Source organism: Sturnira hondurensis, unplaced genomic scaffold (assembly GCF_014824575.4).
Source record: "Sturnira hondurensis isolate 20B ecotype Veracruz unplaced genomic scaffold, ASM1482457v3 Scaffold0010600, whole genome shotgun sequence".
NCBI classification, from domain to species: Eukaryota; Metazoa; Chordata; class Mammalia; order Chiroptera; family Phyllostomidae; genus Sturnira; species Sturnira hondurensis.
In genome coordinates, this window is record NW_028083231.1 from 1578726 (window position 1) to 1650814 (window position 72089).

The following is a 72089-nucleotide window of genomic DNA, read 5'->3' on the forward strand; positions in this document are numbered from 1 at the left end:
TCCATAGTGGTTGTACCAGTCTGCAATCCCACCAACAGTGAAATAGGGTCCCCTTTTCCCCACAACCTCTCCAGCACTTGTTTCTTGCTTTGTTTATGATGGCCATTCTAACCAGTGTAAGGTGGTATCATATTGTGGTTTTAATTTGCATCTCTCTTATAGCTAGCGATACTGAGCATCGCTTCATGTGTCTCCGGATCCTCTGTATGTCCTCCTTGGAGAAGTGTCTGTTCAAGTCCTTTCCCCATTTTTTAATTGGGTTAGTTGTTGTCTTTGAATGAAGTCATGTAAGTTCTTTGTATATTTTGGAGATTAAACCTTTGTCTGAGGTATCATTGGCAAATATGTTTTCCCATACAGTTGGTTGTCTTTTTATTTTAATACTGTTTTCTTTAGCCACACAGAAGCTTTTAATTTTGATGAGATCCCATTTGTTTATTCTTTCCTTTATATTCCTTGCTCTAGGGGACATATCAGTAAAAATGTTGCTGCATGAAATATCTGAGATTTTTCTGCCAATCTTCTCTTCTAGGACTTTAATGGTGTCACGACTTATATTTAAGTCTTTTATCCACCTTGAATTTATTTTGGTGTATGGTGTAAATTGATGCTCAAGTTTTATTTTTTTGCAGGTAGCTGTCCAGTTCTCCCAACACGATTTGTTGAAGAGGCTATCTATACCCCATTTTATGTTACTGCCCCCTTTGTAGAATATTATTTGACTGTAGAGAGTTGGGTTTATTTCTGGGTTCTCTGTTCTGTTCCATTGGTCTATGTGCCTGTTTTTATGCCAGTACCAGGCTGTTTTGATTACAGTGGCCTTGTAATACAGTTTGATATCAAGTATTGTAATCCCTCCTACTTTGTTCTTCTTTCTCAAAATTGCAGCTGCTATTCGGGGTCTTTTATGGTTCCATGTAAATTTTGAAGTGTTTGTTTTATGTCTGTGAAATATGCCATTGGTACTTTAATAGGCATTGCATTGAATCTTTACATTGTTTTGGGTAGTATGGACATGTTAATGATGTTAATTCTTCCAATCCATGAACACGGTATATGTTTCCATTTATTTGTGTCTTCCTTGATTTTTTTCTTCAGTGTAGCAGCACAATTTAAGATAGCCAAGAGTTGGAAGCAATCTAGATGCCCATCGGTAAATGACTGGATCAAAAACTATGGTACATTTACACAATGGAATTCTGTGCTGCAGAAAGGAAAAAGGAGCTACTACCCTTTGCAACATCATGGATGGAACTGGAAAGCATTATGCTTAGTGAAATAAGCCAGGTGGTGAAAGACAAATACCATATGATATCACCGTTAACAGGAATCTAAACAACAAAACAAAAAAGCAAGCAAAATATGACCAATGACACTCAAATACGGAACAGGCTGACAGGGTCCAGAAGCAAGAGGGGAGAGAATCATAGGGGAAAGGGGGATGGCCTCACATGAACAAGTATAAAGGACACATGGACAATAGCTAAGGTTGGGGGTTGGAAATGGGAGGGAGGTGGGGAGCATTGGGCGGGGGGTGAGCAGGGCTGGGAATATAAGACAGAAAACTGTACTTGAACAAGAATTAAATAAAAATTAAAAAAGAAACACCTACGATCAAATTTTAAATAATGTTGACTTAAAAAAATCAACCTAAACAGACTCCAAACATTTCATTAAGTAGGAGAGTTTTTTTAAATCTTAATCTTGTGTTCAACTTTTAATTATCCAAAGGTAAAAACATCTGTCTGTATTTCGGTTTGTCATAGAGAAGTAAAGTATCCGCTTTAGGCACTAACATTTCGGTTAACCAATGTTGCTCTTGTTTGAAAATTAATATCTATTCCATAGATTGGTACTCATTTATTCTTTTTTTTTTGCATGTAATCTGCACCTACCTGGAAAAAAATTTACATGCTGATTTGTATGAAAGAGTTAACTGCACTGGCAGAGGTCCACTATCAGGGTAGACTGCTGTAGGGAAAATTGTGCATTAAGGGATAGTTGATATGCAGGCACCTGTGTATGTCATATATTACACAGTACTATTTATCTATTCAGGATATTTTTAAGATTATAAGATTATGTTTTTGGTTATGAAACCAGCTTGATAATTTTCTGACAGTTTTAGGAAATGTGGGGCTTAATAAACAAGCCAATGGAATGCAAAAGTACTCAGCCTGTAATCTTTCTGAAACTGCAGAACCAGGTGTCACATCCCCTGGGGGAAACCATGACCTGTAGGATGAATTACTGGCACCAGCTTGCCCAGACTGAGTTTAGCTGCAGGCAGGAGGAGGCTGAACTATGGCCTGCAGCTGAAATCTTGATCTACCAAAGAGCCACCTTGGGTGGAGCTGGTATGAGGAAGCAGTATCTGTTATAAGGGCGATTCTCACTGGGAAGTTCATTTGTAAAACTGTTTTTACAAGAAGTTCATATCTCACTGTCATAAACACACCTTGTTAAAGGTCCTGGTTCTGTCTTTCCTACTTGATTCCATAGAACTTAATTGTGTCTTGGTCTACCACATTAAGAAACATGAAAATGGTAGGGTGGGTCTCAATTCTGTTGTGTGTTTTTTTTTTGTCTTCTTTTTTCTCTTGGTAGCAGCATGTGTCATCCTATTTCATATATCTCATTAATAGTTATTAAGTTATAAAACAAACCAACTGTATGGGAAAACATATTTGACAATGATACCTCAGGCAAGGGTTTAATCTCCAAAATATACAAAGAACTTACACGACTCCACTCTAAGAAGATAAGCAACCTAATTAAAAATCGGGCAAAAGACTTGAACAGACACTTCTCCAAGGAGGACATACAGAAGATCCAGAGACAAATAAAAAGATGCTCAATATCGCTAACTATCAGAGAGATGCAAATTAAAACCACAATATGATACCACCTTACACTGGTCAGAATGGCCATCATAAACAAAGCAACAAACAACAAGTGTTGGAGAGGTTGTGGGGAAAAGGGAACCCTATTTCACTGTTGGTGGGATTGCAGATTGGTGATACACCCACTATGAAAAATGGTATGGAATTTTCTCAGAAAACAAAAAAATAGATCTGCCTCTTGACCCAGCAATTCCACTGCTAGGATTATATCCTAAGAGCCCTGAAACACCAATCGAAAAGAACCTATGCACCATTCATAGCAGCACAATTTATGATAGCCAAGAGTTGGAAGCAACCTAGATGCCCATCAGTAAGTGAATGGATCCAAAAACTATGGTACATATACACAATGGAATTCTATGCAGCAGAAAGAAAGAAGGAGCTCCTACCCTTTGCTACAGCATAGGTGAAACTGGAAAGCATTATGCTAAGTGAAATAAGCCAGGCCGTGAAAGACAAATACCATATGATCTCACCTTTAACAAGAACCTAATCAACAAAACAAACAAACAAGCAAATTATAACCAGAGACACTGATATAGAGAACAGGCTGACAGTGACCAGAGGAGAGAGAGGAGGGAATTTCAGGGGAAAATGGGAACAGTTTGCAGAAACAAGTATAAAGGACAAATGGAGAAAAACTAAGGGGGATAGAAATGGGAGGTAGGTAGGGAGTACTGGGGGTGGGGGCTGGGATGGGGGTAATAAACAGAAAACTGTATTTGAACAACAATTAAAATAAATTTAAAAAAAAAAGTTAAGTGGACATATGAGGTTCCCAGATTCCCTCTGCATTTGCCAGTGTCTGTAATTCCAATGCTAAATTGAATGTTTTATCTGCCAGTTCTCTGCTGCTGTTGTTATGGATGTGCTTGTGAAAACTGGCATTTTTACTATTTGCTCTTCTCCTCTGCACATCTGTTCCTTGTGTTGTGTTTTGGATTCATGTTTGGTGTGCTTTCATCTTTTGCTTGTTTATGATCTCTCAATGTTGTTTTGTCCCCCAAAAGATGGGCTGTAGGTCTCGTTATCCTCCTGAGAATCTTCACCCTTGCTTACATCACCCATAGTGCTAACATTGTTTCCTAGTCTGAGTGACAGCTGTGACTCCCCTCACCATGCTTTCCTACCCAAGTGCCACTGACTGAGCAGTGTAGCATCCTGGCCTGTTTTCCTCTTACACTGGACATCTCAGATTTGTAAACTGCTGACTTCCATGAATCTCTGTTTCCTATCATAATTCAGCTCTGTTTTACTCAGCATTTCATTTTTTTCAGTGCCTTTAGTCAGGAAGGAATAGCAGCTTCTAGTCAGCATGCCATGAGAAACACTATTACTTCTGGAGCAACACTTCCGCTTCTTATTTTCAAATGTTCCCGCTTTAACTTTTCTTCTCTTCCCCACCATGGCATGCAGGTTCCATGAAGGTCTCCTTTTCAGTCTCTACCTATAACAGAAATGAGGTAGTATATACATATGTTCCACAAAAGGAAAAATGCTAAGCTATATAAAAATAATTATGACTGCTGAATTAGAAAAATAAAAACAAAACAAACAAAAAAAGTAATGAAGACCAAAGAGGAATGTCTAATGGTTTCTAATAGCCCTGACTTAGATGGAGTTAGTTCTGAAATGTAGTCATGGAATATACCACCCAGAATCTAATGTGCAACTGTGAAATGAAATGCAATGCTTCTAACCCAAAACAACCAAGTATTCAATAAAACTAACTTTAGAGTTCCTCGTAATGTAAACTTTCTGTACTGTGTTTATGCAAATCTTCCAGTGGGAAAATTTTACTTTTTATTTCTTCAAGTTGAGTTTTCAGTCCAAATAAGTGTTAGGTTTTTATTCAAAATCAGATTTTATATTTTTACTTTTAATTGAATTTATTGGGGTGACATCGGTTAATAAAATTAGGTTTCAGGTATACAATTCTATATAATACATCATCTGTATATTGTATTGTTTGTTTACCACCCCAAGTCAAGTGTCCTTCCATCACCATTTATCCCCATTTTATCCTCTTCTACTTCCCCCCATACACCTTTCCCTCTGGTAATCACCATACTGTTGTTTGTATCTATGATTTTTTATTAATCCCTTTGAACACACAGTGGCAGGTTAAATTAATTTTGTTACATACAGAGGAACCTCACTTTACAAAACATTATATTCCTGAAAAGCTTTGTGTAGATGCAATTTTAGAAAATCTAGTCATATTTTAAGAACACCAAGGGAACAGACTGTTTAAAAGAACTCTGCATTTAGTGAAATTTTTGGTGAAAATTAATACTCTCCTCCTAATATATAATTTTGTAGGAGAACATTAAAAGAATCAAGATTGTGGTTTTAATTATTGGTTGGTTGATCAATAAGCAACAACTCATAAGAATGCTTTAACAAACCCATGTATAGCCTAAAGAGCGTCTATTCAATTGAACCCATCGACAGCAGAGCTTGATATACAACTTTCTCTTTAGGGTTTACACTATGTAGTCACCCTTCTTAAGAGTCTCAAGTCACTTTTGACTGCAGAAAAATTCTTAACTGAAAGCTTTTAAGTGGCCACAAGTCTTTTTTCTTGAGTAAAAGGAATTTAGTCAGGAATGCAACATGGCTTTTGAAACACGCATATGGACACGTGTATAGGTGTACACACATATACACAACCAAAATTTCAGCACTTCTCCAGATGGAGAAATATCATAGCTGGATTTCTATGAAATAGTGGCTAAGATAATTAATTTAATTTTTTACTCAACAAAATATTTGTTAAATTTTTACTAAAAGCCAGGCACTGTAGTTATAGGCAGCCCTCTGTATTCTTGGGTTCCACATCCATGGATTCCATCAACTGTATATCTAAATAATTTGAAAAAAGTTACATTGTTGCTGACATGTACAGTAAGGCCTCACTTAATATCGTTAATAAGTTTTGTGACTTTAAGCATATAAGGGAACCAGTTTTACCATTGGCTAATTGATATAAACAAGTGTTAAGTTCCTACAGCAGCTCATCAATATTATAACAGAACAGCGTTGAATGAAACAAGGATCTACTGTACTATATAGTTAGGCCTATGATGGTTGCATGTGTACTGAACATGTACAGACTTTTTTCTTGTTATTATTCCCTAAACAATATAGTATAACAACTATTCACGTAGCATTTACAGTGTACTAGGTATTAAAAATAATCTAGATATGATTTAAAAGGATGATGTGTGTAGGTTATAAGCCAAATACTACATGTTTTTATATGAAGAACTTGAGCATCTCTGAATTTTGATATCCACAGGGGTTTCCTAGAACCAATCCTCCACTGATATTGAGGGATGAATGTATTTGCACTTCCTGCCTTCTGTAGGGAGAGCAACATTAGGTAGGTAATAGAACTCCAAGCTGGGAGAAGAAGGAAATAATAATGGCGACAGGCCAGCATTATCCTTCCTCCATCATGTTCTGTCAATGACCACCACAGCTCATAGAATATTAAGGCATAAAAAAAGTTTTGAAATACCCACCCAAAGGTTTCCATTGTACAGCAGAGCAAACTGAAGCACGGAACAGCGAGATGACTTGGTCAATGTCACATGGTGAGAAAGTAATAGAGTCAAAGCAAAAACTCCTAATAAATAGTATTTATCTTATTGGGTTATGAAGAGGATTAAATTAATTAATATTTCTAAAGTGATTAAAATATTGCTTGGTACTTTATAGACATATTATTTGTTAAATAATATCACCAACAACAACATACCATGATGCATCTCAAGCGAATCTAATCTCACCTATTTTATTCTTTCTGACACCTTCAAAGATGTAAGGAGCCTTCAGAAACTTGGCTCAGAGAAGGCATTCCCCTTATTTTGGTGTAGTAAAACTTCCCTTATGGAAGAGTAAGATAAATGGTATTAGGATTAGAATCTGGAAGCTTGGAAAGCCGCAGGTAGGAGAACCATATCTACACATACCGGATTATGCAGGCCATTCTTGATTTCACTTACTATTTTGCTTTTAAAAGATTTATTCTTTTCCAACCACAGGTACTTTTAAAAAAAGATTTAGTTTATTTATTGTTAGAGAGAAGGGAAGGGAACGAGAGAGAAAGGGAGCAAAACATCACCGTGTGGTTGCCTCTCATGCACTCTCTACTGGAGACCTGGCCCACAACCTAGGCATGTGCCCTGACTGGGATCAAACCAGTGACTGGTTCTCAGGCTGGCTCTCAATCCACTGAGCCACACCAGCCAGGGATATAGGTTAATTTTTAAAGTTTAATTTTGTCTTATAACCACATAAAATATTTCTGTATTTCCAATATAAAATCTATACAGCAGGCTTATTCAAAGAAGTGCAGCTTCTATCCATGTCCTCACCACCATGTTCCCTCTTTCTCTCTACAGGTAACAATTTAACTTTTAGTTTTTGGTTCATTATTCCACTTAAAATTATATTATGTATGCTCTAGGTGATGTTGCTCTGTGGAATGAATGTCAGCCTGTGAAACAAAGGGTCACTTGTTTAATTCACAGTGGGCACATGCCTGGGTTGTGGGCCGGGTTCCCAGTGGGGGATGCACAAGAGGCAACAACACATTGATATTTCTCTCCTTCTTCTTCTTCCTCCCTACCCCCTCTCTAAAAATAAATAAATAAAATCTTTAAAAATAAAATAAAATAAAAATATATTATGTATTCAGATTTTACTCACATCTTTACACTAGTATTTATTTCCCTTTCCCTGAATTCCTCTATACACAATATTGAAATCAAGTCATATTGAATTATTTGGAATGGCTCTATGTGTGTGTATGTATATACCTCTTTTGTCTAATTTCTCGCCTTTAACCCATCATTACTCCTGCTTTACATTGGATTCCCTGCCCTCCGTGCTGTACTTCAGCCATATTGAATTATTTGAAGGGATAAATATACTATACTTCCTATGGCCTCTGAGCCTTCTTAAATACTGTTCTGTCACAAAATCCTGATTGGAAGAAGTTCAAGGGAGAATGAAAGGAAAGGCTGTAGGGAAAGACATTGTCATACATTGCTAGTGTGATGAATGTAGTACACCCACTACAAAATTTCCTACCAAATTTCAATGTTCTATTCATCATTTCCACATGCCACATGTACAGAATTTATGTATGTATGTATGCATGTATCTCTATTTTTATTTCTATATCTCACATCCATAAAATATAATAGGATGCAGCTTAAAAAATACAGAGGATGGTCTTGATGCAGTAATATAGGAAGATCTCTAGGATATGTTGCATGGATGGGGCAGGGAGAGTTAATAAAACCTACTCATGAAAGAAGGAAGAAGAATTGGAATTGTAAGGAGAGGAATTGAAGAGAGTACTGGCAACTTCTTTGAGAATTTTTGCTGCAAAACAAATGTGAGATTGTTTTCACAAAAGGAAAGTTGAGCCCTGACCAGTATGTCTCAGTAGATAGAGTGTCATTTTACAAAGTGAAAAGTTACTGGTTTGATTTCTGGTCATGGCACATGCCAGGGTTGTGGGTTAGGTCCCTGTATGCGGGTGTGCAACCAATCAAAGTTTCATTCATCAATGTTTCTCTCACTCTCTTTCTCCCTCCCTTACTCCTCTCTAAAAATAAATAAATAAAATCTTTTTTTAAAAAGGAAAGTTAAAATTTTAATTTTCATCAAATTCAATATTTAATTTCTTCTATAATGCTTGGTATATTGTTTTACTTAATATAGTTTCATAATTATATAGTATAAAAATGTGTTTTTAAACAACTCTCTTTTGGATAGATACCCATGATGCCCTCTACTTTACCCCAATATACTATGCAAATACCACTTCCTGTGTGTGCCTTAGCATGAAAAAGGGGGAAAACACTGACTTACAGAGTGGTGTTCAAGCAGCACCATTCAGGTATGAATAATGTAACTCACTGTAGGGTCTTTGGAAGGTCATTTGGCACATTCCAAGTGCCAGAGGTCATTTGTATAATGATCCCTGGACCTTTTAGAAAGAACTGTAGACAGGACTTGTAGACCAATATTAGGTCTCAGAGTTATTCCGATCCTCAAGGCAAATAAGGGAGATGAGAATAGCACAATCTCTAGAAAATGGTACCCCAAGAAGACAGTACTAGCCATTATAATTTAGGAGTTGTGGGAAGACTCAGAGGTTTTGAGATCTTATAAAAGCATCGTATACAAGGAAATGAAGTAGGTACATTTCAACATTTTTCTATGAGAATATATTATTTCAGCCAAATTCACAGTTTTTCCTAATTGAGGTTAGGCATATCCCAGATTAATGAGATCTAGTCCACTCTATGAATGAAGGGTTTGAGGGGGTAAGGTTAAAAACAGATCTCTGAATGGGGATCTAGGAGTAATGAAGCAAACATCCCAATTTATGTTTTAATAGTGAAAACATGGAACATAAATCATTAATCTTTGGCCCTTGAAAGAAATTAACACCACCAAACAATATACACGGCATGTTTCTAAGATGAATTGATGTTACAATATATTATAAGAAAGTGTATTACCTGTTCAGAAGTGCATATACAAGTAGCAGTAGCCAATAGTCCTTGTGCCTACCTCAACTTCTGGAATTGTCAGGGAACAATTTTTCTTTGTTTTATTCACTGATATATTCTATGTATTAGAACAGCTCTGGATACAGAGTAGGTACTCAATGCATATTTGTGAACAGAAGGAAGGAATAAAGAAAGAGTTTATGCTTGAAGAGCTACTTATAATTCCTGATCAAGGCATTTTTAAAAGATCATCTCTTAAAACTCTGGATAGTCATCATTGATGAAAAAGTTTCTACAAAACATAAAATTATTGTTTACAATTCAAAATGTAAGATATTTGAAACTATATAAAGAATCCAATGGCTTTTATTTCAATGACAAATGTCATCCGAAATTTTTTATGATAATATGTGCATTTTTGTATCCAATTGAATATTTTTGTATGAAGTTATTAAAAGTAAAGCAATATATGTTAGAGTAATCTTAGAACAATGCATTCTTGGAGCAAACAACATGCAGCTACCTTGTAAAACACTAAAAGGTCATGCTAGCTACAAATAGAAATGTTCAATATATGTGAGGTCAGAGATTGGGGACAATATTTGGAGATGTGCTAGCTAGGAGCCTCTACTTGGATTCTGCTCTTCTCCCAGCCACTGTCAGCCTGAGTGCAGAAATAGGGGTGGCAATCCATGTCATAACATACTGTGTCTGAACCTGCAGACCAGCTGGAAAACAGACCTATGAGAGATGCTACTTGGGCTATAATGAACATTAGGCCCATGACACTTGCTACAGGTATCATACATAGATGCAGATTAGCACTTAAAATAGAGAATCTGATTAAAGTCATTAACATTTAAACATTGCAGAGCAGCACTGTTAAGAAGAAATATAACATGAACCACATATATATTTTATTTAGTAATTTTAAAAGATTTTATTTATTTATTTATTTATTTTCTTTAGAGAGAGGGGAAGGGAGGTAGAAAGAGTGGCAGAGAAACATTGAAGCCCAAGTAAAACAAGAGAGCCCACGCAAATAGAAGAAGGTCAACCCTGGAGAATCTAGACAAGAACATTAAAGACACAAAACCACTGAGTTCCACAGAACCCCTACCACAGAAGTAAATGCCAGAAAGAGAGCTCACAAAGCATCTGAAATTGCAGAAACAAATAAAGAGAGTCACCTGGAATGGGGAGACAAAGAAAGAATGCCATCACAAAAGAAATGGAAGAATCCCCAGCAAATGAATTGGATGAAGAGGAGGTAAGTGAACACTCATACACAGAATTCAAAAGAATGGTTATGAGGGTGTCCAAGGAATTCAGGGACAACTGCAAGAAACTGACTGGGAACTACAATGGCATGAAAAAGGAAACAAAGCTATAAACACAAACCAGGAAGAAATGAAGAATGCAATATCTGAAATAAAATAATACACTAGAAGAAATTACAAACAGGCTAAATGAAGCAGAGGACTGAATTAGTGAGCTGAAAGAGAAGGTAGAAAGAAACATACAAGTAGAGGAGCAGCAAGAAAAAAGACTAAAAAAATATGAATATAGCTTAAGGGAACTGCAAGATAACATGAAACACAGCAACGATTGTCATAGGAATGCCAGAAGAAGAAGAAGAAGAAGAAGAAAAGGAAGAAGGGATAGAAACCCCATTTGAAAAAATGTGACAGAAAACTTTGCTAACCTAGAGAGGGTGAAAGCCACACAACGATAGGAAGCACAGAGGGTCCCAATCAAGATGAACTTAAAGAGGCCCACTCCAAAACACATCATAATATAAATGACAAATTTTAAAGACAAAGAGAGAATTTTAAAGGCAGCAAGGGACAAACAGGAAGTGAACTACAAGGGAAATCTGATAAGTCTAGCAGCTGATTTATCAACAGAAACACTACAAGCCAGAAGGGAATAGCAACAGATACTACAAGTAATGAAAAACAAATGTCCACAACCAAGACTGTTCTACCCAGTAAGGCTCTCAATTAAAATGAAAGGCCAAATAAGGAGCTTCCCAGACAAAACAAGCCTAAAAAAGTACATCTCCACTAAATAGGCATTGTAAGATGTGATAAATAGACTGCTTTAGCATGGTAAAGGAAAAGAATGAGAAAGTGAGGAACACAGGTACAAACGGGAAAAATCGCAATGAATAAGTAGTAGTATCAATAGTAGCCTTAAATGTAAATAGAACAAATGCTCCAATCAAAAGACACAGAATAGCTCAATGGATGAGAAAATATGACCTGCACATATACGGTCTACAAGAGACCAACTTCAGAACAAAAGTCTTACACAGACTGAAAGTGAAGGGCTGTAAACAAATATTCCTACCAAATGAAAAGGAAAAAAATGCCAGAGTAGCAATGCTCATATTATACAAAATAGACTTCAAAACAAAGTCCATAAATAGAGACACAGAAGAATAGTCCCTAATACTCAAGAAAGAATCTATCAAGAAGACACAAACATTGCAAACATATTGCACCCAATGTAGGAACACCCAAATGTATAAGGAAAATCTCAGAGGACTTCAAAAAAGAGATAGATATCAACACACTTATAGTAGGGCATTTCAACACCTTACTTTGAACGATGCATAGATCTTCCAAACAAAACAGCAACAAGGATATTGTGGAACTGAATGACTCAGTAGACCAATCTTTCATATATATGAGAAAATCTTTCATTGATATGGACACTGAACTGCGGAGTCTGTGTTGTGGCTGTGGTGAACAAATTCACATGGACTACAGAAGTCCTGTGGAGAAAAAGGGATGGCATGGCTGTGGGAGCGACTTTAATGCAAGTGTCCCCCCCCCCGCCCCCGGTGCCATGAACAAAAGTGAATAATGACCGAGACATGACAGATCTGCTTGGGGAGGAGAAGTGAGCTGTGGCCAGTTTCTCAGGGGAGACAAAGGCCAGCAGTGTCCAGTTTCTCCGAGGAGAAAAGGTCTTCCTCCACAGCCTTTTTTTTTTTTTGCAATTAAAATTTGTATATTTATTTACTTTTTATTTTTATTATTTTTTTAAATATAATTTTTATTAAATTCTTGTTCAAGTACAGGTTTCTGTCTTATAATCCCAACCCTGCCCGCCCCCCACAGCCTTTTATTGGGTTGTAATACACAGGAATACAGGGCGGCAAGGATCAAACAGTAGATAACATTTCACAGATATCTGAGGGCTTCAGAGTCTGAGTCAGTGCCTGTCAGGAAGAGAGTTGCAGAAACTTTGGCAGACACACTCATTTCCTCTCAGACCCTTATCATATGAATGAAAGCACTCTTAGCAGAGCAAATTTCACAGGTTTATCAGCAAGTCTTTGTGATGCTAGATTTTTCCCCAGGACACACTCTAGCAAGGCAAGGAGCTGCACCTCTCCCCAACAGGTATTCAGGCTTAATGGGATTAGAGCCAGGAAGCGCTTCTCCCAGAGAACATGGGGACTCCGGCTTTGACAAAGCTGGGGGAGGGGGCGAGAGTCCATTGCTCTTAGTTGCAGCCTCCCTCCCCCCCCCAGTCCTTCCATGAAGACCTCCCAAGTGATCAAGTCTGGCTTAGGTTGACCCCCGCTGTGAGGGGTCTTACCCATCACTGACTTCCGACCAAGCTTTGGGGGCAGGGAGAGGAACTGAAGCAGCATTTGCTACCAGAGACAAGCTTTGTCTCCTGTGGCTCACATTCCAAAGGTCGTCCCTTGCCCTTAGCCACAAGGGGTAGAGATACAATTCCTAAAACCAGGCAGAGCAGTCTACAACACATGGCCACTGTCTAAGTGAGAGAGAGGGCCCTGACCCCTGTCTGCACAGGCTTTTATTGCTTTCCTGGGTACATTACATCAAGGATGATCCTCATTTACTGTGCACAGGTTCACTGTAGGTGATTACCTTTTACAGATAACAAAGGAAAGAATGTTGCTAGTTACTTCAAAGAGAAGGATATTGCAGATCAAGGGGAAAGGTGGTTGAACTGGTTACACTTCAAACTTTGGAGATTTAGCACAGATTTTAGGAAGTTACTTTTAAGATATATAGTAAACATTTACTGCCTCATTTCAGGGTGAGGGAGTTTTAGCAAAAAGCAAGCCTCATAGCAGCATAGGTACAATGCAGACATGATTCCCTATAAAAAACAATAGGGGAGGGATTTAGAGGAACATATAAAGGATACATGGACAACAACCTAGGAGGGTGGAAATGGGAGGGAGGGGGGAGCACAGGGGTGGGATGGGATGGGAGTAATAGACAGAAAACTGTACTTGAAAAATAATTAAATAAAAAAATTGAAAAAAAAAAAAACCCAGATCCATGGGATCGGGTCTTATGTGTCAACTCACTCCCCACTAGTTTTCTGAGTCAAGGGCTGGGCTACATTCCCCACGTCACGTGGAATGGTTCCCTATATTTTATATATAAAATCTTTCATCCCAAAGAGGCAAAATGCAGTCTTTTCAAACTCACAGGGAAAATTTTCAAAGATGGACCACATGTTAGAACACAGAACAAGCTTCAACAAACTCAAGAAAATTAAAATCATATCCAACATTCTCTGAGACCATCAGGGCCTGAAACTAGAAACTGACCTCAAGGGAAAAACTCAGAACCATTCAAATTCATAGATTGAATAGCATGCTATTAAACAATGAATGGGTTAACAATGATATTAAGATGAAATAAAGTTCCTGGAAAAAATTTAAATGAACATGAAACAGTCCAATATCTATGGAACATAGTGAAGGCAGTCATAAGAGGGAAGTTCATAGCAATACAGGCCTACCTAAAAAAAGAGGACACATTACCCATAAAAAATGTAACCCTACCTCTTCAAGAACTGGAAGAACAACAACAAACAAAGCCCACAGTGAGTACAAGGAAGGAAATAACCAAGATCAGAGCAGAATTAAATGAAATACAGACCGAAAGAACAATTCAGCTCTGACTGGTGTGACTCAGTGGATTGAGCACTGGCCTGTGGACCGAAAGGTTGTCAGTTCAATTCCCAGTCAAGGCACATGCCTGGATTGTGGGATGTGTCCCCACAAGGGGGCCTGAGAGAGTCAGCCAATCACTGTTTCTTTCACACATCATCTTTCTCTCCCTGACTTTCTCCTTATTTTATCCTTTTTCTAAAACTAAATAAATAAAATATATAAAATATTAATTCAAGGGATTAATAAATCAAGGATCTGGTTCTTTGAAAAGATAAACAAAATGGACACACCTTTAAGCAGACTCATCAAGGGAAAAAGAGAGAGGACCCAAATATAAAAAAATTAGAAATGAAAGGGGAGATTACAACTGACACCACAGGAAAAAAAAGCGTTGTTCAAAATTACCATGAACAACTATATGACAAGAAATTTGAAAACCTGGGTGAAATGGACAAATTTCTAGAGACATATAGTCTTCCAAAACTTAATCAAGAAGCAGAAAGCCTGAACAGACCAATAACAGCTGGTGATATTCAAGCAATATTCAGAAAACTTCCAGCACACAAATGTCATGGACTGGATGGTTTCACAGGAGAATTTTACAAATCATTTAAGGAGAAACTATCCCCTATCCTTCTGAGACTATTCCAAAAAATTCAAGAAGAGGGAAGACACTCAAACTCTTTTTACAAAGCCAGCATCATCCTAATTCCAAAACCAGATAAAGACAACAAAGAAAGCATACTACAAGCCAATATCATTGATGAACATAGACACTAAAATCCTGAAGAAAATATTGGAAAACTCCATCCAGCAATGCATTAAAAAGATCATACACCATGATCTAGTGGGATTCATCCCAGGGATGCAAGAAAGGTACAGTATTAACAAATCAACAAATGTTCATTGCATGAACAAAATGAAAGACAAAAATCACATGATCATAGGAATAGATGCAAAAAAAGCATTTGATAGGGTACAGCACCCATTAATGACTAAAAAAAACACTCAGCAAAGTGGGAGTAGAAGGAGTATACCTCAACATAATAAAGACCATATATGAGAAACCTGAAGACAACATCATACTCAGAGGGCAAAATAAAAGTTGTACCACTACAACAAGACAAAGATGTCTGCTTTCACCACTTCTATTGAACATAGTGTTGGAAATTCTAGCCACAGTAATCGTATAAAAAAAAGAAATAAGAGGCATCCAAATTGAAAGGAGGAAGTAAAGGTGTCACTTTTGCAAATGACATCATAGTATATATAGACAAGCCTATAGACTCCATCAAAAAACTATTCTACATAATTAGTGAATTTGGCAAAACTGCAGGATACAAAGTCAATATTCAGAAATTGAAAGTAATTTTGTATGCCAGCAATGAAATATCAGAAACAGAAATCAGGGAAAACATTTCATTTGCTATTGCAATAAGAAAAATAAAATACTTAGGCATAAACCTTACCAAGGAGGGAAAAGAACTGTACTCAGAAAACTATACAACAATGAAGAAAGAAATTAAGGAAGATACTAATAAATGGAAGCATGTACTATGTTAATGGATTGGAAAAATTAATATCATCAAAATGTCCATACAACCCAAAGCAATTTATAGATTCAATGCAACCCCTATTAAAATATGAATGACATATTTCACAGATATAGGACAAACATTTCAGACAAAATCAGGGCATTCAGGGTGGTATAGCTGTAGACTAGAACAAACATTTCAAAAATTTATATGGAGCCCTACTGACATGGCTGAGTGGTTTGAGTGCCAGAATTCAAACCAAGGGGTTGCCAGTTTGATTCCCAGTGAAGGCACTTGCCTGGGTTGGGGACTGGGTGTCCAGAGGGTGGCATGCAAGAGGCAACCCCTCATTGATGTTTCTCTCTCTCTCTTTCTCCCTACCTTCCCCTTTGTCTAAAAATAATAAAATCTTTATAAAATTTATATAAAACCATAAATTACCTTTAACAGCCTCAGCAATTTTGAGAAAGAAGGACAAAGTAGGATTGATCACAATATCTGGTATCAAAATACATTCTAAGGCCAGTGTAGTAAAACCAGTCTGATATGCCATAAGAACAGAAACATAGAACAATGTAGCAGAAGAGAGAGCCCAGGAAAAAAGCCCATGGCTCTATGGTCAATTAATATTCTACAAAGGTGACAGGAGCATAAAATGAAGTAAAAATAGTCACTTCAAAAAATGGTGTTGGGAGATCTGGAAAGCTACATGAAAAAACATGAAACTCAACCACTAACTTACACCATACACCAAAATAAACTCAGGGTGGATAAAAGTCTTATATGTGTCATGAGACCATAAAAGTCCTAGGATTGAACATAGACAAGAAAATCTCAGGACTTCCGCCAAGATGGAGGCATAGGTGGAAACACTGTGCCTTCTCCCACAACCAAGTTTGAATACAACAAAGGTTTGGAGAAACAAAGACACAACCAAAGGACAGAAAATTGAATTATACGGAAGTCTGACTACATCTAACCGTTCAACGGGAATGGTGAGAGGGGCAGAGCCAGCAGCGAGCAGGGTCGGGCAGGACAGGGCCTCCAACCCAGGCGCGCAGGCAGACGAGAACCAGTTGGGGTGTGGGGCAGACCGCGGGCGCATATTCACGCACAGTGAGACAGACCACGCAGGCCCCAGGGGGCGAGGGCTGACGGCGGTGGCACACTCGCGTGCAGTGGGACGAAACGCGTGGTCCTGGTGACGGCAGCAACTGCGGCACCAGTGAGGGCCGTGGCGGCAGGCGGCGGACAAGACGCCATAGTCCCTCTTTGACCCCGCCCCCACATACAGCGTCACAACCCAGCGACTTAGTTGCCCTGCAATACCAGTGAGAGCCATTGTCCCTCTTTGACCCCACCCCCACATACAACGTCACAACCCAGCGACTTAGTTGCCCTGTTCTAGTGAACACTTTAGGGCTCTGATCCTGCTATGGAACAGGCACGAACAACCCGAAAGATGGCACAAGAAGAACTCAAAGTCCCAGAGCCAATAACTCTAAGCGACCGAGAAATTGCCAGCCTCTCAGAAGCACAATTCAGGACACTATTTATCAGGATGCTCACAGAACTGGTAGATTATAGTCACAAATTAGAGGAACAAAGTCACAAATTAGAGGAACATATGAAGGCTAAACTAATTGAAATGAAGGGAGATGCACAGGAAACCAATAGTGATGGAAAGGAAACGGGGACTCAAATCAATGGAATGGACCAGAAGGAAGAACAAAACATCCCACCAGAAAGGAATGAAGAAATGAGAATTCAAAAAAATGAGGAGAGGCTTAGGAACCTCCAGGACATCTTTAAACGTTCCAACATCCGAATTATAGGGGTACCAGAAGGGGGAAAGAAACAGCCACGAGTGGAAAACGTATTTGAACAAATAATAAAGGAGAACTTCCCCAGTCTGGCAAAGGAAATAGACTTCCAGGAAATCCAGGAAGCTCAGAGAGTGCCAAAGAAGTTGGACCCAAGAAGGAACACACCAAGGCACATCATAATTACATTAGCCAAGACCAAAATGAAGGAGAGAATCCTAGAAGCATCAAGGGATAAGGGGACAGTCACCTACAAAGGAGTACCCATCAGACTGTCAGCGGATTTCTCAAAAGAGACCTTACAGGCAAGAAGGGGCTGGAAAGAAGTATTCCAAGTCATGAAATCCAAAGACCTACAGCCAAGATTGCTTTATCCAGCAAAACTTTCATTTAGAATGGAAGGACAGATAAAGTGCTTCTCAGATAAGGTCAAGTTCAAGGAGTTCATCATCACCAAGCCCTTATTATATGAAATGCTAAAGGGACTTATATAAGAAAAAGAAGATGAAAAATATGAACAGTGAAAGGACAGCAAACACACAGTTATTAACAACCACACCTAAAACAAAAGCAAACCAAGAGGACAGCTAGATCAGGAGTGGAACCATAGAAATGAAGAACACATGGAGGGTTAGAAACAGGGGGGTGGGAAGGGGAGAAGGGGGGAGAAGGCACAGAAAGTAGTATAGATGGTAGGTAGAAAATAGATAGGGGGGAGGGCGAGAATAGTGGGGGAAATATAGAATCCAAAGAACCTGAGACACATGGTTATAAACTAAGGGGGGGAGAATGGTGCAGGAGGGAGGGTGCGGGTGGAGGGGAATGAAGGGGGGGGAATAGAACAACTGTAATGGTATAATCAATAAAATATATTTAAAAAAATAAAATAAAATATAATAAAAAGAAAATCTCAGCTATTCCATGCAGCAATAATTTCACCAATATGTTCCCTAGAGCAAGGAACATAAAGGAAAGAATAAAGAAATGGGACTTCTTTAAAATGAAAAGCTTCTACACATTGAAAGAAAACATCAGCAAAATGAAAAGGGAATCAACTATATGGGAAAGTACATTTGCCAATGATATCTCAGACAAGGGTCTCATCTCCAAAATATATAAAGAACACACATGAATCCACATAAAAAAGACACAAAATCTAATTTAAAAACAGCATTGAAATGAAAAGAGAACTGACCATATGGGAAAACATTATTTGCCAATGATACCTCAGACAAGGGTTGGAGCTCCAAAATACATAAAGAACTCACATGCCACCAGTCCAGGAAGACAAACAATCCAATTAAAAATTGGGCTAGAGACTTGAACAGGCACTCCTCCAAGGAAGACATACAAAGGGCCTAGAGACACATGAAAAGATACTCAGCATCACTCATCATCAGAGGAATGTAAATTAAAACCACAGTGAAATACAACTACACACTGGTGAGAATGGCCATCCTAAACAAATCAACAAAAAAACAAAACAAAACAAGTGTTGAAGAGGATGTGGAGAAAAGGGAATCCTAGTGCACTGTTGGGGGGATTACAGACTGGTACAGCCACTATGGAAAACAGTATGGAATTTCCTCAGAAAACTAAAAATGAAACTTCCTTTTGACTAAGCAATTCTGCTGCTGGGATTATTTCCTAAGAACACTGATACACCAGTCCAAAAGAACATATGCACCCCAATGTTCATAGCATCACAATTTACAATAGTCAAGTGCTGGAAGCAATGTAAGTGCCCATCAGTAAATGAGCGGATCAAAAACCATGGTACATTTACATGATGAGCAGAAAGAAAGGAATAGCTCTTACCCTTTGCAACACCATGGATCAAACTGGAGAGCATTATTCTAAGTGAAATTAGCCAGGCGGTGAAAGACAAATACCATATGATTTCACCTATAAGTGGAACCTAATCAACAAAACAAACAAGCAAGCAAAATATAACCAGATACATTGAAATTAAGAACTAACTGACAGTAATCAGAATGGAGTTGGGGGGAATAATTGGGGGGAAAGTATGAAGGGGTTTCAGGAACATGTATAAATGACACATGGGATACATGGACAAAACCAAAGGGTGGTAGGATCAAGGGTGGGAAGTGGGGATGGCTGGGGTTCGGGGTTGGGGGGAGTGGGAAATGTAATGGACACAACTGTACTTGAACAAGAAAAAATGTGAAAAAAGAATGTGAACAAAGTAATAACAGAAACTGTTACTAAAGAGGTGATGATCACAACAAAAATAAAGAATTACGTTCACCAGCAGAGAAGCAAAACCTCCCCTGAGTGTTAATTCTGAAAGAGAAATTGACACCAAGAAAATGGGCTGTTTTGCATTAGGAGGAACAAGAGCTTGCCGCCCCCCACTTGATGGCCACTTGTGCATTGATGTAGCTACCTAGCCAAAGGGCCAGAAAAGGTGCACAAAGAGCCCTTCATCTAGCCTAATGTCTCTTTAATTGTTTGCTAATGCAGTGGAACTAATCCAAATTCAATGGGCACTTAAGAGGTAGCTTCTGAAAAGAACATAAAGTAGCACTGCTATGTTACCATCTCCTCGGTCTAGGAATCCAGATTTTCTCTGACTTTAGCATCACTCTTTAATATTTTAAGTCTCTCAATTTGGGTGAACATTGGGGCAGATCCTAAATGCCAAACAGCAGGGTTTAATGAAATCCAGGAGCTCAGTGCACAAAAAAATCATATTAACAGATATTTGTAGATATTTACATAATCACTGTGGCTAACAAGATTAACTGGAATTATTTGTTACTGTTTTTACCTCCTTTTGTATTTCTGCATAATATAATTGTGGCAATGACAGTGTATATCAACTACCTCTCCAGGAAACATATACCTTATGACAAAACTTCCTAATAAACACTCAGCATTACTAATGAAGAACTCAGTAACATACCTGAACAACAACAAAAAGTCAAAAAAATGGACGAAAGACCTAAACAGACAAACACTTATCTAAGGGGGACGTAGAGAGGGTACAAAGATGTATGAAAGGGTGCTCAACATCAGTAGCCATCAGAAAGATGGAAATTAAAACTACAATGAGATACTACTTCACATAGGTCAGAGTGGCTATCATAAACAAATTGAGGATTGAATGTGGGAGGTGGGGTGGGTAGGGTGGGGGAAAGTCATAGGGGGAATATGGGGACCACTGGAATTGCACAACAATAAAAAAGGGGAAAAAAGAAACATCGATGTGTGAATAAAACATCAATCACACCCCCAAGCGGGGATCTTGTCTGCTGTCTAGTCATGTGCCCTGACTGGGAATTGAACTGGTAACCTTTTAGTTTTCAGGACAATGCTCAAGTCACTGAGCAACACGAGTCAGGGTTACATATATAATTTTAAACAATCTAGTCAGGAATAACATAGAAAGAGGTGAAATTAATTTTAATACTACATTTAATTTAAAGCAATATATTTGAAATATATTCACATGTAGTCAATACAAAATTATTAAGATAATTTGATATTTATTTTCTTCATCTTATATACTGAAAAACTGGCATGTATTTTATACTTACAGCACATCTCAATTTATATGCTAAAATTTCAGTGCATAAAATCAAAGGAGTTTCACCAAAAGATGAAAACTTAACAGAAAAATATGTTACACTGCTTGAACTTTTAAAATTAACTAAAATTAAAATCCCTAAAATAAAATAAAAATTTATTTTTTCAGTTGCATTAGCCACATTTCAAGTAATTGATAGCCACAGTAGTTACCAGTGGCTATCAAGTGGCTACCATCAGAGATCTAGAAGATTTGCATCATGTTGGTCAATGTGGCTCTAGTGGTATGGTGCTTATAGTTGCAAACAAAGTATAAATGTTATCTGGAAGACAGGTACATGTGAAATATTTATCAACTATTAATATAATCACTTAAATTGAATTACAAATACTCTTCTCAAAAATATATTTCCTGGACTAAATTTTCCAGGACTTTAAATGCTGACATTTATCTTTTACAATTCCCCTTTGTAAAATCTCCAAAATTGTAAAATATCTAAAAGATCCAAACTGTAGTGGTAAACTTATACCACAAGAGGACCTGCAAAGACAAGTTTGCTCAAATTTCAGCTATGCTAATGTTATTAAAGTGAAGTGTAGTTAAGAAAACCTGTCATTGTTAATATTAATATTCTCACATCTGCCTTTTTTAAATTTAAAAAGGTAATCCATTTTAATATAACTTTAAAATAACACATGGTATAGGGGCTATAAATACTAACCTGAAACTACAAAACTATCATTTCAACAGGAATTAGGAAATAGTATATGTGTTTAAGAACATGGGTGTGAAGTCATACAGGCCACACTAGAGTTCTGGTTTGCCTCCACACCAGCATTATAGTGCCCACATTCTATAATTTTCTGAGAGTTAAATGAGGTAGCATATAAAGTTCTTATATTGGTGTACATAGCAAGTACTCAAATATGCTATTTATTATTATGGTTATTAGTTTTCACCAGGTCTTAATCCTCTAAGGATTTAGAACATTTCTTTGGTGGAGGAGGAAGATTGCTTTAAGCCTACCATGCTTTGTAATATTGCTTCTGTATAAGTAGTTACAGGAAGACTTACATATAGTAGTATATCAAAACAGGAAATAACCGTGTTATGTGTGTAACAGATCCAGTTCTGCCTGGCTCCTGCCCACACTTCCTCTTCCCAGACTTAGACTGGAATCAAATTCCTTGACTCTTTCCAAGTACCTGTTTCTGTCATAGGACCAACTCCCCTGGCTACTAACTGTAGACTTCATGCTCTCATATCTACCAGACCTACACTCTTTTGAAGTTAGACCCTTGATATCATTTTCCCAGCTGTGAACTTGACCTTACTTCTTGGCTTTCCACTTGAATCTGCTTTAGATGAACAACTTTGCCTGTTTGATCTGGCATCTTCCTACTGAACCTTATCTCCTTCAGCAATACTCCCACTCCTCATCTATGAACAAGAATTTGCCATGAAAGAACAGAAGAGCTCTGAGTACAGAATGTCCATTGAATCACTTTAAGTCAGTTACAAAGGTATTTAGTTAACTGAATAATAACATGTGTCTTCAAAATTTGTCATGTGTGCATTTGGATTTGAAATAATCTATATAATGTATACTATTTAATGTAAACATGTACATATTTACAATAATATTATCTCCTCTATAGCAATATCCCATATTTTTAATTGTAGTTATAGGGAAGACAGCTAGTATCATTCCCTGTGACTTTAAGTGACTCTCCCATTGTCACAAAGCTGTTATGTGGAGGTCCAAGACTATAATCCAAACTTTATTTATTTATTTAATATGTTTTATTAGATTATGACATTACAGTTTTTCTATTCCCCCCTTCATTCCCCTCCACCCTGCCCACCCACTCCCCCCATTCCCCCCTTTAGTTCATTTGCATGTGTCACAAGTTCTTTCTTTTATTTATTTTTTATTTTTTTTCCAATTTTTTAATTTAATTTTTTCAAGTACAGTTTTCTGTCTATTACTCCCATCCCATCTCACCCCCCGTGCTCCCCCCTCCCTCCCATTTCCACCCTTCTCAGTTGTTGTCCATGTATCCTTTATATATATTCCTCTAAATCCCTCCCCTATTTTCCCTGAAATTTCCACCCCTCTCCCCTCTGGTCACCGTCAGCCTGTTCTCTATTTCAGTGTCTTTGGTTATATTTTGCTTGCTTGTTTGTTTTGTTGTTTAGCTTCCTGTTAGAGGTGAGATCATATGGTATTTGTCCTTCAACACCTGGCTTATTTCACTCAGCATAATGCTTTCCAGTTCCATCCATGTTGTTGCAAAAGGTAGGAGCTCCTTCTTTCTTTCTGCAGCATAAAATTCCATTGTGTATATGTACCATAGTTTTTTGATCCATTCATTTACTGACGGGCACCTAGGTTGCTTCCAACTCTTGGCTATTGTAAATTGTGCTGCTATGAACATTGGGGTGCATAGGTTCTTTGGGATTGGTGTTTTAGGGTTCTTAGGATACAATCCCAGCAGTGGAATTGCTGGGTCAAAAGGCAAGTCCAATTTTAGTTTTCTGAGAAAATTCCATACTGTTTTCCATAATGGTTGTACCAGTCTGCAATCCCACCAACAGTGGACCAGAGTCCCCTTTTCCCCACACCCTCTCCAACATTTGTTGTTTATTGCTTTGTTTATGATAGCCATTCTCACCGATGTAAAGTGGTATCTCATTGTGCTTTTAATTTGCATCTCTCTGATAGCAAGCGATATTAGATTCTATATTTCCCATACTATTCTTGTCCTCCCCCCTGTCTATTTTCTACTTACCATCTATGCTACTTATTTTCTGTACCTTCTCCCCCTTCTCCTCCTCCCACTCCCCTGTTGCTAACCCTCCATGTGATCTCCATTTCTATGGTTCTGCTTGATCTAGCTGTCCTCTTAGTTTGCTTTTGCTTTAGGTGTGGTTGTTAGTAACTGTGAGTTTGCTGTCCTTTCACTGTTCATATATTTTATCTTCTTTTCCTTAGATAAGTCTCTTTAACATTTCATGTAATAAGGGCTTGGTGATGATGAACTCCTTGAACTTGACCTTATCTGAGAAGCACTTTATTTGCCCTTCAATTCTAAATGAAAGCTTTGCTGGATAGAGCAATCTTGGATGTAGGTCTTTGGATTTCATGACTTGGAATACTTCTTTTCAGCCCCTTCTTGCCTGGAAGGTCTCTTTTGAGAAATCAGCTGACAGTCTGATGGGAACTCCTTTATGACTTCAAATCTTGTACTCATTCCCTTAAACCAGAATATTTCCATCATCCCTCCTCTTCCCATGCCAAAAAATGACATGGGTGAGTTGGATAACTCCAAAAGTCTTTAAGCTTTGTGCCTCTAGGTCCAGAGGTCAGGGACTAAGACCTCTTAGTCCTGGGAGCAATGATAGAAATCAAATTTTCCCTGGTTTTGATTTTTATATAAATGGAATAATTCTATCCACATTTATTATTCTGTGATTGGTTTGTTTCATGTAATATTGGATTTTTGAAATTCATCCATATTTATGCATGTGGCTGAAGTTTATTCATTTTCACTATTGCAAAGTATTCCATGGTGTGAAACTACTACAATATTGTCATTCAGTTAATTGTTGGTGGACGTTTCAAGAAATGCTGCTGGAAACAATTTTGTACATGTCTTCTAGTACCTAGGTGCAAAAGTTTCTCTCAGGTGTGTTGACACTGATAGGCATTAGGTCCATATAAGTATTTGGGTATAGGTTGACATTCATTCTCGTTGGTCTGAACCCATAACTCACTTGTTGTTAAAGAGTTTTAATATTACCTCCAAATATATCTAGGAGTAGAGTTGTTGGATAACAGAATATGTGAATATTTTACTAGGTAAAGTTAAGCTGTTTTCTAAAGTGATTATAGCAATTCTATAATTGCTATCACTAGTTGGTCATATGCAAACTCTTGTCACCAGTTTATGAGAATTCCATTTGTTGCACCTAGGCATCACCTCAGTATCAGCAAAAAGTTTATTTTTGGTCATTCTGATAGAAGAAGAATGGTATGTCATTGTAATTTTAATTTGCATTACCCTGGTTACTAATGTCATTGAAGGTTTTCTACTGGCTATTCTCTTTTCCACTTCTGTGAAATGGGTGTACATGTCTTTTGCCTATTTTTCCTACAGATTTGTAGAAGTTTATTAAATTTCTGGATACTAATCCTTTGTTAGTTATATTTATAGGGACTATAATATCTTCTCCTATTTGGTTTTACCAATCACTTTACAGTATAGTTTTTGTTTTTTTGGCCATACATTTTTAATTTAAAAGTTGTCAAATTTATTAATCTTTTCTTTCATGGTTTGAGCTTTTATACTTAATGTCTTATTTAATAAATCTTTCCTCATCCAAAATTCATAAATGTATTTTTCTATGTTTATCTACATGTTTTAAAGTTAAGCCTTTACATTTAAGTTCCTGAAGCATCTGAAACACTCACTGAGTTTCTTGTTCTTGTAGCACAGAAGTGGCAGGAAGACACCTGTGTGACTCAGAAGCTTCAGAAACTCAAGATTTTTAGGTAATAATAGGTATTTCAAGGGATGTGTGCTTGCTACAGAGCCAGATTTCATATCCCTCTTTTGCCTTGGCATTTTAGAAGATCCTTGGAATGTAAGATATAACCACGAGGAAATAGGAGAACCTCAAACTGTTTGAAACTATGTTTTTGCCATCTAGTGAAATGAAGCTAAAATAAAAATTAATGTGCACTGTAGAAAAACAAAGAAAGTGATATTTCTTGTGCATTGACATTGTGGACCGAGATTCATACTTGATATATAATTATGAATAATGTCAGTTATCAGTTAATAATAACAGTCTACTTGTGGTGGTTGTAGAATAGAGAGCATTAGAAGGAAGACAGAGACAGATGGGGGAAGAGAAAGGGATAGAGGTGTGTGTATATATTGTATAAATCTTTTCTAAAAATTAGAATAGTAGTTTTCTCTAGGGAAACATGCATCCTACTAGAAATATATGATACTGTTTCCCTACAGCTTTCCCCTTCATTTTTTCTTGAACTCTTTCTAATGAAGATTTTGTGTGGAAAAAAAGCCAGCATTTAAGAGGGCTTACAGGCAATAAGAAGCATAATATATTGATGCTCTTCAAATAATTCAATATGGTATGGGGGCAAGGGAATCAAATGAAAACCAGGCATTCAGACTGGTTAAAGGCAAGAAATTTTCAAGAGATGTACATACACAGAGCAACTTCAAATGATTCAATGTGACTTGAGTGTAGTACGTGGGGGAGTTTTTTTGGGAGGAAGGGGAGTAATCTGTGTTTGGTTTCCCATTGCTCTCTTGATGGTCAGAATGACTCCTAATTTTGCTTTTTCCATCAGCAGGATGATCTTGGGGCAAGGGGTGGAGCATGTTTAGAGGACAAAGGCCATTCGGTCTTTTGTGCTGACAGTCCAGAAGGACAGATCTGTGGAGCAAGCAGAAGGCTAAGAGCTGGGAATAAGTATCCAAGATGGGAACTCTGTGAAGAGTTTAACTTTTTTGGAATGCTTTTCTTCTGTGCCATGGGAATAGTCATATGAAGAGTATATATGACTTTAAATCTTTCCCTGGCTGCTGTGGCTAAGTGGATTGAGCACTGGCCTGAGAACCAAAGGGTCATTGGTTTGATTCCCAGCCAGGACACACGCCTGGGTTGTGGGCCAGGTCCCCAGTAGAGGGCACGTGAGAGGCAACCACACACTGATATATCTCTCCCTCTCCTTCTCTCTTCTTTCCCCTTTCTACAAATAAATAGATAAATAAAATATTTAAATAAGAATATAGATATTTTCCCTGCTTTGTTGAAATCTCTTTACTTACAACAGCATAGTAAAACCTCACCTGCTATCAGCTTGAGTGGTGGAGGTATGTGAACAAAGTTTCACAAGGAGGTTTGTCTTGCCCCACATTGACCCTGCTGCTTATGCCCACCTGCAGGGACAAACATGCTATGTTGTAGGCAACTGTGTTCAATTGTTTCTGGAGGGGAGTGGCATCCAGGAAAGGTGGCTTATGGCTGAAATGAGAACAGCCAGGAGCATCTGAGAGGTGGAGGGCTTAGGAGCCCAGGTAAGATAATCCCTTACTCAGTAGTATATTCTAGAAGGTGATCCCTGCAGTAGAAGGTGTCACATGCATGCATGCTTGACACAAATTACCTTTTATTTTCCCAGAAAACCTACATGATAGGTATTATTCTTCCCAATTTATGTATTAGAAAATAACAAAATCTTTCTTTAAGTATATTTTATTGAGTATGCTACTACAGTTGTCTGAATTGTTCCCTCCTGTCACCCTCTGCCTGGTATCCTTCTTATCTTTAGCAATCCCTCTCTTAGTTCTGACACATTATTTTAACAACAGAAAAATAATTTCTTATCTAATGCTGTAAATAATAATAATAGTAATTATTCTTTGTGTCCCTACTGTATGCAAGGCCCTGTGGAATTTTCTTTATCATTATCTATTATTATTATTATTATTATTATTACATTTTTAATTAAAAGATTGCTACAAAGAAATATTTTTCCAAAATTTACAGATAAAAACTGGAGACTCAGAGAGTAAATAATATACTCAGGGTCATGGAGTTATCCCTTAGCTAAAACTGGGACTAGAATCCAGGATTGCAGAGCTCAGAGATATACTGATCCCTTTGATATATCATAGAGACAATTAGGAATGAGCTTCCTTCTTTCTCCTCTCTTGACTTTTCTACACTTAACTATATTTTTATCTTCTGATTTCTTTATTATTATTCTTATTTCAATTGTTCGAGTACAGTTCTGCCTTTTACTCTCATCCAAGCTCACCCACCCATTTCCCCCCACCTCCCTCCTGTTTCCACCCCCTACACTTGTTGTCCATATGTCCTTTATACTTATTCCTGCAAACCGTTCCCATTTTCCCCTGAAATGCCCTCCTCTCTCTCCTCTGGTCACTATCAGCCCTTTCTCTATATCAGTGTCTTGGTTATAATTTGCTTGTTTGTTTTGTTGTTGAGGTTCCTGTTAAAGGTGAGATCACATGGTATTTGCCTTTCACTGACTGGCTTATTTCACTTAGCATAATGCTTTCCAGTTTCACCTATGCTGTAGCAAAGGGTAGGAGCTCCTTCTTTCTTTCTGCTGCATAGAATTCCGTTGTGTAGCTTTGCGCAGTGGCAGTATCGTAGCCAATGAGGTTTATCCAAGGTGTAATTATTGCTAATAGAATTCCATTGTGTAAATGTACCATAGTTTTTTGATCTATTCATTTACCGATGGGCACCTAGGCTGCTTCCAGCCCTTGGCTATTATAAATTGTGCTGCTATGAACATTGGGGTGCATAGGTTCTTTTGGATTGGTGTTTCAGGGTTCTTAGGATATAGTCCTAGTATTGGAATTGCTGGGTCAAAAGGCAGATCCATTTTTAGTTTTCTGAGAAAATCCCATACTGTTTTTTGCAGTGGTTGTACCAGTCTGCAATCACACCAACAGTGCATTAGTGTTCCCTTTTCTCCAAATCCTCTCCAACACTTGTTTGTTGGTAAGACTATTCTTTAAAACACACTGAAAGCTAGTCACTAACTTTGTCAATAAAGCTCAGTACAAGGAGATATGCAAATTGGAACCAGTCTTTAATCAAAGAAACTTCTGAAATAACCTGAATTCTCCAAGGAAGCTACACTGTATATATGTGCTTTGTATTCTAATTAAGATTTGGTGTTGTTGGCTTTAGGTTTGGAACTTCTAATTGTTGGTATTGTATTCTTGGCACATTGTTCAACTTGTTTATTAATTTTAAGTCAGTTTGGTACCAGGTTTTCCAAGCATGGAAGGTAAGTCCTCTCCCTCATCCCCTTACAGAAAAAGAAAATGATCATATGAAATTTTTAGAGACATAGGGTCTGACAAAGGAGTTTATAAATAGTTGCCTCAACAACTAAACTAGCTCATCTATCATTAACCTTCATTGATAGATAACCCGTAGGCCTCTTACTTAAGATTTTGCCAAGCAATATAATTTACATTGTGAGCAATTCTTCACCTTATAGCAAACTGAACTTCATACTTGTGAATTTCTGTAAATGACTGAAAGTTGTTTAATTCACTTCCACATTTTAAGGAGGAAAAATTCCAAGTCACACGCATGGTTGATATTATATATACATAGTAAATATACATATGTATACTCTGTCAGCTGTTATTGAAGGCTCTGATCCAATTAGCTTATTTCTAAGTAATATTAATAGTGAAGGCAGTATAAGCACAAATTCAGCTCAAATATAGTTACAATACTTTAAAAAAGGTAAAGATGATACATAAAGACCTAAACAGACTCTGTTTAAAAACAACAGCCATAGAGTCCTAATTCTGTCCACTATAGATTATATGAAGACAAACATGTTTGCGTTGTGTTTAATTTAACTAAGTAGCCAGTTTTTGGTAATAAGGTATTGGCAATGTTTTCAGGTAATTTGGTTACTTATTTTATTATGACTGTGAGACTAAAACTATGAATTGATCTGTGACTGGACAATGTCATGTTGTTTAGCAGGCCCCCCACAATTTGTGCCTACATCTCTAGAAGTTCATTTCCAGGTAGACGTCCTTAGGTGTATGAGTGTAGTGAGGAAGGAGTGGGGAAAGACTAACTGATTAGATTTGAGGTAGAGAATTGGGAACCAGATTAATAAAGAATGCTGCCATGTAGAGGAGGTTAATGTAATATTATAAGCAAGCTTTGGATGGAATAAAGTAAATCCCTCAGTTCAAAGAAAAGTACCCCTTTTAAAAGCTGGTCACTCCAAGGTTCCCTGGTGTTTCTGGTAATCAACTTGTGAAATGAGGTCTCTGATACACCCATCCACAGATTGTCCTTCTTGGGTTTCTGGGCTAAGGACAGTTACTTTGTTCCATCCTAGCTAAAACATGATTGCTTTTTGCAAGTCGGAGGCCTTCTATTTTCTTTTGTGCATATTTCAGTTGGATCTTTACAGCATCATTATCTGCTTTCAGTGCATTTATTTCCTGTTCCAGCTCTTGATAGGTTGGGAGTCTGAGGTGATGGAGCTCCTCCTTTGATTTTATGAGGGGGTGTTTATTCTCCCAATTGACTGAGGCCCGCTTATGGACCAAGACTGGGCTGGGACAGGGAGATGTTGGACTGGAAAGCACACACAGAGTGTCTTGGGCTGTCTTCCCTGTCTTCCATGGGGAAGACAGTGGAAAAGGACCAGAAGGCCCCTTACTGCCAATCCAGGGCAGTAATTCCATCTACGTGGCCTTGTAGGTCACAGTCCTCTTCAGCCAAACAGAGATCTTCTATGAGAACACCCCCTTGAGCATGATGGTCTGATCCTTACTTTCTTCACCTTGTTCCACAGCTTCCGAATTAGGGAATGTGTAAGGTCCTTCCTTGGGTGCATGGAGCAGATCTTTGGATCCCAGTGAACAAAGGTTAAATGTTGGCCCCACAGAGGTGCTGTTCTCTGTGGAAGCTACTGAGTTCTCGGCATGCTTCTTGAACTTGAACACAACCAGATCTTTGTATTGTTTGTGACAGTTCATCCCGTAGTCTTTACATCAATATCCTTGTTTGATCACTCCCCAGAGAAATCGAGAACAGCTGTCACAGAAAGTAGGCTTCAGGTAGGTTGTCCCCTGGAAGTTGTGAGGAGAGTCCAGGCCCAGCTTGGAGTAGATTGAGCTGGCTCTCATGAAATAGGGTGTGATCTCATTCCTGCTGATGAGGCAGGCAATCCCTGTCTTTGTCCATAACACAGGAAGAAAATGGAAAACTCACAACAATTTTTTCAAATTCTTCCTGAGAAATGTATTCATTTTGGTTGTGATCATAGTTCTTGAAGATAGAATTCACCATCCTCTGGGCATGTTTGCTTATAGTCTTTGGGTCAGATTTGGGAGATACTTCAAAGTCCCAGTCCACTACTACTGGTGGCTTTGAAGGTGTTAGTGGTGGGTCTATGTGGTTCCTTGGCTTCCAGGCATCAGAAAGCTCGTAGATTTTATCCTCAGTGTAGTAGAGATCTAGGGATAACGTCAGCAGGTGCACCAAGTCCTTGTTGGCCTCCAAAGGCAAGGCCACCTCTTGCAGCTGGACCAGTTCATTGATATGATTGTAAAGAGCCAGCAGCTTGTGGACATTCACCTTCCCATCCTCCAGGTAGTTAGGCATGGCTTCATACAGGAAGATGAGGTCCTTGAGGTGCACCCCCAGGATGGGGATCTTGAAGTGGATACACTCCCTGTAGGCTTGCCGGTAGTTGTCATAGTTTCTGCAGGAGGACAGCAGCTCAGTCATCTAACCCAGGACCTTATTGATTTCATATGGGATGTGTGAACTTGTATCCTTGGATACAAGGATACTTGTATCCTGGAGATTGAGCTGTGACATAGGCTTCCTATCACAGCCATCGAAGTATTGAAATTCTGTAGTTGGTGGAGCTCCTGAGCCAACTGGATGAACTTGATGAAGACTTCAGCTCATAGCTGCAGGGTGGGGCAGCTGAGCACCATCAGCTGCACTCACTACGAGATGCCATTGCACAGGGCTAAAACACTCCATGGTGGGGTTCTCCTTCATACAACTGTTCACCAGGTAATTCTGATAGTCAGAGAAGGATATTCTCCAGAAGGACTTGAACTCAAGGTAGGTGAGGTGCTCTGACAGCTCTTCCGGTTCCAGATAGTCAAAGAGCAGGGAGACTTTCCATTTTTTGGTGTTCGACTTTATTCTTTGATTAAGTTTCCTAGACCAGTTATGGGCATTAATTTGAGTTGTGTTGATCAGGCTGCAGTGTAGCTCCCCCCCCCTTAGCTTTCACCAGTTCCTGAAACTCCTCCATAATATCTGTCAAGTTGGCATCCATCTTAAACATGAGACAGAACTCTGTTATCCAATACCTCACAAAATAGCAAATCTTCAGGCAAAGCCCTGGTGAATTTTTTGCCAAGGCCTCCTTATACAGGGCAATTACTTTCCAGAGCAGCTCGGCAGAGGAAATGATAATTCAATGCATGGTCAGCATGACATGCAACAGCTGGTTACTTCAACACAGGTTTCCATCTGCATCAAAGGACTGAATGCAGCTATAGATGAGATCGTCCAGGCTGGATCCTTTGGCCAAATGTCCCAGAGACACCATCGTTCGGAATTTGGGTGATCTGGGCTGGGCTGGGATGGGAGGGGATGGGGCTACTGGCTGTCTGCCTCTAGTTTTACTTCAGGGGCAGTTCTGCAGCCATGGAAACGTTTCTGAGGAGCCTCTCTCTCCTTGCACAGGGTACCCATGGCCATGGCCACACTGGTGAGCCGCTTCACCTAGCACAGCTAGACGGGCTCAGTGGGGCATATCGCATCACCACCTCCACTGCCCCTGCTGCCTCCAGCGTGTCCCTTTGCCCGGGGCCTCTCCGCCTCCAGGCTGCTCACCCAGTGCTCTCCAGTTTCCTTAGGGTTTCATCCTCTATGCTAATTTCATCTTTCCTCAGATGAATTTATTCCATTCCGTGGGTCTTACTTTCACACCTAAATTAGACTTTCTTTAGGAGATTCAGAACTGTTGGCTATTAAAATTGCTCTAAAGCCTAGTTTAAAAAGAACCCTCATCTGCGGAACCTTCTTATTCTCCCAGCTTGATGTACTTTCTCATTTTTTGAACCTCCACAGGACTTTTCCCCACCTCTTAGCTAATACTCTTTACATCAAACTTCGTTTGGTAGCTGTTTGTGTGCTTGCCTTATTCCTTCTAATAGATTGTAAGTTCCTTGAAAGCCAGAACTTTGTCTCTTTTATCATTGCATTTTTTAGAATTGAATACAGTGCCATGTCCATGATAAGGGGTCAATACTCATTGAATGTAACAACTATTTTCACAAAAAGATAAACTCTGATTCCATCTTCTAAAATTCCCCCAAGTTGAGGCCTTTTTTGAGCCATGTACCACTATTAGACAGTGACAGGACTCTTCTAATGAAACTGCTACAGATTGAGGGTTGCAGTTGGATTTCTGCAGTGGATGCTATGAAACACTCTTCCTCAGTTTGGGCAGAGCAAATCTACAAACTCTTGAAACTATTTCCAAATTTGCATTAAAGGAGATTCAGTTCCAAAAGAGGCCAGCCTGACTCAGGCAGGCAGGCTTTTCATATATATGGTAGACACTGAGTTCTGAGCCACAGGTCTGGGTCCAAACAGCAGCAGCCAGAGGGATACCATGCCACTATCAGGGAAACCTCTAATAATATCTATCTTGCTTGTTGCTTGCCTACCTGCAGGACCCATGCTAACCTGCACATATATCCCTCTGCTCTCTACCCAAACACATGGCTATTGGCCTATTACCCCAAACACTGGCCTGTCTGCTGGCACTAACAAAGCTCTCATCACTCCTTAAAATATAGGTTGATAGTTACTTGTCTTCCAATACAAAAACCTTATAATTCTTGCTTTTCTTGTTACTACTCTTTACTTGTTATTTTGTGTGAATATAACATGTTTAATTTTAACATTTATTTACTTAATACCTACTCAATATGTATGTCTTGACCTAGATTATTTATATTGCACTGTAAATTCCTAGAGGATAGGGATGAATGTGCTTAGCTCAACTTGATGAATTCCTATCTCAGCATCATTTGAAATCTGCTTAACGAGTAAAAATATCTCTGATGATAATTTAACACAATTTGTTGGTCTTGGATCTGAATATATCAGTCTTTAAAATCTATTTATTAGCAGTTGATGTATTAGCAGTACAAATATAGCCTATGTTCTCATGATCTCAATAAAATTGGTATGACTTTGAAACAATAACTAATAGACATCTTTTATCATACTGAAAACTTAGAATGTGATGAGGGTGGTATACTTAGTCAAAAATAGATAACTGCAATGTAACAAGACAGAATATATGTGTCTTCATGATGGCAGTGGCAACATGCTCTCTCAAAGGAAGCAGGGGTTATGTCTGGCAGGTTTTAGGAAAAGACTTGGAGGACTTTAGATAAGATAAAATCAGTTTTTTGATTTAGATTAGGGTTCTCTTGGCTGACCTATGGAAGATGAATCAGAAGACAAGAATTAAAATAGGCGATACCAGTGAGAAAAACAATTTAAAAAGCAACCCCTGATATCTGACCTAATACAACCTGTTGGACATAAACAATCTCACAGAACATCAACATGAGGGAATGTTATTCTGAGAACATAATAAAGTGAAGTAAAACAAGTTTACTTCATAATTTTGTCTAAGCCCAGGTAAAAACAAGGCCAATGTACCACCCACAAAATACCAAACATCCTCCTCTTTTTGCTAAAATGTGTGGCCCATACTTCTTTATTGATATGGCTTTATTTCCCCTCTAGTCTGTCCACCATATATGTAAGATTTACAGAAATACCCAATTATAAAATTACCCATGTTTTCTGACAGCATCCAGTCCAGAGTGAAGCCCTACTTATATAGATCAACTAAATCTGAATCCCGTAATAGGCCATTTTAACACACTCTCACTGGAATAACCCATGGTTCCCCATGGTATGTGTTCTTCCCCATTGCAATGAGTAATGAATGCAACTTATTCATCTACTGATAATCTTTAGCTAGAGGACATCGAAACTAGTAACAGTGTTTACAGGTATATTTACAAGCATTGGCAAAGGCATGGTATATCATCAGTCACTCTAACAGTGTTTGGCACATACATAGACACTCAATAAATACGTATTGTATGAATGCATGACAGGATAACTGATAGAGAACTTTCCAGAAAATGTAGAAGGGGTTGAAATCAGGGGAGGAAATGGTAAAAGATTGTGGTTAACCAGAGAAGTTACATGTCTTCCTTTGTAATGAATTCAGACACACCATCCCACTTAATCCTAGGGTCTTTCCCTAGAATCACGTGAACTTTTCTGCTGTCCTGTCATGGATAATGTCATCTAGCACAAAATTGAGAACAATATTATCACTATAGATTTCTTTGAGTAACAGAAACATCATCATTTAGAGAACATTTGTGAATTGATTAATTTCAAATGTTAATGACTGTTTTTAATGTTTCACTTGTGCAACATTTCCGGTCAATGGAGCTGCCATGATTTCGTAATTTTGTGAACTTTATGACAATCTCAATTGGCCATTGATAGACTGCCTCAGAATGCACTAAAGTTTCCCACCCTGGCTGGTGTGGCTCAGTGGATTCAGTGCCGGCCTGTGAACCAAAGGGTTGCTGGTTCAATTCCCAATCAGGGCACATGCCTGGGTTGTGGGCCAGGTCCCCAATAGGAGGTGTGTAAGAGGCAACCATACATTGATGTTTCTCTCCCTCTCTTTCTCCCTCCCTTCCCCCTGTCTAAACAAATAAATAAATAAATAAATATATTTTTTAAGAATGTACCGATTTCCCCATCACTGAAGGGGTGTTCATGCAGAGGCTAGCTGACCTCTTGCTTAGGACAAAATACTTGGAATCTAGGCATCATGTAAGAGTTGAATTAGATAAATTTGAAACATCCATTGTAACTCAGAGCTTCTAAGATTCTGCTAATGCATGTCCAAGTAGTACCATTTCCCATTTTAAAAGCAATTGTGTTTTCAGGGTTGTCATCTCAAATTTTCATTTGTTTGACTTAAAACTTTTGATATCAGAAAACAAATTGAAGACTTTGACAACCATGTCAAGTGCAAAGGAGTTTATATTATGACAAATACTCTAAGTAGTCTTTTCTAAGACTGTGAGATGAGCAAGGAAGGGAAGGAGGAGGGGAGAGAGAGAGAGAGAGAGAGAGAGAGAGAGAGAGAGAGAGACTGATTGATTTTGAATGAAAATGAGCTGCTGAATTTCATTTGCTTTCTACTAACAATTTAGGATTTCATTCATACTGAGAAACACTAGACTGGGTATTTTTTTACTTTTTATGAAGAAAGAGTTACTGCCAAGAAGCTATTTGTATTTGTCCAGTGACACATAAAACTGGTTGTTCTCTCAAGGACCATCAGGTTTATAGTTTCAGAAGCCTCCTTTGTGAATTCCACTGGATAATTTTGCCAATGCAGACTGACTGGTCTTCCAGAAAAGCCTGCTAGCTTCTAGTTGTATAGTGAGGAGAACAGTATGAGGCTGAAGTGAACAAATAAATAAAATGTTCATAGTGACTGAGGGAAGGTGGTTAGAAGAGCTATACTATGGAGACCCTCCTACCCCCAAATCTGGTAGGCTCCATCTAACCCTAGCTCAGAATATAGTATTTTTCAAAAGCTATAATCTTGGATAAAATATAGAGGAATGCTTTGATAGAAAATCAAGAGTCTTATGATATGTTCTGTGTCTCAGATAAAAAGTCAGTATGATGATACTTCACCAACTCAGTGCCCTCCTTAGTATTGCCATGCCTTTCTCCTGGATTCTTTAAAGCTGCTTGGGTAAGTCCAGATCCTATAATGAATTGAACTACTAATACCTTTTCTTCTCTAGTGATTTGAGACTTTGTAACTGTTGTTACAGCATACAATCATGCAGGATTAAATATTTATTGAGTGCTTGTATATAATACACACTCTACAAACTGTCCTCACACTAACTAGGCAAAGCTGGTAACATTGTTGCCATTTTACAGATGAGTGAACTGGTGCTTAGGTTAAGTGACTTGCCCAAGGACACACAGATATTAAATAGAAAATCTAAGATTTCATTCCTAGACCAGGAATGGTTTATCTACAAATCGAGTCTTTTCACTGTATTATTCATTTATGAATTAATTAATGACAGTTCTAACTTCTGTGATTTTATATTTAAATCACCCCATTTGATTTTTTCCTTCAGTTAAATTGACTACATAATTGTCCAACATGGTATAACCCTAATGAATATTATATATATTTACATTCTTAATTGAAAGATACAGTTTTACTGTAAAGATGGTTTTTCAAGCTAACATTATTTTTTGCCACTGGTTAAATTGTAAACTTGTGATACAATATAATCAATATTAGTCTTGGCTGATTGGTCCCAGGTTTTTAGCTTTTTAACAGCTCAGAACTCCTGAACTTGAATTCCTGAACATTTTTCTTCTTCCTATTACTTTGTCCCCTCTAGGGACTCATGACATGGGTTGCTGGTTGGACACTGAACAACTCTAAGGAGTACCATTCATGTCATAGTCTGTGAATGACATCACCTTCCTTTCTCCTCTACTTATTTTCTGAACATACTTATTTTGTTTAGGTTGTGTGTGCGCATACACTTGTATGTATGCACACACATGAGAAAAGAGAGAATCATCTGACAGAAAAGCGAATTAAAGAGTAAGTGATGATGTTCACAGCGTTAATTAGGAATTGTACTGTCAAATAATGTAGGAAGTATGGCACCTTAAAGTTTAAACTCTGATACTAAACCTACCTCAGACCTAAAAATAAACAAAGTTACAAAACAAATTATGAATTATCTTAGATAGTCTGTTCTTGAAAACTCAGACACCAATATATCTAGTCAGGTCAGTAGCTTGTTTCTGGTGTTGAGTGACATGTTTTGAAATTTTAACTTTGTCAGAAGAGAGGGAAGGATAAGAAAATGCTGACTAAAGGCTTCTCCCTGACCTAAAATACAAAAAAGACTCCCAGTAATAAATGGCTTCCTGATCTGAAGAGCTGCAAGCCTTCCTTCTGGAAAGCATTTTAGATTAGGTCGATGGGACAGAATCAAGAAGTTGATCAACCATACACCTAACTAGTTTCCACCACTGGAGTCTTTGAAGGGAAGCAATTGGATGCCCTAAAGTTATACTGTTTTCTGCACAAAGACAGGGGCACAATGGTGGTGCCATGGAGGGAGCTAAATGCAAAACAAATGGCATTACAAGAAATTCAGATAAAGTAAAAGAAAAAAATTATGTGTTATTTGGATGAGACAGGTTTTCTCCATGTAGAGTACAAAAATGTCAGGACACTGAAGACTCCTGTTTTGAATGTCTTCCTTTAAGAGTCTGTATTGGTTTGTTAAGGCTGCTGTAACAAAATCCCCCAAACACTCAGTCCATAATAGAGTCCATATAGAGTTCTTAGATGTGATGATGTCTTCAAATATGAAAAAGATTGAAAAAGGATATATTGCACATACAATTAAAATATTTAAATGTCATTTTTGGAAAGTCACCTGTATTCAGCATATGAAGAAAGGCCCACTCCTAGCATTTGCAGAGCCTGGAACAAGAGTACAAATGGGGGCCCATATATCATTTTATGTAAACTGATATTAAAATTTTTAAATCATACTAACAGGCTATTAAATGCAGTACATTATATCCTTCCACTTTGACAAATATGCCTTCATAAGAATATTGAAGGCAGGATCCAATTTAGACTTCTCAGACAGCTCAGTACTCCGTGCCTGAAGATGACAGTACACTTCTCTTCCCAATCCAGCTAAGTCCCACCTCAGGACGAGTCTCCTGCAGAAGCATGTGGATAGTCCAGGCCATGTGTTTAAGTCTCTTATGAATGGCCATGCTTTAGGATCCCCTAGATCTAGGTGTCCACATGCCTTGGTATGGTGGGCTCTAGGAGCACAGACCTCAAGAAGATACCTGAGTAGGCCTCAGAAGCAGGCTGAGGTCACTTGGGAGGTGAATTCTTAGGTCCTTGGTACCTAAATTGATATCTAAAATGGCCAAGCATGGGATTCAGGTGAGCACTTTCCCTTAGCCCTGTGAACACTTCAGCTGTTGGGAAGGGGCATAGCCAGAGAGGAGCCAGAACAGAATTAGCTGTGTAAACCAGGGTGGTGTTATGGACAAGGTACTGTGAAAAACAGGCCAGAGCTCTGCTACTTTTCAACTGTGAGACCAAGGTCTTCACTTTTTGAGTCCTCTAAGATGGTTTAACAACATCCCAGTTAAGTGGAACATGATACCAAGACTAGGCAGGGAACAGGGGCGTTTGTGTGTCACCCTGTGGTGAGGAAACCAAACATAATCAAGTAAGAACAGATAAGTCAAAAAAATGATCTTTGAGCAGTAAGCCACATTGGTAAGAATGCCATTGCTCCTGCTGACACCTGGATTGGGAAGAGAAGTGTACTGTCATCTTCAGGCATGGAGTACTGAGCTGTCTGAGAAGTCTAAATTGGATCCTGCCTTCAATATTCTTATGAAGGCAGATTTGTCAAAGTGGAAGAATATAATGCATTGCATTTAATAGCCTGTTAGTATGATTTCAACATTTTTAATATCAGATTACCTTGAAAGTTAGCAAGAGGAGCACAGGTTGTCTCCAAAGTCTTGGTCTATGTGACTGGATCAATCCCTAACTTCTGCCAGAGACACACACTGGAACTCATCCCAGGTCCTGTTGTGTTCTCATAACAGAAATGTGGAGTGTGAATGCAGCTGGAAAAATAGAACTAAGGAGAAAGAATTTAGCAGTGTGGCTCCAGCCAGTTGTGGCAAAGGGAGACAGGCACTAGGTCTTGCAGACAACTCTGCTGAGCACACAAAGGTGTGCTCAGGAGTGGAATGCAGGTTAATAATTCCCAGCCCTTATCCCACCAAGGAGCAATAGCCCAGCAACTAGGCCAGTCCCTTTGTTCTCATTTATACTGGGAAAGTAACTTTCAGAAACTTCGGTTTCCAAGCTACTGTTGAGTGGGGTATGCACACCAGTCACTTGGCAGAGAACTATTTCTTTTTTATTATTTTTTAAAATTTATTTCTTTTTAGAGAGGGTACCAGAGGGAGAAAGAGAGGGAGAGAAATATCAATATGTGGTTGACTGTTGCACGTTCCCTACTAGGGACCTGCCCCACTCACAACCCAGGCATGCACCCTGACTGGAAATTGAACCAGTAACTATTTGGTTTGCAGTCTGGCACTCAATCCATTGAGCCACACCAGCCAGGGCATGGAGAGCTATTTCCTTGATACAACATGAATCTATTGGTTTCTGCTTTCTCAGTTAAGTTCTTTGGCCTGAATCCGATCAAGAGGATGAATGACTTTGAGAAAATGAAATGCATGAGTGAGCAAAGCTATCCCTGTCAAGTCCAGCTTCTGGCTTTTCCCTCTCTCTCTCCCTCCTTTTTCTTTTGCCATTTCTCACCTTTCTTCCTTTTCTCTCACCTTCACCCTTCTCCCTTCCTCCTTTCTTCCCTCTTTTTGACTCTCATCCCCCTCTTTACCTCTCTCCCTCACTCCATTTTCCATCACCTCTCCTTTCCTCTCACCACTTCCTTCTCTCCTTCCGACCTCACCTCCTCTCCTTCCTTACTCTCTCCCTCTCACTTCTCTCTTCCCACTTTCTTTCAAACTCTCTCTTCCCATTTTTTCTCCTCTCTTATATTGCCCCTCTTGCTCTTCTTTCCTTTCCCCTCACTCTCATCTACCCATTGCCTCTCCCCCACCTCTTTCCCTTCTTTTTTCTAATTCCCTATAGACATTATTGCTAGTCAATATATTTTTTAAATTTAAAAATGTTTGAGTCTGATGTTTATAATGATTTCATTAGAACACAACTTTCTTTTCAACCAGTTTTATGCAGTAAAGTAAAAAGAGAATAGCATTATTTATAACAAAATGTTAGATCAGATCCCTCACCTTTCTATCCACCCCACACTCACATTTATCCTGAGATTCAAGGGGAAAATTTCACAGTGATATCTTAAAAAATTCTGCTTATATCTTTATTAATGTTTTTCTCCTCTCAGTTCTGGATGGGGCCTCATGGGGGAGCTGCTATCTCAACATAGATAAGAGTGCACCGTTGTTTAACAATGAATGCCTTTTACAGACAGCAAAGAAGCTTGATTTTTTTAACAGAAAAAAAGGTTCTCAGTCATTATTTTCTTGCAGATGTCTTTATTTTTTTCCCCACAAGAGCCCACAAACGCATTATAAACAAGTTTAGAACTCCATTTTGCCTTAGCAAAATAAAATCTCAAAATGAAAAATAAGATATTCATTGTGGAAAAAGTTTACTTGTTGAACATTCAAATCAAAGACATTTCAAGTATTTCTTTTTTTCTATAGAGTGATTTCACATGTAACATCCTCACAAGACACGTTTATTATATATTAATTTTTTAATAATAGCTACATCAGATATGTAAATTTAAAAAACAGGATAGGAAAAAGAAAATAAATTTTGTGGGTATAACTTGCAAATTAATTTACATATACAGATCTTGTACTTTTCTTTTACTGTTCTTCTTGTGATTGATTCCTAGTTTCATAGCCTTGTGGTCAGAGAAGATGCTTGATATGATTTCAGTCTTCTTAAGTTTATTGAGACTTGTTTTGTGTCCTAACATGTGGTCTCTGCTAGAAAACGTTCCATGTGCCCTTGAAAAGTAAGTGTATTTTGCTGCTTTGGGGTGCAATGCTCTGAAGATATTGTGCATAAGTTCTTATAAATTGGTATTTCAGGATTCTTTTTTTGGATATATCTTAAAAACGCAATTTATTTATCCCTGACTGGTGTAGCTCAGTGGATTGAGCACAGTCCTGCAAACCAGACAATTGCAGTTCGATTTCCAGTCAGGGCACATGCCTGGGTTGCAGGCCAATTCCCAGTAGGGGACTCACGAGAAGCAACCATACATTGATATTTCTCTCCTTCTCTCCTTCCTTCCCCCTCTAAAGATAAATAAAATATTTTAAAAAAACACAATTTATTTAATCCAGCATATTTTTGATAGTTGCATTCTTATTTCTTTTTTCTTTTTATTATTATTTTTATTGTTGTTGAAGTATATTTGTCTCCTTTTTATCCATCATTCCCCGTTGCCCCATTCATCTTTGCCTCCCACGCTCCTACCCACCTCCTTTAGCTTTGCCCATGTGTCCTTTCTACATGTTCCTTGATGCTCTGTGCCATTATTCCCTATTATCCCTCTCCCTTCTCCTCTCTGATTACTCAGATTATTCTTTATTTCAATGTCTCTGGTTGTTCCTTATTTCAGTGTCTCTGTTAGTATTTTACTTGCTTTTTTGTCTTAATCATTAGGTTACATTTATAGGTGAGATCATGTGATGCTTCTCTTTCACAGCTTGGCTAGTTTCACTTAGCATAATGCTCTCCAGATCCATCCATGCTGTCATGAAGGGTAGGGGCTCCTTGTCTCTTTCTGCTGTGTAGTATTCCATTGCGTAAATGTACCATAGTTTTTTGATCAATTCATTTACTGATGGACACTTAGGTTGCTTCCAGCACTTAGCTATTGTGAATTGTACTGCTATGAACATTGGAGTGCATAGGCTCTTCTGCATTGGTTTTTCAGTATTCTTAGGGTATATAATCCCAGCAGTGGAATTGCAGGGTCAAAACATACTTCCATTTTAAGTTTTCTGAGGAAATTCCATACTGTTTTCTACAGTGACCCCCTAGTCTGCATTCCCACCAACAGCGCTCTAGGTTTCCCTTTTCTCCACAACCTCTCCAACACTTGTTGTGTGTTGATGATGGCCATTCTCACTGGTGTAAGGTGGTATCTCATTGGGGTTTAAATTTGCACCTCTCTGACAATTAGTGATGTTGAGATCTTTTGATATGTCTCTGGGCCCCCTGTATGTCCTCCTCAGAGAAGTGTCTGTCCAAGTCTTTTGCCCAATTTTTAATTGGATTATTTATCTTCCTGGACTGGAGTTGACTGAGTTCTTCACATGCTTTGGAGATCAGACCCTTGTCATAGGTATAATCTGCAAATGTATTTTCCTATATAGTTGTTCTATTTTTATTTTAATGCTGTTTTCCTTAGCTGTGCAGAAGCTTTTAATTTTGATGAGATCCCATTTGTTTATTCTTTCTTTTATATCCCTTGCTTTAAGGGACATATCAGTGAAAATGTTGCTGCATGAACTATCTGAGATTTTCCTGCCTATGTTTTCCTCTAGGACTTTAATGGTGTCATAGATTATATTTAAATCTTTTATCCAACTTGAATTCATTTTGGTGTATGATGTAAGTTGGTGCTTGAGTTTCATTTTTTTGCATGTAGCTGTCCAGTTCTCCCAACACAATTTGTTGAAGAGGCTATTTTTACTCCATTTTATGTTACTGCCCTTTTTGTGAAATATTAATTGACTGTAGAGAGTTGGGTTTATTTCTGGGCTCTCTATTCCTTTCCATTGTTTTGTGTGTCTGTTCTTATGAAAGCACCATGCTATTTTGATCACAGTGGCCTTGTAATATAGTTTGTTATCAAGTATTGTGATCTCTTCTACTTTGTTTTTTTTCTAAAAATTTCAATGGTTACTTGGGGTCATTTATGGTTCCATATAAGTTTTTGAAGTGTTTGTTGTATATGTGTGAAATATTTCATTGGTATTTTAATAGGTACTGCATTGAAATGATAAAGTGCTTTGTGTAATGTGGACATTTTTATGATGTTGAATCTTCTAATCCATGAACATGACATATGCTTCCATTTATCTGTGTCTTCCTCAATTCATTTCTTCAGTGTTGTGTAGTTTTCACCTCCTTGGTTAGGTTTATTTCTAGGTAACTTATTTTTCTAGTTGCTATAGCAAATGGAATTTTTTCTTGATTTCTGATTCTGATGTTTTGTTGTTGGTGTATAAAAATGCCTTTGATTTCTCAGTATTAACTCTTTAAGATTCATAACATTAATTACATCTTCAAAGTCTCTTTTCCAGGTAAGATAATATTTAATGGTTTCAAGGATTGATATGGGTATGTTCGGAGTACCATCTGTATATCACACCTGGCTAAGCTGAGTGACTGCTACTTCTCTACCAATAACAGTTTTTTACCTTTATTGTAGTTTGTTTTCCATGTAAGTAAGGTTTACTAAGAAGTCACACAGCTATAGAATTATCTCCAGATGCTGACAGCATCCAAACCAGAGCAAAGTTCTGATTCCTTAACCACCCATCCCAACCTCATACCTAACAGGAACCCAAATCTTTTAGTAAATCTTTTCTAAATCCTCTTACTGAATGAGACTAGGTGTCTTGGTATTTTGGGGGTGCTATAATAAGATACCACAGAGTGGGTAATTTATTGGTGACAGAAATTTATTTGTCATACCTCTTTGATTGGAAATTAGAGGTCAGGGTGCCAGCATGGTGAGGTGAAGGCTGAAGGCATTCTTCTGTGTGGCAGGTTTCTCATTATATTCTCATTTAGTGGAAATAGTGAAGGAACTTCATGGGATCTGGTTCATAAGATCACTAATAACATTCATGTGAGCTCCAGACTCCTGGCCTAATCACATCTCCAAGGACCCACCTTTAACACCATCACATTGGGTGTTAGGATTCCAAAATGTGAATTTTGTGGGAACACAAATATTTAAACCATAGAATTAGGATTCCCAAAGAAAATGGAGAATGCCCACTTAAATTGGAATTTCATATAAATAAATAACTTTGTAATATAATTATGTAACATATTGAATATATTTATAAAGGATTAGTTTATATAAAATTCAAACTTAACTGGATGTTCTATATTTTTATTTTTTAAGCCCAGAAAAATCTATGAGATTCCATGGTTCCAGAAGGCTAACATTTTCTCTTGTTGGTAAAAAAGGCGAAAGATTTATACGATCTGAAGAGAAACCAGAGTATCTTATTGGAATGAGTAATAAACTACTTTTTATACTAAAAATGCCTTTGATCTCTGAATATTAACTTTGAACCCTGCTGTTTTGCTAAATTTGCTTATAGGTAGGGTAGTTTTTTTGGTGGAGTCTATAGTTTTTCCTATGTATACTATCATATCATCTGTAAAAGAGTGACAGTTTTAGTTCCTCCTTTCTGATTTGGATGCCTTTTATTTCTATTTCTCATCTGATCACTGTGGCTAGGACTTCCAATACTGTATTGAAAGAAGTGTGAAAGCAGGCATCCTTGTCTTGTTCTTGATCTTAGTGGGAGAGTTTTTAGTTTTTGCTGGTTGAGTATGATGCTGGCTGTAGGATTGTCATATATGGTCTCTATTGTGTTGAAGAATGCTCACTCTATCCTCACTTTGCTGAGTGTTTTTATCATAAATGAGTGATATACCTTATCAAATAACTTTCCACATCTTTGATATGATCATGTAATTTTTGTCTTTCCTTTTGCTTTTGTGATACATTATGTTTATTGATTTGTGAATATTTTACCATGCTTGCAACCCTGGCATGAATCTCACTTGATCATGGTTTATAAACTTTTAAATGTATTGCTGGTATAGTTTGCCAATATTTTAATGAGGGGTTTCTTATCTATGTTCATCAATCATATTGGCCAATAGTTTTCTTTCTTTGTTGTTATCATTATCTGATTTTGAAATTAGGGTGATGCTGGCTTCATAAAAGGGGTTTTGGAGTCTTCCCTATTCTTGGATTTTTGGGGGAATAATCTGTGAAGGGTAAAGGTTAGCTCTTCCTTAAATGTGTTGTAAAATTCTCATGTGAAAACACCCAGTCCAGGACTTTTCTGTGTCAGATGTTTTTTGTTTACTGCTTCAATTTCATCATCTATTATTGGCCTATTCAGGCTTTTTGCTTTTTCTTCATTCAGTTTTGGGAGACTATATTTTTCTAGAAATTTGTCCATTTCACACTGATGTTGAAATTTCTTGTCATATAGTTGTTCATAGTAATTTCTTACAATACTTTGTATCTCTGCAGTATCAGTTGTAATCTTCTTCTTTCATTTCTGATCGTGTTTATTTGGGTTCTCTCTCTTTTTTTTTTCTTGATGAATCTGCTTAAAGGCTTGTTGATTTTGTTTGTCTTTTCAAAAAAAACTAGCTCCTGTGTTTGTTGATCCTCTGGATCATTGTTTTAGTCTCTATGTCATTTAATTATGCTCTGATCTTGGTTATTACCTTTTTTCTACTTGCTCTGGACTTTGTTGATTGTTGCTCCTCTAGTTCTTGTATTTGTAGAATTAGGTTGTTTATTTGATACAGGCTTATCCTTTTTAGGCCAGCCTGTATCACTATGTACTTCTCTCTTATGACTGCCTTCACTGTGTTCCATAAGTTTTGGACTGTTGTGAGTTCATTTTTATCTGTTTCCAGAAAACTTTTGATTTCTTGCTTGATCTCATTATTGACCCATTCACTGCTTAATAGTATGCTATCCAATCTCTATGATTTGAGTGTTTTTGAGTTTTTTCCTTTAGGATGATTTCTAATTTCAGTCACTTGTGGTCAGAGATAGTGCTTGATATGATTTCAATATTCTTGAAATTGTTGAGGCTTGTTTTGTGTCCTATCATGTGGTCTATCTTTGAAAGATAGACCATGTACCATGGTTTTTGAAAATGTACCATGTTCATTTGAAAAGGGTGTGTATTTTGCTTCTTTGTGTTGAAAGGCTCTCTATATATCAGTTAAGTCCATTTGATCTAGGACCTTTTTCAATGCCACAATATCCTTGTTGACATTTTGTTTGGAAGATCTATCTATTTTTTAGAGTAGGGTTTTAAAATCCCCTAGTATACATATGTTACTGTCTATATCTTTCTTGAAGTCCTCCAAGACTTTCCTTCTGTATTTGGGTGCTCCTTTGTTGGGTGTATAGATGTTTACAATGTTTATGTCTTCTTGATGGACTCTTCCCTTGAGTATCATGAAGTGTCCTTTAGTGTATATTTCTATGCCTTTTGTTCTGACATCTATTTTATCGTATATAAGTTTGCCATCCCTTCTTTTTTTCCTGTTTATTTCCATAGAATATTATTTTCCAACCCTTCACTTTCAGCCTGTGTAAGTCTCTTTTTCTGATGTAGGTCTCTTGTAGGCAGCATATGTGTGGGTTATGTTTTCTTATCCATTCAGCTACCTCTTATCCATTCAGTCTTTTGATTGGTGCATTTAAATCACTAATATTTAAGGGTATTATTGACAGGTTCTTATTCATTTTTACCCTCTTGTACCTGTGTTCCTCTCTCTTTCTAACTCTTTTGCTTCCTCTTCTCATAGAATTCCCTTTAGTGTACCTTGTAGTGCTGGTTTGGTGGAGGTGTATTCTTTGAGGCTTCTATTGTCTGGGAAATTCCTTATTTTGCTTTCCATTTTAATTGAGAGTGTCTCTAGGCAGGGTAGTGTTGGTTGCAAGCCTTTGATTTTTATTATGTGGAATATTTCTTGCCTTTTTTCTCCTGGCTTGTAGTGTTTCTATTAAGGAAATAGTTGCTAGCCTCTTCAGAACCCCTTTGTATGTTACTTCTTGTTTCTACCTTGCTGCTTTTTAGATTCTCTCTTTGTCTTTAAAAGTTGGTGTTTTAATTTTGATGTATCTTGGAGTAGACCTCTTTGGGTTCATCTTGATTGGGACTCTCTGTGCTTCATGAACTTGAGTGGTTTTTTCCCTCTCCAGGCTTGGGAAATTCTCTGTCATTATTTTTTCAAACAGGGTATTTATCACTTGTTGCTTTTCTTCTCCTTCTTGTATTCCTATGATTTGAATGTTGTTGTGTTTCATGTTTTCTTGGAGTTCCCTTAAGCTCCCTTAATATATTCATATTCTTGAGTCATTTTTCAAGTAGCTGCTCTACTTGGGGTTTATTTCTACCTTGTCTTCCAGCTGATTAATTCATTCACTCCTCTGCTTCATCCAGGTCAAGTGTAACTCCTTCTAGTGTGTGTATGTGTGTGTTTTATTTCAGAAGTTATACTTTTAATTTATTCCTTGTTGTTGTTTACAGTTTATATTTTCTTTTTCACACTGTCTTAGTTCTCACTCTGTTCTTTGTAGTTTTCTGTGAGTTCCTTGAGCATCCTTATAACCATTATTTTGAATTCTATATCTGATAGTTTGCTTACCTCCATTTCATTTATCTCTATTAGTGGGAAGTCTTCCATTCCTTTTGATTGCAGGGGTTTTTTGTCTCCCCATTTCAAGTGACTCTTTTTTTTCTGTGCTTCTTGATTATCTACTTTGCTATTTTTGTTTGTAGAGTGAATTTCTATGGTAGAATTCTATGAGATTCAGTGGTGTGGTCTCTTTGACCTCCTTTTCTGGATGCTCTAGGGTTGCCCTGTCTTCTGTTTGTGTGAGCTCTCTTGTTTGGGTTTTTATCTGTTGGTGGTTCCTTCATTGGTGGTTTCTCTCCTCCAGCAGGTGTAGTGGTGTTCACAGCTCCTACCTAATCTTGTGTGTGATCAGTGGCAGGGGGAAGGCAAAATGGGTTAAGACAGTGGGAGAGTATTGCATGGGATTTAAAGTACTAACAAGTAGAGAAGAGATAGGAGATCCTTTGCATAAATACAGCATTAATCATGATATTTTACTCAACTAGACAATTTTTATAAAACCTAAAAAAGAAACAAGGCTCTTGTTAGAGGGGAGAAAAATTGTGAGCGGAATCCAGAAAGCTGAGCACTTATTTGGGGTTAAATGATGAGATAAAGTGAGAGTAAAAGATAGAAAGTAGGCATAGTATATGAAACAATAAATTTAACCACAACAGTAATAAATCTTGGCAAAATGGTGAAATGGGCTAAGATCTGGGAGGGGTGCTGTGTGGTATTTACAGTTGTATGGAAAAACAATTATTTACAACATTACTAGAATACCAATAATGTGATAAGAATAACGAGAATAGAAAGTACATGACCAAGAGTAGTGTGTTATTAGAATGTGAGTGATGTGAAAGAAGGAAAATTAAAATACAATATGAAAGAATGAGAAGAGCCAGTCAAACAATGCAATTAACCAACAAACAAAACAAAGAAAACTAAACAGGAAGAAAAGAAATAAAAGATGGTAAAAAATAAAGTCAAAATAGTGAAAAATAATATAATAAACAATAAAATGCAAGTTCTATGTCACAGTAAAGTATAATTTGTCTCAGTTGCTCAGTTCTTTGTTTTAGGCTTGTGTTCCCTCCCTGGATCTATCTCAGGTACTTTCAAAGTTCCAGGTCCTATCGCCTCACACTTGGGGTGGGCGGGGTGGGGGAGGGGAAAAGGAAAAAAGGCTTCTGCTGGCTTTAAATCTGTCAAGCTCGTTCTGCTGGTCTTCTTGGATGCTCCAGGAAGTGTTGGCTGGGCTTAGCTTTCCTACCTTCCTGTAGTTTTTGGAGGATGAGGGCCAGGTCTGGGATGCAATACAGAAAGTTACCAAATCTCCAGCTCAGGTCTGCTGTGTGCTGTTGGGTCCCCAATGTCCATTTGTGCCAGGCTGGCACCTTTAATCCACTAGTTGTGCCACAGATGAGGTGTACTGATTTGGGGCAACTTACACCCCACCTCTTCCTTCTTTACTGGCCTGGGTGCTGAGCACTTTCAAAGTCTCTTCGGGGTAGTTCAACTCCCTTACTAAATTAAGTCTCTCCAGGGACTGGTAACTCCCTGAGCCCTGCTGCCCTCCTCTGAAGAGTCCTTGTGGCCTGACACCTCCTTCCTCTTTGCTAGCTAGCTGCCATGTGAGCCTGCCACTAGGTCACCCCACTGCTGCTTGAGCCAGCCACCCTGTGAACAAGCCGATGTGAGCCAGCAGCCATGTGAGCTAGTGGATGCTCAAGAGTTTCTTAACCAGCAGCTGAGAGCTCTTTTTTTCTTTAAATGAAATCTACTTGTTTAAGACCACCATTCTTAACAAGCGTCCAGCTTTTCTCTCAGCCCAACTTTCTAACAATACAGTAGACTATCTGGGGCAGGGTCAGACAAGGCCTAACTCTTCTCTCTTCTCCAGGTGTCACCCATGCCCCAGTTTCTCTGGTCAGCTTCCACAGACCCAGCAGGTGAACACCACCTCTATGCATCTCCCACTGTGTCTTTATTACCCCCAGGGACTCCAAGCATCCAGAACTCTCTTGGTAGAGCCACTCTGTCTTCCTTGCTTTGGTGGGGGGATGGAGCTGCTAATCCGGTTCTCTTCCAAAGATCCTGTGGCTGCTGCCAACCATGGCAGTAGTTGCCTGGCTGGGGAGCACAGCACCCTTGGTGCCCCCACAGGTCCCATGGGCCTTACTGTCCCAATGCAATCTCCTTACATCCATTTTTCAATATCCTCTACATTTTTAACCTCCAAACTTCATATGAGCTGAAATTCCATTATATGTTCTCCCTGTTCTTCACAATCCAGCATGTTATGTTATTACCTATTTTCATATATATATATATATGTATATGTATATATATATTATTTTCTCTCATTTATTATTATTATTCAAGTAGAGTTGTGTCCATTTTCCCCTGACTACTACTCTGACTGAAGCCATCCCCATGTCACACCCTTGATCCTACCCCTTTTGGCTTTGTCCATGTGTCCTTTAGACATTTTCCTGTTAATCCTCCCCCATTTTCCCATTATTCCCTCCCACCTCTCCATGGATTATTCTCAGTTTGTTCTTAATTTCAATGTCTTTGGTTACATTTTTCTTGATTGTTTATTTTGTTGATTAGGTTATACTTATAGGTGAGATCATATGGTATTTGTCTTTCACCTCCTGGCTTATTTCATTTAGCATAATGCTCTCCAGCTCCATCTATGTTGTCACAAAGCATAGGAGCTCCCCCTCTCTTTCTGCTGTGTAGTATTCCATAATGTAAATGTACCATAGTTTTTTGATCCATTCATTTACTGATGGGCACATACAGTAGGTTGCTTCCAGCACCTGGCTGTGGTAAATTGTGCTGCTATGAACATTGGGGTGCATAGGTACTTTTGAATTGTTGTTTTTGATTCTTAGGATATATTCTCAGCAGTGGAATTGCCAGGTCAAAAGGCAGTTCCAGAAGGAAGAAGGTGGCAAGATAGTGGGAGAGGAGTCAATTTCCCCCTGCTCATGGGTGGAACACCTAGCTGATCTTCTGAGGAATGGAGTGAACAGTCAATTGTATCCCAGCATATATGGAGATTGGAGGTCAAAACTGTAGAGGATATTGAAAAACCAGATGGTAAGGAGAGTGCTTTGGGTCAATAAGGTCCCTGGGACCTGCACAGGGACCAGGGTGACTGCAGTCTCAGAGCTAGCACCTGCCAGGTCTGCCACAGGATTCTTGGAAGAGAGCCAGGTCAATGGCTCCTTCCCCTGCCAAACAAGTTTTGAACAGCACCTGGATGCCTGATGTCACAGGGGGAGAATAAGGACGGTGTGGCAAACACACAGGGGCAGTGTGCACTTACTGAGACTGTAGATGCTAGCTGGGAAGAGTTGGGCTGTGATGGACCCTGATCCAGATAGTCCCCAGTCTGGTTGGAGAGTTGGGATGTGTGAAAGGCCAGGCCCTTGTTGGTAGCACCAGGCTTGAATAGGATGAGTTTTTCAAAAAGAATAAAAAAGAGGCACTCGGCAGGCACTCAGTTTAGGGAATTCTCCTCAAGAAACCACCCCTGCCTCCCCCAGCTGCACCCCTGCAGCCTTCGCAGCCTCAGCGATGGGCCCACCTGTGCTGCCAGGACTGCGACTGTGCCTCTATCCCCAGCTGCAGGCTGAGGCTGACCTACCAGTTCGCCACCAACCCAGCCACCCCCCCAAGCCCAGATGCCACAGCTGCTGCCTCAACAACAGAGGCCAGCGTGTGTGGACACCACCACCCTGCAACTACGCTCCTGCTATAGCAGCTGAAGCCAAGTGCTCACATCCGTAGCCCCTAGGGCAGAATACATCTCACCCCTCTGCACAAGCTAATGCATTAGCAGCAGCAGAGGGGGCCAAGTGCTCATACCCAAAGCCTCAGGGCTGGTGTGTACCAGAACCCGCAGCCCAGTGGTTGCAAATTCCACCCAAGCAGCTGAAGCTCAGCACTCATGCCAGCAGTCCTAGGGATGAAGCATGCCTGACCCTGCTGCCCAGGGGCACTTTGTGCCCATTCCCGCTGCCCTGGATGCAGCAGCAGAGGAGGCATGCACCCCCATCTGCCATGGCAGCCACAGCAGCGCCTCAGCCCTGAAGGGCTACTGGCTGTCTAACAGGAAGGCAGAGACAGTCCAGAAGAGAAGAGCAGAGGTGCTCAGGGAGTCAGCAGCAATCCCCAGACAAACTTAATTCTTTGAGGGGGAGGGCTGAACTACCCTGAAGAGACTCTGAGAATCCCTAGCATCTAGGACAGCAAAGACTGAGAAGGTGGTGTGCAAGCTGCCCCTAATTGGTTCACTTCAAAGTCAGTGCAACTGGTGGACTGAAGGCATAAGCTGGGTGCAGAAGGGCAATGAGGGCCTGGCAGCAAACTAAAGAACAGGGCTGGATTGGGAAACTGTGAAGAGTGTGGCTTAAATCTGGCCCCCATCCTCACAAAATCACAGGAAGGGAGAAAGGTGATATCAATCCTCCTACAGCCTGCTGTAGCCAGGAAGACCAGCAGAATTGGCTTAGCTTATTTAAAGCCAGCAGGAGGCTTCTTTTATTTTTTAATTCCTTCTTCATTTCTTTCCTTCTTTCTTTTTTTATTCCCTCTTCCTTCTATTTTTTTTAATTCCCACAAGTGAGACAATAAAACTGGAGCTGTGAAAGGACCAGAGTTCGACCCAAAGAGGAGACATCCCAACAACTGAGACAGTGAGACACATTTCAATTTGCTACTCCAGAGAACTTGCAAGTTACTTTATATTTGTATTATTATTTGTTTTTCATTATTTTTACACCTTTTATTTTATTAATACTTTTGTATTTCTCCTCTTTCTGTTTAGTCTTTTTCACTTTGTTTGTTAAATTGCATCGTTTGGCTGGTTTTCCTTTTCTCTCTTTCATAGTGTATTTTTAATTTTCCGTCTCTCATGTCACTTGTGTTCCAATAGCACACTACTCTAGGCCCTATACTTTATATTGTTGTTATTCAGATTACATAGATTCTGTTACATGATTGGCTCCATTACTATCGCAAGTAATTGCTGTTCCATACAAATGTAAATACTACATAGCACCCCTCCTGGATCTTAGCTCACTTCACTATTTCTGGAACTTTATTACTGTTGTGTTTAACTCCAGTCTCTCACACACTATACCTTTTCCCATCCTTTTCTCTCACTTTACCTCATAATCTGACCTCCCACAAGCTCACTGCTTTCTAGATCCAACTCATAATCCTTCTCCCACCTAACAAGAGTGTTATCTTTGTTCCATCCTTTCTAAAAAGTGGCTAGTTGGGTGAAATATCACAGTTAACACTATACATACCAAAGGATCTCCTATCTCTTCTATACTGGTTTGTACTTTAAATACCAAAAAATACACTCCTACTGTATTAAATTCTTCTGCCTTCCCACTTCAACTGATCACAGAAAAGAATATGTGGGAGCTGTAAGCACCAATATACCTGCTGGAAGAGGAAACCCACCAACAAAGGCCCCACCAACAGATAACAACAGAAGAAGGTGAAGGAGGGAGTGGACGCTACACTAACCTCCATCCAGGACTGATCTGGAAATACAATTAAATGGTGGAGAAATTACCCAAAACAAACAACTGAACAATAGCCATACAGGTCTACCTAAAAAATATAGAAACATTTAAAACAAACAACCTAACCATATGCCCACAAGAACTTGAGGAACAACAAGGGCAACTGAGAGCAACTAGAAAGAAGAAAGTAACCAAGATCCAATCAGAATTAAATGACAGAGAGTGTAGAAACACAGTTCTAAGAATCGATAAATCCAGGAGGTGGTTCTTTGAAAAGATAAACAAAATCTACATGCCTTCAAGCAGAATCATTAAGAAAAAAAAAGGAGGACCCAAATAAACACAACCAGAAAGGAAAGAAGGGATATTACAACTGATATTGCAGAAGTACAAAGGATTATAAGAAACTACTATGAAGAACTGTATTCCAAGAAATTTGAAATCCTAGGTGAAATCGACAAATTTCTAGAGAAATATGTTCTTTCAAAACTGAATGAAAAAGAAGCACAAAGCCTGAACAGACCAATAACACCTGATGTGATTCAGGCAGTAATCGAAAGGCTTCCAACAAACAATAGCCCTGGACCAAATAGATGTACAGGAGAATTTTACAAAGCATTTAAGGAAGAGCTAACCCCTATGCTTTACAGAGTGTTCCAAAAAATTCAAGAAGTTGGAAGACTCCCAAACTTTTTTTATGAAGTCACCATCATACTAATCCCCAAACCAGATAAAGACATAGCAAAGAAAGAAAACTCCAGGCTAATATGTCTGATGAACATAGATGCTAAAATCCAAAAAAAATATTGGCAAATTGCATCCACCAATACATTACAAATGTCATACACCATGACCAAGTGGAATTCATCCCAGGGATCCAAGGATGGTATAGTAGTTGCAAAGCAATAAATGTAATACTTCACAAGAATAAAATGAAAGACAAAATCACATGATAATATCAATAGATATAGAAAAAGCATTGGATGAAGTACGGTACCCATTTATGATAAAACCACTTAGCAAAGTGAGAATAGAGGGATCACTCCTCAACATAATAAAGGTAATATATGAAAGGCCTACAGCTGACATGATGCTCAATGTGTAAAAACTTAGAGCTTTCCCACTATGATCAATAACAAGACAAGGAGGCCTGCTTACACCACTCCTACTCAACACCATATTGGAAGTCCTAGGAACAGCAATCAGACAAGGAGAAATAAAAGACAACCAAATTGAAAAGGAGGAAGCAAAACTCTCATCATTTGCAGATGACATGATAGTGTACATGGAGAATCCTATAGACTCCACCAAAACCTATTTGACCTATTAAGTGAATTTGGCAAAAACAGTGGGATGGAAAACCAATATTCAAAAGTCAAAGACATTTTTGTATACCTACAATGGAATATCATAAAGAGGAGTCAGGGAAAAAGTCCCATTTGATACAGCAACAAAGAAAATAAAGTATCTAGGAATAAACTTAAGAAGCGAAAAGATCTGTACTCAGAAAACTACACAGCACTGATGAAATTAAGGAAGACACAAACAAATGGAAGCATGTACAGTGTTCATGGATTGGAAGAATTAACATCACAAAAATGTCCATACTACCTAAAGCAATTTATACATTCAATACTACCCCTATTAAAGTACCAATGACATATTTCTCAGATATAGAACGAATATTTCAAAAGTTTATATGGAACCATTAGTGACCCCAAATAGCTGCAGCCATTTTGAGAAAGAAGAACAAAGTGGGAGGGATCACAATACCTGATGCCAAACTGTATTCAAAGTCTACTGTAATCAAAACAACCTGGTTCTGGCATAAAAACAGGCACATAGATCGATGTACCAGAACAGACAGCCTAGAAATAATCCCAAGTCTCTATAGTCAATTAATATATGACAAAGTGGGAATAGCATAAAATAGAGTAAATATAGCCTATTCAACAAATGGTCTTGGGAGATCTGGACAGCTACATGCAAAAAAAAAAAAAAAAGAAAAAGAAAAGAAAGAAACTCATTCACCAACTTACACCATACACAAAAATAAATTTTCAGTGTATAAAAGACTTAAATACAACTTGTGACACCATAAAAGTCCTAGAGGAGAACACAAGCAGGAAAATCTCAGATATTCCACACAGCAATATTTTCACTGATATGTCCCCTAGAGCAAAGAACATAAAGAAAAGAATAAACAAATGGGACCTCATCAAATTAAAAATATTCTGCATGGCTAAAGGAAACAGCATTAAAATTAAAAAGAACCAACTATATGGGAAAACCTATTTGCCAATGATACCTAAGACAAGGGTTTGATGTCCAAAATATATGATGAACTTGCACAACTCCAGTCCAGGAAGACAAGCAATCCAATTAAAAAATGGGCAAAGGACTTGAACAGACACTTCTCCAAGGAGGACATACAGAGGATCCACACACACGAAAAGATGCTCAATATCGCTACCCATCAGAGCTACGCAAATTAAAACCACAATGAGGTCGCACTTCACACCAGTGAGAATGGCCATCATAAATAAATCAATAAAAAAGTGTTGGAGAGGTTGTGGAGAAAAGCGAACCATAGTGCACTGATGGTGGGAATACAGACTGGTAAAGCCAATGTGGAAAACAGTGTGGAATTTCCTTGCCCTGGCTGGTGTAGCTCAGTGTTTTGAGCATGGGCCTGTGAAGCAAAGGCCGCTGGTTCGATTCCCAGTCAGGGCACATGCTTGGGTTGTGGGTCAGGTCCCCAGTGGGAGACACATGGGAGGCAACCACACATTGATGTTTCTCTCCCACTCTTTCTCCTTCCCTTTCCCTCTCTCTAAAAATAAATAAACAATACTTTAAAAAAGAAAACAGTATGGAATTTCCTCAGAAAAGTAAAAATGGAACAGCCTTTTGACACAGCTCTTCCACTGCTGGGATTATATCCTAAGAACCCTGAAACACCAACCTATGCACATCAATGTTCATAGCAGCATGATTTACAGTAGACAAGAGCCAGAAGCTACCTAAGTGCCCATCAATAAGTGAGTGGATCTAAAACCATGGTATATTTACACAATGGAATACTACACTGCAGAGAGTAGGAAGGAGCTCCTACCCTTTGCGACAGCATAGATGGAACCAGAAAACATTATGCTAAGTGAAATAAATCAGGCAGTCAAGGACAAATAATATATAGTCTCACCTTTAAGTGGAACTTAATCAACAAAACAAGCAAGCAAATAAAATATAACCAGGAACTTTGAAATTAAGAGCAATCTGACAGTAACCACAGGGAATTGAGGTGGGGATAATGGGGGAGAAGGTTTTCAGGAACATTTATAAAGGACACATGGACAAAACCCAGTGGGGGGGGTGGAAGCAAGGGACAGAGGTGGGTTTGGCTGAAATGGGGAGAGTGGTTGGTGGAAAATGCAGACAACTGTAATTGAACAGCAATGAAACAATTAAAACATAAAAATCAAAAACAAAAGCAACCAAAAAACCCACACCCACACACAGAAAAAGAAAGGCAATTCTACTTTTAGTTTCCTGAGGAAATTCCATAGTGTTTTACACAGTGGCTGTACCAGTCTGGATTCCCACCCACAATGTACTATAGTTTCCTTTTCTCCATTACCTGGCCAGAACTTGTTTGTTGATTTGGTCATGATGGCCTTTCTGACTAGTGTGAAGTGGTTTTAATTTGCATTTCTCTGATGGCTAGTCATGATGAGCATTCTTTCATATATCTCTGGGTCCACTGCATGTCCTTCTTGGAGAAGTGTTTGTTCTGGTCCTTTGCCCTTTTCTTAATTGAATTGTTTGCCTTCCTGGAGTGGTGTCCTGTGAGTTCCTTATATTTGTTGCAGGTCACACCCCTGTCTGAGGTATTGTTTACAAACATATTTTCCCATACCATTGGTTCCCATTGTTTTGCTGATTGTTTCTTTAGCTGTGCTAAAGATTTTCATTTTCATTAAATCTTACTTGTTTATTCTTTCCTTATGTCCCTTGCTCTAGGGGACATAGCAGTGAAAATATTGCTGCATGGAATATCTGATATTTTCCTTCCTATGTTCTCCTCTATGACTTTTATGGCATTGCAACTTATATTTATATATTTTTATCCATGTTGAGTTTATTTTTGTGTATGGTGCAAGTTGGTGGTCAAGTTTCATTTTTTTGTATGTAGCTATATCCAGGTCCCCCAAGACCTTTTGTTAAAGAGGGTAGTTTTACTTCATTTTATGCTTCTGCCCTCTTTGTCAAATATGAATTGACCGTAGAAACTTGGGTTTATTTATGGTCATCTATTCTGTTCCATTTGTCTATTATTCTGTTCTTATGCCACTACCAGATCATTGTCATTACAGTGTCCCTGTAAGACAGTTTGATATCAAACACTGTGATCCCTCCTACATTGTTCTTCTTTCAAATTTGTTGAGGCTGTAACTTCAAATTTATTTGTCATTTATGGTTCAATATAAATTGTTGAAATTTTTTTATATATCTGTGAAATATGTCATTGTTTTTTTTTAGTAGGGCTGCGTTGAATCTGTAAATTGCTTTGGGTAATATAGACAATTTCATGATGTTAATTTTTCCAATTCATGAACTTGGTACATGCTTCCATTTTTTTAGTCTTCTTTAATTTCTTCTTTCAGTGTTGTATAGTCTTTTACCTATTGGTTAGGTATATTTCTAGGTACTTTATTTTTCTTGTTGCTATATCAAATAAAAATTTTTAGCTTATTTAGCTTTTTTTCTTTTTCTGATATTTCATTAATATATTTCTTTTTTTTATTTTTTAAATTTATTTAACTTTTGTTCAAGTACAGTTTTCTTTCTTGTATTCCCAGCCCTGCACCCCCCCAGTGCTCCCCACCCCCTCCCATTTCCACCCCCCCATCTTAGTTATTGTCCATGTGTCTTTCATACTTATTCATGTGAGTCCATCCCCTTTTACTCTGTGATATTTCATTAATATATTTCATTATGTTGCAGAATGCTCCCTCTATTCCCACTTTGGACAGTGTTTTTTTTAATTGATAAATGGGTGCTGTACCTTATCAAATTTTTTTCTGCATCTATTTACTTGATAATGTTATTTTTGTCTTTCCTTTTGTTTATATGATGTATTACATTTATTGATTTGCAAATATTTTGCCATCCTTGCATGACTGGGATGAATCCCACTTGATCACATTGTATGATCTTTTTACTGTATTTCTGGATGCAGTTTGCCAATATATTGTTGAGGATTTTAGCACCTAAGTTCATTGGTGATATTGGCTTGTAGTTTTATTTCCTTTATTTGTCTTTATCTGGTTTGGGGATTATGATCATACTGACCTTATAAAAGGAGTTTCAGTGTCCTCCTTCTACTTGGTTACTTTGGAACAGTTTGAGAAGGATTAGGATTAGCTCTCTCTGAAATGATTTGTACAATTCTCCTGTGAAACTGTCTAGCCCAGGTCTTTTGTGTGTCAGAAGTTCTTTGATTCCTGCTTTAATTTCACCTGCTGTTATTGGTCTGTTCAGACTTTCTCTTCCTTTTTGGGTCAGTTTCAGAAGGAGATATGTTTCTGGGAATTTGTTCCTTTCATCCAGGTTTTCTAATTTCTTGGCATATACTTGTTTTTAGTAATTTCTTACAATCCTTTTTATTACTATTTTATCATTTGTAATTTTTCCTGTTTCTTGTCTGATTTTGGTTTTGGGTCTTCTCTCTTTTTTCTTGATGAGTCTGGTTAAATGCTTATTGATCGTGTTTAGGTTTCAAAGAACCAGCTTCTGAATTCATTGACACTTTGTATTGTTCATTTATTCTCTATGTCATTTAATTTTCTGTGATATTGATTATTTTCTTATATCTACTTGGTCTTGGCTTTGTTTGTTTTTGTTCCTCCAGTTCTAGAAGATGTAGGGTTAGATTGTTTATTTGAAATGTTTCTATCTCTTTGGTAGGCTTGTATTGTCATGAACTTCCCTCTCAGGACTGCCTTTGCTGGGTCCCTTAAATTTTGGATTCTTTGAGTTCAATTTCATTTGTTTTCAGAAACTTCTTGATTTCTTCCTTGATCTGATTCTTGACCCATTCATTGTTTAATAGCATGGTATTTAGTCTCCATAATTTGAATGTTCTTGAGTTTTATTCTTGAGGTTAGTTTCTAGTTTCAAAGCCCTTGTGGTCCAAGAAAATGTTTGATATGATGTCAATTTTCTTGAATTTGTTGAGACTCAGTTTTTGCCCTATAATGTGGTCTGATTTTGAAAATATTCCTCGTGCATTTGAAAATAATTTGTTTTTGCTTCTATGGGATGAAAGATTACACACACACACACACACAGTCTATTTGATCCAATGCATTATTTAGTTCCACAATGTCCTTGTTGATTTTTTCGGAAGATAAATCCATTTTTTACAGTGGGGTGTTAAAATTTCTTACTGTAATTGTGTAGCTATCTATATTTTCCTTAAAATTCTCTGAGATTTTCCTTATATATTTGGGTGCCCCTATGTTGGGTTCATGTATGTTTACAACTTTTATGTCTTTTTGGTGGATTGTTCCTTTGGGTATTATGACATGACCTTCTGGGTTTCTTTTAATGGCCCTTGTTTTGAAGTCTATTTGTGTGTTATAAGTATTGCTAACCTGGCTTTTTGTCCCTGTCTGCTTGGCTAGAATATTTTTTCCAACCCTTCATTTTCAGTCTGTGTACGTATTTTATTCTGAGCTGAGGCTCTTGTAGGCAGCATATATGTGGGTCATGTTTTACCATCCATTTTGTTACCCTATGCCTTTTATTGGATCATTTAATCCTTTTACATTTAAGGTTAATTTTGATAAGTACTTATTCATTGCCATTTCCCCTCTCTACTTATATTCCTCTCTCTCTCACTGTTTTTATTCATCTTCTTGTTTTTTAAAGATTTTATTTATTTGGGAATGGAACCAGCAACTCTTTGGTTCATAAGCCCATGCTCAGTCTACTGAGATACTCCATCTATGTCTTCATGTTGTTAAGTCAGTCCCTTTAGCATGTCTTGCAATGTTGGTTTGGTGGAGGTGAATCTTTTAATCTTCTTTTGTCTGGGAAGCTCCTCATTTTGCCTTCCATTTTAATTAGAGCCCTGCTGGGTAGAGTAGTCTTGGTTGTGGGGCTTTGCTTTTCATTACTTGGAATGTTTCTTGCCATTTACTTCTGGCTTGTAGTGTGTCTGTTGACATTTCAGCTGCTAGCCATATCAGAGCTCCCTTGTATGGTACTTCCTGTTTCTCCCTTGCTGCTTTTAAGGTTCTCTCTTAGTCTTTAAAGTTACCATTTTGTTTATGATGTGTTTTGGAGTAGGCCTCTTTGGGCTCATCTTGATTGGAACTTTCTGTGCTTTATGAATTTGCATGGTTTTTCTCCTCCCCAAGTTAGTCAAGTTTTCTGTCATTATTTTTCAAACAGATTTTATATCACTTGTTCCTTTTCTTCTCCTTTTGGTATTCCTATGAGTCAAATGTCATTACTCTTCATGTTGTTGTGCAGTTTCTTTAAGCTCTCCTTATACATTTTAAGTCTTATTCCATGCTTCCACTATACCTGGGTAGTTTTTTTCTACCTTGTCTTCCAGCTTTTTCCTCTGCTTCATCTAGCCAGCTTGTAATACCTTCATTTCTTTTTTAATTTCAGATATTGTATTCTTCCTTTTTTCCTGGTTCTTGTTTATAGTTTCCATTTCATTTTTCTTGTTATTGTAGTTCACACTCAGTTTCTTGTATCTGTTTGTGAGTTTCTTGAGCATCCTTATAACCATTTTTTTGAACTTTATACCTGTAGAGTACTTGCCCAAAATTTATTTAGCACTTTTACTGGGGATTCTTCCATTGTTTTTGATTAGGTGCTCTTTCTTTGTCTCACCACTTTAGGTGGCTCTTTTTGTTTATTCTGTGATCCAGGATGTTCTGCTTTGTCATCTCTCTTTGTTGGGTGGTCTTCTGTGCTAAGCATTCTGTGTGATTCAGTGGTGTATTCTCTGTGATTTCCTTTTCTGGATACTCTAGGTAGGGTTGCCCTTTCTTCCATTTGTATAGGCTGTCTTGTTGTACTTGAACTTTACTTGCTGATGGCTTCTATGTTGATGGGTTATCCCCTCTAGCAAGTTTCCTGGTAGTCACAACTCCCACCTTGTCTTATATGCTGTTGTATATGTATTGGTTAACAAAGCAGTGTTATCAGGCAACAGAATCTATGCCAGCAAATGGTGCTTCCCTACCACATCAGCAAATATCAGCTCCATTTGAACAAATATTGATAAAGGTAAAGAGAGATTATGGATATTGAAAGATATGACAAAGGGAATATGAGGTGATCAAAAGAGGGAAATATTGAGTGGTAAGAGGGAGGAGGATTGATAATAGTGGGGATAGAACTGAGCTGAAGACTGGGAGAGAATAAACTTTAAAAGTAAGTAAAACACATAAAGGTAATAGGAACAGAGGAATAATAAAAGGGGGAAGTATTCTATGAGGTCTGAAGTACAATCGAAAATATATTTGACCAATGGGAGAAAATTTGTAGAAAAACCACAGTAGGGTCAATAGCAACAACAGCTGAATGAAGTTTGATAAAGGTGGAACAGAAATAAGAATATTGTACTAAAGCAAACATTGAATATGAAATAGCTACTGTAAAGTAAGTGATTTGAAGAGGATGAGGGAAGCAAACTAATAATAGTAAGGAGTAAAGCCCAGGTTGAGAGAGTGTGAAATGAAACAAATAAAAATTAAAAAAAATGAAATCATATTCTTCACTCCACTGATCAGGGGCAAGGGAAAGGTAAAATGGAGCAAGATAGGGGGGCGGTTTTTTATGAGGTTTAAGGAACCAAAAATAATGAACAACAATTAATTCCATTGGAGCAATGCAGCAATAACTGTGGTATTTCACCTAAGTAGCCACTGTTTATATAAGGAGGAAAAGAAACAAGACTCTTCTCAGAGAAGGAGAAAAATATTTGCTGACTTAAGAAAGTGAAGCATTTATGCAAGGTTAGATGGAGGAGCAATAGTGAGAGTAAGGGATAGAAAATCAATGTAGTATGAGAACAAATAAATTTACCACAACAGTAATAAAGTTCAGAAATATGGTAAAATTGATTAAGATCAGTGAGGGGTGCTACATGGTCTTTGGGATAACAATAACATGATAGAAATATATGATCTGAATAAAAATAATAAAAAGTAAAAGACAAGGAGTAGTGAGTCATTTGGAATATGAGTGAAGTGAAAGAAGAAAAGATACAATATGACAGGGAGAAAAAAAAGCCATGGTAAAACAACCAGAAAAAAACAAGCAAACAAATAATAACCCATATAAATGAAAAGAAGAAAGATAAATTATTTTTTAAAGATTTTATTTATTTATTTTTAGAGAGAGGGGAATGGAGGGAGAAAGAGAGGGAAAGAAACATCAATGTGTGGTTGCCTCTCTCATGCCCCATACTGGGGACCTGGTTCACACCCCAGGCATGTTCCGTGACTGGGATCCAGCAGCCATTTGGTTCACAGGCCTTCACTCAATCCACTGATTTACACCAGCACGGGCAAGATAAAATTTTTAAAAAATGCTAGTTCCAATAAAGAGCAAGGTGAACTTTATGTCAGGTATTGGTTTTTGCAGCCTGACTTCTTTCTGTCTCTGGTTTTCTCTCAGCTTCAAGACTTATTGTGTCACTCTTGAATTTAAAAAGGAAACAAATAAGAAGAAAGAGAAAAAAGGCACCCTCTTCTTGTAGTTGTTAAGCATTCTTGGAAGGTTTTGCAGATCCTCCTGGCTCCTACAAGCAGTGGGGTTTGGGCTCCATTTTTACTTTATGGTGGTTCTGCTTGGGAGTGAGTTCACTCTGGGCTGCAACAGTCACAGGTGTCCAGTTTCCAGCCCATGCCCTCAGAGTGTTGTGTAACCCATACTCTGCACTTTTCACCTTTGCGTGTGTTTAAATCACCTCAGTGTGCACCCCTTTGATGAATACATGGGGTAAGTCCAGAGTCTATCTCAGACAAGGACAGTCATGGCCCTCCTCTTCTCCCAGCTCCACAAGTGGCTGACCACCCTCTGACACTGTCCCAGACTAGCTGGCAACCATTGCCCTGGCTTGGATACACAGCCAGCTCCACGTGTGCCTGCCCCTCAAACCTTTTGTTTCTGCCCCAATGACTTTGTGCTATCAATCTTCTCTGGGTGTGGGTCTGTGCCTTGCTCATCCTGGGAGAGGAGGGAACCACTATTCTGCTATCACTGACCTGGCTGTCCTCCAAAGTCTGGTGTCCGTGCAGAAGCTGCTGCCTAAGGTGCCACGTTGGGAACTTTTCCCATCTGCCCATAACGCTTCCGTACCACCTGTTTTGAAGCATCCTCTGTTCACTTTGGCTTCCAAACTTCACATCAGCTCAGATTCTGTTGGCTATTCACTTTATTCTTCAGGAGGACAGCTAAGTGTCCCAGTTGGGTGCTCAAACAAATGTGATCAACTTCCACCTACTTTGCTGCCATCTTTCTTCTTCTTTTTCTTCTTCTTCTTCTTCTTCTTCTTCTTCTTCTTCTTCTTCTTCTTCTTCTTCTTCTTCTCCTTCTCCTTCTCCTTCTCCTTCTCCTTCTCCTTCTCCTTCTCCTTCTCCTCCTCCTCCTCCTCCTCCTCCTCCTCCTCCTCCTCCTCCTCCTCCTCCTCCTCCTCCTCGTCCTCCTTCATCTAGCATGACCTTTAACATTTGTTGCAGTAGTACTTTGGTGTCAACAAACTTCTTTAGATTTTTCTTGTCTGGGAAACTCCTTATTTCTCCCTTCATTGTAAATGATAGCCTTGTTGGGTAAAATAGCCTTCGTTGTAGGTCCTTGATTTTCATCACCTTGAATATTTCATGCAACTCCCTTCTGGCCTGAAATGTTTCTGTTGAGTGATCAGATAGCAGTCTAATTGTTGCTCCCTTTTATGTAACCAACTGCTGTTCTCTTGTGGATTTTAGAATTCTCTCCTTGTCTTTAAACCTTGTTATTTTAATTATAATGTGTCTTGGTTTAGGCTTCTTGGATACAACTTGTTTTGGACTCTGTTAGCTTCCTGGACTTGACATTTTCCTTCACCAGGTTAGGGAGGTTTTCAGTCATTATTTCTTCAAATAGGTTCTTGATCACTTGCTCGCTCTCTTCTCCTTCCCATGATGTGGATGTTGTTATGCTTCATGTTGTTCAAAATGTTCATTAATTTCTCCTCATTTTTTAAAATTCTTTTTTTTTCTTTTTGCTGCACTGTCTGGGTGTTTTTTTCTGCCTTGTCTTCCAAATCACTGATTTGATCTCCTGCTTCATCTAACCTGTTGTTTACTCCTTCAAGTGTATTATTTATTTCAGATATTGAATTATTTATTTCTGACTGGTCTTTTTTATGGTTTGTGTGTCTTTTTTATGCTGTTGAGTATCCTTATAATCATTACTCTAAACTCTCTATCGATTTTCTTCTAGAGAATTCTCTTGTTTGTTCATTTGGGGGTCTGTTTTTTGTCTTCCCATTTTGTCTGCTTCTTTGTATTTTCCACCTTAGCTGTTAAATCAATCGTTGTTAAACTAATCAAGCTGTAATCAGCAACCCAGCTTATGTTCCACAGGGTGGGGCAGAGTAATCCCTGTGGATGGGGATATTGCTTCCTTTCAGATTGACACCACTTTGAAAGGAGTGCTTTGCCTGAGGCAGATGGCTCCTGCACTATTGGGAATGATTCAGCACAGAAATCCTGGTGGCTGTTTTTTCTGTCCTCTCTCCAGAGCTACCAACTCAAGATTCTCTTCAATTGTCTCTAGTTCGCTCTGCCCTTCCTCTGCTAGAGCCCAGCATAAGTGGTTGCAAGTAAAATTTTGTGTGTTGGTCTTTAAGAAGCTCCCTACATCTCCAGCCATTTCTCCCTGGTAGACAGAAACCCTGATGCTTTTCACAGCTGGATGTCATCTGAGTTCCATTCTGGCTTTGGTGCTGTAGGCTGGGGAGCCCAGATTGAGATTTAGACCCCACATTTTTCAGGTGGAACTCCCTTGCAAGCTGCTGAAATATCCCTCTAGAACTTTAGCTACTGCCCATGAGAGCCCAGCCAGCTCTCTTATGCCTCTTCCATACTCCTTAACAGTCTTGTTGTGGCGGAATGGTTTCTTCTGTCTGTCATTTGTTATAAGACTTCTCTCCAGCTAGTGTTCAGTTGGTTATTCAGGATGATTACAATTTAGTTGTAATTCCATATTGATCCTGGTAAGAGATTAGTGTAGCTTCCACTTATTTCTCCACCATCTTGGGTCACCTGATATTTCTTTAAAAAAATATTTCCAGACCCTGGCTGGAGTAGCTCAGTGGATTGAGCATGGGCCTGTGAACCAAAGGATCACAGTTTGATTCCCAGTCAGGGCACCTGCCTGGATTGCAGGCCAGTTCCAAGTGGGGGGTGCATGAGAGGCAAACATACACTGATGTTTCTCTCCCTCTCTTCTTCCATTCCCCTCTAAAGATACATAAATAAAATCTTTAAAAAATAGTTCCAGGAAAAAAGCAAATACATTATTGCTGCAAAAGCTGTGATAAGCTGCAAAAGCACTCCAGGAGTTAGGTGATAAGTCCCTGTGACCCTGAGAAATTCACATCATTTCTGGGCTTCAGATTCTATAGCTATGAAATTGAAATTACTAGTCCTATGAGATCCTTTCTAGCACTTGCATTCAATATTATAGAAACCCTAATGTTTCCTTTGGTCAAACCCAAGAATCCCTTCTCAATTTCTCCTCTGGCAATTAGGAATAAAATTTAAGAGACACTTAGCCTCACAGGTGGTATTCCTTGGTAGGGTCACCATAGCTCTAGGTCTGGTTCCAAATCTTAAACAGTTCAAGATGTGTATGGGGTCAGTAAATGCAGAGGGAATCAAGATATGGGGGCAGAATCAAGTAACCAAATCTACAAGAGACTGATGGAGTTCTTAGTCTCTTCAGTCATCTTGACTCTTGTGGTGTAGAGGAAGCTTAAATGAAAATAAATACCTCCTATTTTCCCAGCCTTTTCAGAAGCTCTGTGGATATCATAGTGATTCTAGTGCCATGGGAGTTCAGGTGTTAATATTTCCCGCCTAACTCTAAATGTCACTAGCATTCAACAATGGAATGATGTTTGTTCAGAGTGCTTTGGAATCTTGTTATGCTCTGCCTGTAAGGACCTCTGGAGTGATTGACATTTGTGATTGACTTGGGTCCTTCTACACTATTTGACACCAATAAATCAGTCAAATTCCCAGAATTTCAGAACTTCTACATATCAAATAGATGGAATGAAAAGAATTTTTGGATTGAAGAACCACAAGTAGTCAGCAAATGGCAGTTGATTAAAGAAATACAAGATTCCAGACTTCCGCCAAGTTGGAGGCATAGATGGAAACACTGTGCCTTCTCCCACAACCAAGTTTAAAGACAATAAAGTTTTAGTAAACAAAAATGCAGCCAAAACACAGAAAATTGAACTATACGGAAGTCCAACAACAACAAACCCGTTCAACCAGACTGGTAAGAGGGGTGGAGCCAACAGCAGAGCAGGGTCTGGCAGGAAAGATCCCCCGACCCAGGCACCCTGGCAGATCCCAAGTGTGGGGTGGCGATGGGCAAACCCAGTGAGGGCGCAAGGCTGCAGGCTGACTTCAGTCACACATTCACACACAGATAAACCAGCGGGGGAGCGAGCAGTGAGACAGACTGCTCAGGCCCCAGTGGCAGGAAGCAGTAGAGGGGACCACCATTGCTCCTCTTTGACCCCGCCCCCACATACAGCGTCACAACCCAGTGACTGAATTGCCCCGCCCTGGTGAACACGTAGGGCTCCACTCCTCATACATAACAGGCATGAACAGTCCAAAATATGGCTAAAGAACTCAAAGCCCCAGAGCCGATAACTCTAAGTGACCAAGAAATAGTGAACCTCTCAGATGCACAGTTCAAAATACTGGTGATCAGAATGCTAACAGAACTGGTTGATTTTAGTCACAAATTAGAGGAACAAACAAAGGCTAAACTAATTGAAATGAAGGGAAATACACAGGAAACCAATAGTGATGGAAAGGAAACTGGGATTCAAATCAATCAAGTGGACCAGAAGGAAGAAAAAAATAACCAAACAGAAAAATATGAAGTAACAGGAATTCAAAAAAATGAGGAGAGGCTTAGGAGCGTCCAGGACATCTTTAAATGTTTCAACATCTGGATTATAGGGGTACCAGAAGGGGAAAAGGAACAGCCACGAGTGGAAAATTTATTTGAACAAATAATAAAGGAGAACTTCCCCAATCTGGCAAAGGAAACAGACTTCCAGGAAGTCCAGGAAGCCCAGACAGTCCCAAAGAAGTTGGGACCCGAGGAGGAACACACCAAGGCACATCATAATTACATTAGTCAAGATTAAAATGAAGGAGAGAATCCTAGAAGCAGCAAGAGAAAATGGGACAGTCACCTACAAAGGAGTTCCCATCAGACTGTCAGTGGATTTCTCAAAAGAGACCCTACAGGCAAGAAGGAGCTGGAAGGAAGTATTCCAAGTCATGAAATCCAAAGACCTACATTCCAAAACTGCTCTACCCAGCAAAGCTTTCATTTAGAATGGAAGGACAGATAAAGTGCTTCTCAGATAAGGTCAAATTCAAGGAGTTCATCGTCACCAAGCCTTTTATTATATGAAATGTTAAAAGGACTTATCTAAGAGAAAGAAGATAAAAAATAGGAACAGTGAAAGGACAGCAAACTCACAGTTACTAACAACCACACCTAAAACAAAAGCAAACCAAGAGGACAGCTAGATCAGGAGTGGAACCATAGAAATGAAGAACACATGGAGGGTTAGCAACAGAGTGGGAGGAGGAAAAGGGGGGAGAAGAGACAGAAAGTAAGTAGCATACATGGTAGGTAAAAACAATAGATAGGGGGAGGGCAAGAATAGTATGGGAAATATAGAATCTAAAGAACTTGAGACATGTGGGCATAAACTAAAGGGAAGGGTGGGGGAGGGGTGTGTAGGGTGGAGAGGAATGAGGGGAGGAATAGAACAACTGTAATTGTATAATCAATAAAATATATTTTAAAAAAATTTAATGGGAAGAGAGGGGTACAACAAGATCTGCCTCATGAAGGGTACTCTTAAAAAGTGATTGAAATATCAGATTTTGCTCCCTGCCAAAAATAAGTCATTACACTATTGTATCTTACCAATGAAACTGAATTTTGAAATATTAGAGCTGGAAGGCTTTTCAGAATCATTTAGTCCACCTTCAATTTATAAACCAGGAAACAGGCCTATAGAAGGGTGGCTCATGTTGTGGACCTCTTTGCCTGGTTCTAGGAATTGTAACTCTATGCCCCGTGGCTAAGGACCTCTGGAATGTGGGCCACAGGTTACAAAGCTTGTCTCTGGTAGCAAATGCTGCCTCAGTTTCCTCCTTGACCCCAAAGCATGGTCGGAAGTCCTTGAAGAGTAAGACCCCTCAGAGGAGGGGCAACCCAGGCCAGACACGACCACCTGGGAGGCCATCATGGAAGCACTCCAGGAGGCTGCAACAAAGAGGGAGCAATGGACTCTCACCCTTTGGCTTTGACAAAGCCCAGGTCCCCATGTACTCTGGAAGAAGTGCTTCCTGGCTCTAATTTCCTTAAGCCTGAATACCTGATGAGGAGGGGTGCAGCTCCTTGCCTTGCTAGAGTGAGTCCAGTGAAAAATCTGGCATCACAAAGAGTTCCTGATAAACCCATGAAATCTGCTCTGCTAAGAGTGCTTTCATTCATATGTTAAAGGTTCAAGCAGGAAACCCTAAAACTCTGTTCCTGACAGACTCTGATTCAGACTAAGCCCTCAGATTTCTTTGAAATGTTATCTACTGTTTGATCTTTGCTGCCCTATTTCCTGTGTATTACAACCCAATAAAAGCCCTTGGAGGAAGGGGCTCAACACCTTTTTCCCCTGAGAAACTGGCCATTGCTCAAGGCCTTTTTCCTCTAAGAAACTGGCCACCTCCCCTTCCCATGCAGATCGTGTCTCAGTCAGGTTTGCTCTCATCCGTGGCACATGGGGGGACTTGCGAGGAGAGTTGCCCCCACAGGCTCACCCTGCATGGTTCATCAGCTCTCACTCCCATGTGCATGCCAAAAGGAAGTCACCACTAGATCTCCCACTGTAGGTTTAAAAATAATTCTTTGAATACAGTGTCCTAGGAATCTTGAAGCTCTTATATACGTCAAGCTGAAATTCTTCTTCCCTGTAACTCCCTCCCCATCAGTCCTGGTTTGACTTTTTGGGAACATATTCAGACATTCTTCAGACATTCACATTTTAAAGCCAATAAAATTTCTGAGTTTGGGATATAAATGTAGGTCTCTTATACCTCCCATTTGTTCATTTCCTCATAACTTGTGCAACTTCAATCTATGCTGCATAATGACAGTTTACACTGTCTGCTTCTCTATGGCCCAACTGACATTGTCCTGTTCTTAAGTGACCAAAGCAATGCAATCTGTCCCAGTTGACCTGTGAGGAATACATACATGGAGCCCTCAAACAACATTTTCCAAAACTGAAAACTGAACATAGCTCTAGATTAAAAAAAAAAAAGCAAGAGTTACTTGAGAAAGAGATGGATGCTTATAGGAACTTGCTCTTTTTTGTACAAACTCATTTTCCATTACCTTTTACACTTGATCTATGTAGGAAACACCTCATAAGGTACCTTATCGAACTGAAGTTTCTGTCTCAATATGTGTACATATATGGACTTTAGAGGTCTGAAACCATGCTCTAAATGTGCTTTAGTGGCATTCATAGCAAACTCACTACTGCAGCTTGGCTATAGAATCCAGAATTGCTGAGTGGAAGGGAATGAGAAAGGCATTGTCCACTTGAACCATACACCCAAGGCAGGATTTTTATCTACAATACCTGAAATAAGCATCCATTAGGCCCTACTCCTGTCCTCTCTCCAGCTCCACCCACTCTCTTCTCTCAGCACACAAGAACTTGAAAGGGTAACCTGATCAAGTGAAGGCTGTAGGGAGGTGAGATATTTTACCCTCTCAAAGCTTTTTAATTACCTCCCCTTTCTTTTTAGCCATACTTCACAAAAGCTCCATTCTTCCTCTATCTATTTCTTAACTTCTAGAAGCGTGGCTCTTAGAAATCTAGCAATATACTCCTGAATGCAAAACCCAGTTATTTTTCTATTCCTCAAGTTCCCAGGCACTTCAGTTCTGAGGCTGCTGACAATGCCCTCATTCTTGAATGTCTTTTTTCAACTTCAAGAACACTCCATACCTTCACTTTTTCTTTAACCCCTTGCCACTTCCCTGCATTTTCATTGTTTCTTCTTTCTCTCTGATTGCAAATGTGGCCACTGTCTAACCTTATTAGAATAGTTAATTTCTCCTTGGCTTCACAAATCCCCTTTATGTAGGTAACTGATAATTCCTAATCTCCAGCACAGATCTCTTTTGGAGCTCTAACCTCATATATATTGGATGTTTCTACCTGGATGTCACACTGACATCTCAAACTCAACATATTCAAAATCATGCTCATCTTAGCTTTAACTCTGAAATCTGATGGTCACATCATGTTACCCATCTTAGTTTATAATACTAACATCATCTAGTGACTCAGGAATAAAATCCCAATCATCTTAACTAACTTATTTCTTTCATCTCTTACATTGCAACTGTTATCAAGTAGAGTTGATTCTACTACCTGTTCAATATTTCCCCTCCATTCTATTGTTAATGCCACAACCTTAGTTGGACACAGGGGTGTCCAACCTTTTGGCATATCTGGGCCACACTGCAAGAAGAAGACTTGTCTTGGGCCACACATTAAATATATCAAAACATGTAATCACAAAAAAATCTAGTAATGTTTTAAATAAATTTATAATGTGTTGGGCCACATTCCCAGCCATCCTGGAAGGCATGCAGCCCATAGACTGCAGGTTGGATACCCTTGAAAAGCCTCCTAATTAATATTTCAGTCTCAAATCTCCTACCTACAACTTTTAGAATAATTGTCATGAATTACATGGATCTTGTCATTCATGTGTTCAGACATTTTAAACTCCCCATTTTGTAGCCTATATGTCCGCAAACTTTTCTGTAAAGAGCCAGATAGTAACTATTTTGGCTTTGTGGGCCATAGGCCTCTGGTACATGAAAACAGCAATAGATAATTTGTAAACCAAAGGGCCTGGCAGTGTTATAATATACTTTTATGTACACAAAGAGGCAGCCAGCAATATTTTGTTCAAGGACCCTAGTTTTCCTACTCCTAGTTTAAAAATAATAAATTCAATTTCCAGAAGTTTGGCATTAAAAGTCCACCATAAATCTATAGCTCATTACTTCT

At 38.6% G+C, this 72089-nt stretch overlaps 2 pseudogenes; one reads left to right on the top strand and one right to left on the bottom strand.

The window, feature by feature from the left end:
- The first annotated feature begins 28493 nt into the window (after positions 1-28493).
- Positions 28494-28603, top strand: LOC118996054 (uncharacterized; annotated as a pseudogene).
- A 1543-nt stretch (positions 28604-30146) lies between these two features.
- On the bottom strand, positions 30147-32641 carry LOC118996029 (RAS guanyl-releasing protein 1-like; annotated as a pseudogene).
- Between the last annotated feature and the right edge of the window lie 39448 nt (positions 32642-72089).